Source organism: Nipponia nippon, unplaced genomic scaffold (assembly GCF_047370975.1).
Source record: "Nipponia nippon isolate SJK-2023a ecotype South Korea unplaced genomic scaffold, ASM4737097v1 scaffold_6, whole genome shotgun sequence".
NCBI lineage: Eukaryota > Metazoa > Chordata > Aves > Pelecaniformes > Threskiornithidae > Nipponia > Nipponia nippon.
The window spans coordinates 29,871,997-29,944,085 of NW_028262380.1; the positions used below are offsets into that span (position 1 = coordinate 29,871,997).

General features: G+C 41.8%; 1 long non-coding RNA gene across 1 annotated transcript; it reads left to right on the forward strand.

Moving 5' to 3' along the window:
• Nucleotides 1-7,180: 7,180 nt before the first annotated feature.
• On the forward strand, nt 7,181-28,959 carry LOC148051396 (uncharacterized). Its single transcript, XR_015699477.1, has 4 exons — nt 7,181-7,238; nt 10,733-10,972; nt 25,884-26,023; nt 28,800-28,959. It is a non-coding gene; the product is annotated as an uncharacterized LOC148051396 (long non-coding RNA).
• Nucleotides 28,960-72,089: the final 43,130 nt, after the last annotated feature.

Genomic DNA, 72,089 nt, shown 5'->3' on the forward strand with positions numbered 1-72,089 from the left:
GAAGAGTTGAAATGGGGAAATCTTTATCCAGAAAAGTTAAAACTTCAGCAAGCTGTAGCTCAGGTTTTATTTTGGCTGGTATAGTATGATATGGGCACCACTGCCCAGATGGGGTTCTTTACTGTTTAAAATTTTGATGAGGCTGATATTTGACATGCTCATGCTGTGTGTCATGTAGAGAATGGGATAAATTAATGAAGTCACTGGGATATAACAGCAGCACCCAAAGCAAGGGAGATTCCACCTCAGATGGTATTTTGATGACTCCTCATTGTTTGTTGGACTGTTTTTAATGGATTATTTTGAATTATCATCACAGTGTGCAAACAAATGAGAAAATCCTTCCCTCACCAATCTTACAATGTGGAATTAAATGAGACTATAGTATTTTCCTAACTGGAATTTTATCCTTTTTTTTTCCCCCGTTTCTCTATCATAAGGTCCTTTATACTCATCAGAAAAGACTCAGGCCATGAGATCAATCAAGAGTCATATCTGAGGCATGTAACTAAAATACAACAACTAAAACATGACAGCCGTTTTAATTCTGTAGGATGGCTGAGATTGAGAGGAGGAGATACTCCTGTTTATATTTGATTTTGGTTAAATCAGCTTCAGAAAAAAATAGGATATTGATCCCATCTCATGAGTGGCCTTAACCTTCTAGACAGGGCCCACTTACTCTGATGGCCATCAGGGGCCTGTCTGCTGTGACCTGTGCTGTTTCTCTGATTTGGCTGGTCTGGCAATGGACTACTCAATCTCCTGTTCCCCAGGGCTAGAGTTCACAATGCTTTTCCCTGCATGCGCTGGAGAAATCTCCAGTGTTTTGGTACATGGAATAGATTCTGGGAGCATATAACCAAACTAACCTCTGCAGGGAATCTAATCCCATGAAAAAATGTGGAGGACATGTAAGCAAATTGCAGTTCTCGTGACTAGACATATGGAGAGGGAAGATATTTCAGAGACAAACTTGGACAAGTATAATTTGACATAAATGCCTTGGATATGCCTAACTGTTCAAAGACAGTTGAAAAAATGTTTGCTAAACAATGGCAAATGCTTCTTTGGGGATCCAAATAGGAACAAATCCCCATTTTTTTAACAAAAGGGAGTATTTAGAGGAATATTCTGTTTTCTGCAGTGTTTGGTTAAGCTGTAGTCAGCTACATAATTATTGCCAAAATAGGAAATGGATACAAATTCTCTAGCATCTGAGTACTTTTAGCTTAAGGAATTTTATTTAATCTTTCAATGGGATTTTTTGGCAAATTATGATTTCCCCCTATATTCAGTAGCAAAGACTTTCTGCTTTCCAGGGCAGTAACTCACATAAGATGGTCCAAATGAGATCATGAAGTTTTTAATCTCTGCCTTTTTTTTTTCTTTTTCCTTTCCAGGCACATATGTTCCCTTTTCTAAAACATATTCCTTATGAATAACTTATGCCAACTCATCTTCTGGCCGAAATGAAAATAGCAAAGCTTATTTCAAGACTTTCACTGTTTTTTTTTAAATGTAAATCTTACATTGAAGCTGTAGAAAAATGTGTATTGTATCATTTAAATGCATGTGGAGACTTCATTTCTACAAACTTGGGCTTAAATCAAGTGTTACTTAACTCAGCCCTCAGTTGCGCCTGTTTGCCCATGAGGTGCAGTTTCACCAGTGCCCTCATGCTTTGTCCCAAGAGCACCAGAGCAGGTGTCTTAGAAAATGTCTGGTGCTTACTCTTTAAGCCACCTACATGAGTGTGTCGCAGGCTGCAGCTGCTGTGTGGGTGGATGGTGCTGTGACCAGCTCGTCAGCCCTGTTGTGCCCCCCCTGCCACCATGGCTGGCATAGCACATGGCAAGGATTTCATGGATGATGTGCTCCTAGAGACTGATGCTGCCAGAGGGAGACCTGGCACAATGAGTGGTTTGTCTGGGTCTATGCTGGGATCTTCTAAACCTGAAGAAGAGAGGTGTAACATTTTTAGAGGGTTGCACTGGAACAGAGTCCTGCCCTTTGGCCACCCAAGCAGGACGAAGGCAAAACCAGGGCATGCTGCTAGGACCAGGTCTTGTTCCCAGGCTCATACTAACCTCTCTTCCCAATGTGAATCCTTTTGGTTAAAGACACAGCACTTGTAATCTGTGCGTGGGGCTCAGGCTGCATACTGAAACTACCTGTGCCTACCTGTAAGCCCACCTTAATGCTATCAAGTCAGAGTGAATGGTGTCTGTTGGACAACAAAGCCAGCTCTCTTTGCTTTCCCCATGGAGGAGGGCTGCAAACCGCCCATTCCCTCCTGCCTGTGCCTGGGGAACGGGGCAGAGGAGCAGATGGCGTACCTGCAATACCCAGCACCTCCCTCCTGCAGCAGAATGGAGTCAAGATGGCTGCTGCCCAGAAGGAAAAGGCTAATGGGGACCCTCGGGGGTGTCTGTGGAGCAGTGTGCCTGGCACAGGGTCAGTGTACCTGGCAGCTCATGGATGCACTGGGGTTGTCAGCTCCGAGAACTCTGCGGTCTCCTGCCAGTCCCTCTTTATCCCCACAGCTCTGTCAAGCAGCCATCTGGGCATGCTGAGCGTCTTGCTGCCTGATTTCCCTGGCTCCTAGGGGGTCCTGACAGATGGATTTACATTTAGCAGATGGGTGAGGGAACATCTACGATGTCCTCGGCCTCTGTGGAGGGCTGTCTTCACCCCAAGGCAATCCCTTGGCAATGGTGGATCTGGGTAGTGAGGAAGCTGCTGGATGCGGAGGCTGAGAGGGGATCCTGACAGTGATTTATTTTTCCATTGCCTTTGTGGGGCAGGCTGTTGCAGCCACAATTGTACGTGTTTTGGTGACGGAGGCTTTCAAGGAGGCGTGTGGCGAGTCCTGGGGGACCGGTGCTCCTTTCTGCGAGCTATAAATGCTGCAGAGCACCTCAGGGCTGAGACACTGTGGAGTCACTTTCTGGTCCTCATTGCCGTTAAAGGCCAGATCACCACAGAGCCTGTTCTCCTGTGGGTTATCTGCATCACACTCATCTCATATGGACATCCTCAAAGCCTGACAGACTCATAGGGATTCCAGGTGGCCCCACCAGTGTGGGAGAGGTCTGTCAAAATGAGTGTACCCCTGGGATGGAGCTGTACCCCATTTCTTTTGGACAGCAGAGAAAGTGCAGCTTGCTGTGAGCTTATCTGCCCAGCTGTATAGACATCACCTCAGTGTTTACATTTGCATCTAATCTGAGCTGGCTCCAGCAAATAAGCGTTTCTCTAGCTAAGGACTCCGTGCCTTGCGTACCGGCTCCACTGTGTGTGGGGCCAACCATTTGCCATGAGCCCTGGCCCCAGTGAGGGCTGGCCCATGTCCTATGCTCCTTTGCTTCCCAGTCTCCGCAGTGCCAGGAAGAGTGGGCTGACTATCTGGGCTCACGTCTTGCCAGCAGCCTCTATGTGAGGCCTCCATGGCTGCTTTCATCTGGCAACATAAAAAGGGGTTTGCAGCAGTCAGCAGTTGGGTATTATTTCTGTGTTTTAAAACATGTATCTGTTCTCTAGGGTGAGTGCCCTGTGCTTAGGTGTGTTATACCCTTACCGCCTACAGACCGCAGGTGTTCGACTCATCTGTGCACAGCCACTGCATGGGCCAAGTCTCTGTGCATCCAAGGGCCACTGGGTAGGTTATGTTGGAAGCAGGCAGCCTCTGAGAGGCTGGGGAAGGACCTGGGAGGACACAATGCGATGTGGTTTAGGATTCAGAGGAGTTGGGAGCTGGCCCCTAACCTGGGGGTTAGGCTGCAGAGCCCTTTCCCTCTTTCCTCACTTGGTTGCACCTGCAAGGATGTTGGGCAGATTGTACAGGCATGTGCACGTCCTTCCCAGCACAGCCCTCTTGCTGGGAAGCCTGACTCCAAGAGCCATCTTTATCTCCCTGGAAAGGGTGCTCGAGCACATACTTTCTGAGCAGGGTGGTGAAAGGGTGGACAGGCCCCAGTGGGATGGGACTTCTCCCGTCTTCGTCACCAAGAGGTGGGAAGTACAGGAGGGAACGATTGCTGTGGCTGAAGATGGTTTTGGTAAGCGGCAGCCCAGAACACCCGCCCAATGGGAAAATGACCAAGGGCATAGGGAGAAAGAGGCAGCTAAGGGAAATTAACGGAGAAAGAGGAGACATTTGGCAAGACTAGAGAGGAAAAGAGAATCCAAAAGTCTTAAGGCCAGAGGCAGATGGACTGGCACAAAAAGTCCTGGAGGTCAGAGAACTCCACTAATCTATATGCAGATGGTCTTGTCCATGGTCCATTCCTCAGAGGAGCAGCATCTCTTGCAACTGTGCTTGTGGGCAGTATCAAGTGTGGTGGAGGCCAACCAAACTGATCTTTTTGTAGCTGTTCGGCTGGGCAGAGCTCCCTGCTTGGCTTGCACAGTGAAGCATGCAGTGATTCTTTTGTCACTCTCCATGTAAGCCTTGAGCCAACCTCTGTGGCAGTGCCACCTGGCACTAAGGGGCTGAAGGTGCACTTCATTGACACCCAGCAGAAACCTAGGCTGCAGCCTTCTCAAAGGCTGTGACTGTTGGAAAGGAATGACTGAGAAACCACCATCGGAAAGTGAGCACTGTCCCCAGTTGCATGGGTGAGGTCCCTTCTCCCATGGATATCTCTGTCAGTGAACAGAGAGAGGAGATGTGTGCTTGTTCGAGTCACCTGTCACCCATGCATATGGTTTGTGTGTGCGAAATTGTCGTGGTTTAACCCCAACCAGCAACTAAGCACCACGCAGCCGCTCGCTCACTCCCCACCAGTGGGATGGGGGAGAGAATCAGAAGGGTAAAAGGGAGAAAACTCATGGGTTGAGATAAGAACAGTTTAATAATTGAAGTAAAATAAATTAGAACAGTTAAATAGGCAAAGCAAAAACCGTGCACGCAAACAAAGCAAAGCAAGGAATTCATTCACCACTTCCCATCGGCAGGCAGGTGTTCAGCCATCTCCAGGAAAGCAGGGCTCCATCATGTGTAACGATTACTCGGGAAGACAAACGCCATCACTCCAATGTCCCCCCGCCCCCCCCCCCCCTTCCTTCTTCTTCCCCCAGCTTATATACTGACCATGACGTCACATGATGACATCACATGGTATGGAATAGCCCTTGGGCCAGCACCCCCCCCGGCTGTGCCCCCTCCCAGCTTCTTGCGCACCCGGCAGAGCAGGGGACGCTGAAAAGTCCTTGACCAGTGTGAGCGCCACTTAGCACCTATTGAGCAACAGCTTAGCACTACTTAGCAAGAACCAAAGCATCAGTGTATCATCGACATTGTTCTCATCCTAAACCCAAAGCACAGCTCCATACCGGCTACCAAGACGAAAATTAACTCTATCCCAGCTGAAACCAGGACAGAAATGCTGTGTGTTAATTATCTGTGGTGTCAGATGAAGGTACAGAGTACAGAGAAATATTATTCTTGAAACAAGTGTGGATCTGCACTGGGAACTGTGCTAGGAATTTGTGTTACAGCCAAATGAGATCCCATCTGCAAGGAAGGAAACTGGGATATTCCTGTTGAGATGAGGTGGGGCAAAAAATGGGAGCGCTTGCAGGAATCAATGAAGATCCAAAGGAAGGAAATGGCACGTGAAACATTTGAAGCTTTGCAAAAGTAGTTAAGACTAGTACTGAAGCTGAGGCCTTCACAGGATTGAAAGAGCTTTGAGTTTTGGAGGTTCCCCAGAAAGAACAGATAAAATATTTCCAGGCACAATAAAAACATTTTTTGTGAACGAACAGTTGGATAGATGGGAAGTGCAGTTGCGACACCTCCAGCCCAGAATAGCAGTAACTGATGAGGTGATCAGCAGCCTGGCTGCCATAGACAGGAAACTTTTTTGCAAAATATGATCAAGTTGGCTTTGGCCAACTTGGAGATTGTCAGTTGATGCGAGCAAAGACTGAGAGAGCTAAAATGTCAGCTCTACACATAAAGAATCAAAGACCAAAGTAGAAATCCTCTGTGTGGACATAGTATTCAGCCAGTTAAAGGACTTGGGTAAGACATGAAACTTTTATAAGTTTCCTACTTCATTTATAACCTTCTATGCTGCAGAGGGAAGAATTCAGATGGTTACAGCTCATAACTCCTTAACAAGTTTATTTAACTTCAGTTGTAGAACTCAAATGAACATGTAGGACGATGGAGATTTTTTTTTCAGCAATGAATGTGACTCATAGAAGGAGCCTACAGGAGATCATGGCTCTGCAGATGTGACCTCAAAGAGAGGCAGAAATTTCCAGAACTGAAACAGGCTTTTGAGATCACCGCTGCCTGGGGGGATCTCCCAGGATGGAAAGGCAGAGAAAAGTCTCAGGGACTCAAGGTGACTCCTTTTTCAGTTTGGTATCAGAAAAGTCAGCATGAATTTTTTTGTGCTTTCTGAAACACTTCCTTTCTGCAGGAAATTACCAAATTCTGTGTCTCCATTCCAGTTAGGAAGGAAAACTTCAAAGATTTTTTGAATTTCTGGCAAGCTGGAAATCTCATTCCTCATGCGACAAGACTGCCCTTGAAGTACTAACCAAACTCTTGCTTTGCTCTTTAAAATTAATGGCTGCAACAGAACTGAGTTTTTTCCTCTTTGGCATTCCAGACACGGATGATTTTGCTTGGTGTGCCATAGTTACTATGGCAGTCCTTTACCTACAGCAACGAGCATCACAGTTGTCCATTATTCACCTGTCACCACTGAGGTAATCTTGTGAACTGCCATTCCTCCACAGGTGTATTCACACTTGCATCTTATCGAATTGTTTTATCATTGATTATTTTTAAAAACAGTCTTTCTGAAATGATGGAAAAGGAATGTAATAATAAGTGACAGCTGTGGTAGTTCTGGGACGAAGTTCCTACACCGAATTTTCAACACCTGAGAGAACTGATGACTGAAGGAGACATCCCACCTCCAAATGCTGCCTGTTACCAACTAGCCCCTTTCGCTTGGATTTTTCTAACAGTGAGCAGCATTGCAAGGATGGGGATTTTGATCCAGCGAGCAGCTGCGCACCTTGGGAATTTCCTCAGCCCACAGCCATGCACCAGAAAGATCTAATTAACATAACGATGGGGTTATAAGAGCCAGCTGCCAGCTAGGGTACAAAAGTAAGAGGGTAGTTTAGAGAAGGAAGGTATGTGTGTTGGTCTGGTGCTTATATCTTCTAGAGGAAGAGGGTGTTCTGGATTGAGAAACTGTGAGATTAAGGTATGCAAGGGGGCATGGATAACATAAGAAGAGGATTGCCTTGTTAGGAATAAGTATGGTGCTTAAACTCATTTCGAAGAGAGAAAAGGAGTGATTGGTCTAAGAGGGAGAGTGGCTGAGTGCCCTGGGAGGAGAGGACTTGATGGTATCCTGCTGTGGGATGGGAGGCCAGTCCCAGATCTGATCACAGATGTAAGTATCTGAGGAGTTCTGAGAGCTCCAGATATTACTATCCTGTGCTGTGGGGAGTGCTTGGAGAAAAGCTAAAGAGAGGAATTACTAAGGGTGTTGCTGGTGAGTAGAGTGTGGAGAAGTGTCGGGGACATCATGCTGTGAAGCTCTGGCCTGTTCATCTCTCCAGTGCTTACAGTGGTTGCAGCAATCAGGAGACAAAGAGGTGCTGTCATCCTGTCCTGTTCAGACCAGTGATAATAAAGAATTGATATGGGCTTTCTCCATTGTGCTGCAACTGAAATAGTGCTTTGGAGAAAAAAAATGTGAACAATCTATTAGTCTTTAAAAATCGCTGCAATTGTTAATCGAGGTGGGGAAAAGTGGATGTGAGCTGGTTTTGTCTCATAAACTCAGCATAGGGCTAAAACAAAGCATCAAGACAATCCAAGTGTTGTGCTTGCCTTGACATCCAGTGGGTCCTTACACTGGCAGCTGAGCTTGCTGTTGAAATGTGAGACCAAAAGACAAACAGCTACACTTGGGGGTGAATGTGAAGAGAAACTCAGAGGCATTATGTAATACAGAGGATCGCCTACGTCTATGAACTATAATTGATTACAAAGCCAAGAACAGCAATCCAAAGTAAAAACATCTGCTGAATGGTATGAATACAGCATGCATATGAACTTTTAATAACACCTGTGCAGCAAGTGGTCAAGAGTTGCTGATTTACAGCTGTAGGACTGCATATATTTTTACTATGTCTAACTAACTATGGCGGTGAGACCTCTTGCTAAACTGTGGCGCTGTTTCCAGGGACTTTTTTTTTTTTTAAACCTCCTGAGCCTTCTGTTGTCTAGTCAGGTTCTGGGACTTCTTCTTTGCTTCCTGTTGCATCCTTGGACTACTTCCATCTCCATTTCCTGCATCCTCTCATTGTTTCTTTCTTCATCCTGTGCTCCTACTGAAATCCTGCTAATATTTGCATAAATGACCTTAAAATTACCCTAAAAGAATACAATAATTTCTCTTATTTTCAGCTGTGGATGACAGAACTGAGTACTGGGAAATGGCTTTTGAATTGTGTTTAAGTTCTTATATGGTGCTAGTAGTTGCAGATGCAGACTTGCAACAGGTTTTTGCAATAGTCTTTAGCTGCCTGCTACCACGTTGAAGGTTACCCACACCTGGAGAACTGCTGCCCTGCGTGCTCTTGTTTGGCTTTTCTTGTTTCATAATTTCCTGTTCTGGGGTTTCTGTGCAGCTGGTACCCATTTTACACCTGATAGAAGAGATGGAGGGAAGAAGGTATGCTCCTTGCTCTACCAAACTCTCTAAAACGTTGGGTAAAAACAGGCTGAAAGGATATGCATGCAAGTCAAGAAGTGTTGGAAACTGCAGGAAGTGTTGTCACTGCCTGCACAGATCCTTGCTTGGAGGAACCCTCTGACACCGGACAGATACCCTCTGTTGGTGAAGAGCAACACCTCCCCTTTGCTGGCAGTGGCTTCTGTGGTTGGAGGCTGAGGAAATGAGGGAGAAGATGAACTCACAGTGCTGGGGTACAGGATCCTATGCAAGTGAGCTCTTCTGAAGCAACTAGAGTGTCTCCTTCCCAATTAACCAGAAGTGAACTGGAGCATGCCAGTTTGGATCAGATTTGGGTGGCACTCAAATTACACTTAATATGAATTAAGTGTGCCTGTATACTTCATCAACGAGAAGCTTGCTTCAGGATGGAAGTGCATTATATCGCTCTGGCTGTTTGTATTGTGAATTTTCCCAGGCAGGGGGAATACATAATCATTTAATGATCAGAAATTTCTCTTGGCAGTGAGAGAGCAGATAGCCCAACATAGGAGTTTTATCTGCACAGAGTGTACTCTTTCCTCTGTTAGCATGTGTGAACTTCTCTGTATGCATATCTTTTGGCCTAGAAACAGACAAAAATCTTACCAAGGGCAACTTCAGTATATGCTATAACATCCTGCTTTCCTAAAGTACATGTTTTGGGCAACATACTTCAATGTTCTGAACCGAAGGAATATATTCACATTAAATTACACCAGAGGATTTTCATGTAATAAAAGTGGAAGATAAGGACTCTCTCAGTCATGATTGTTTTCCAAATTACTTGTCCACTCCCTACAGCTTCATACATACTTGTGCTCATTCTAGAGCACAAGTCCTATGAAGAGCAGCTGAGGGATCTGGGGTTGTTTAGTCTAGAGGAAAAGGAGGCTCAGGGGAGACCTTCTTTATCTCTACAATTACCTGAAAGGAGGTTGTAGCGAGGTGGGGGTCGGTCTCTTCTCCCAAGTAACAAGCGATAGGACGAGAGGAAATGGCCTCAAGTTGTGCCGGGGGAGGTTTAGGTTGGATGTTAGGAAAAATTTCTTCACCAAAAGGGTAGTCAGGCACTGGAAGAGGCTGCCCAGGGAAGTGGTTGAGTCCCCATCCCTGGAGGTATTTAAAAGACGGGTAGATGTGGTGCTTAGGGACATGGTTTAGTGGTGGACTTGGCAGTGTTAGGTTAGTGTTTGGACTTGGTGAACTTAAAGGTCTTTTCCAACCTAAATGATCCTATGATTCTACACTGTACAATAGAATTGCAAGCTATTTAGCTTATCCTTACTGTTTTGTTGGGGTTTCTTTTGGCAATAAACTGTATCAAGGGCAGGAAAAGAACTGTTTTAGGACCAACCTCATCAGGGCCTTATAGACCTCTAAGTACTGTAAGAAATTATGTATGTAGATATGCTGGGACGGATTTGTCCTCTTGCTGTGGCAAAATCGGTACTGGAGTATTGTGTAGATTTCTTCCTGTGGTGGAATGAGACTTCTCTGACTATTTGTGCTCCCAAACAAGGCAGAGAGGTCTGATAGTGTCCTGTTCGCTTAGGGTCTGCAAGCCCTGAGATTATGAACAGGATGGTCTGACTTGCTCATGGGACCTGGGGGTACTCCTGCACTATATGCAGTGTCTATTACAAGTCAAAATGGAAATACAGAGCCAGATGACAAAATCTGACACAGGACCTTTGATCCTCAGGAGGGTGTCCTGGCAGCTCATGCATGGTGTGCACAGCTGTCTGGCTCTGCCCTTTGTTGTATGAAAGGGACATGCAGGCCCTTGGCACAACCTTAGCCCTAAAAGAAAATTTAAAATTGGTGAAAAGCAACTGGGTATTTTTATGAAACTGAGTGTGCATACCTAATTTTTTTTAAATCACAAAAAGTAGAAAACTCCAGGATCCCATTGAAGCTTCTGTTTGTAATAATAATTATTCTTCTATTTTTCTTTCTTATTTTTGGCACAGACCATATGGATTTCCATAGCATCTGGCATGCAGCTTTCAGTGAAATAAGAACTATAAAGGGCCTTATTTCCCTTAGGAACTCACATGCTAATTAAACCTGTACTACTACAGTTGATCTGAGCCAGCTGAAATCAAAGCTTTGAGTCCATACACCTTAACTTTGAAGGGCTCCAATTCTCAGGGACTGGATCAATTTGAAGGCTTCAGAAGTCAGCTGTAGCTCCTTGGAAGCTATAAAAGGTGAGGAAAAAATATGATTTACACCTGCTGAACAAGCCATAAACTGAGTTGTATTTTGCCAGCTGTCATCCATTTTTGAAGCTTGCTTCAAAGCACTGCATGGTACATTCACCTCTCTCCTCGCTCCTTTTTAAAAGCTGTGTGTTACAAGTTTATCCTCCTTACTATTGTCAATAGCAATACTATGTTCTGATCATCATGCTCCTTAGGATGCATTGCTCCCTTAAGTTCTCATTCTTCTTAGAGTCGCATACAACTGGTAGCAGAAATATTTCTGGATGCTGCTAGGCAATACATTATGGTTTACCTAGTAGCACTTAGCATCCTCCTTTGAGCGGGTTCATAATTTCTCACAAGCCTGAGGCTTTGGGTTTTGAACCGTAGCTGTAGCGGATAAAGTCTGCATAACTCTTTGGAGAAATAAAGCCTCTGTTAGTGAAGTTTGATTAGTAACTGTTCCACAGTCACCTCTAACCACACCTGGACACCATTTGATCCTCAATAGCAGATGTGCTTGTTGCATTGTGCCACAGCTGTAATCCAGTACTGGTGCAGAGCGACCAGCTGAATTGAGAACCAGATTCATTTCATTAGGATGACAGGAATCAAATACTTTGGATGAGGTGGTTAGGGCAGGGTTACCCAAGCAAACTGTCGTGTTTTGTCAAGCTGAAAAAGCCTAAACGCTCCTCTGTTGGGATACCATAAAGTTTTGCTGCTGCTCTTCCAATGTGTAGGAGGAAAGATTCACGTGATGTTCTCTGCACTTGCACATAACTTTGGAAAGCCTTAAGAGTGATGTTTGGAACACATGCACAGTGTATTTTCTGAATATTGTCTCTCTTGAAAGGACAAGATAGGCAGAAATGTTAAGTTGTCATAGTGTGGAACAGTTAACAATGGAGCTGTATTTTAATTTGCCATTAAAAGGCAACAGGAAGAAAAAGTAAACAGAGGGCTTAAGGAATAAGAAGGATAGTTTACTCTGTGTGTAGCAGAACTTACTGAAATGTGGTCCTGTTTAGGGACATCTGCAGAAGTCTGATTTCAGCACAAGCTGCACATAAACCAGGATGGAAATAGACCGTCAGTCATCTCAGTCATTTTCTGTATCAAAGTGCATCACAGCACTTTGCTTTTGAATTGCTTTTAAGAAATGGTTAGAGCAGAGGTTTGAAAATTAGCTCCTCTGTCCTGCTCCTGATTTGCATGAAGCTGAGAAGTTCTTTCATTTTTGTGCATTTATTTTCCTATCTGTAAAATAGGTAATGTAATACATAATAATGCATACCTCTATCTTCTACATTGTACATATGTTATGATGTATAGAAAAATCATAGTATTCCCAAGGCCTGAGCAAATGATACCAAAAGTCCATATAATTCAACGTCTTATCCCTGGATCTAGCCTGTACAAATGATCTACAGGAAGGTATATGAAATGCTGATGTGCATTATTAAATTCCACTTTGGTCTTTAGATTTAGCTTAAATTTTGAAATGGAGAACATAATAATGTAACATATTTAATGGCTGTAACTAAATGAAGTTCTGGCTACTCATACAAATATCCAGCTGCTTGAATCTTGCTCATTGCTTGGCCACAAGTTCTGTAACTGAATTATGCAGTGTATGAACAAGGCTTTTTTTTTAAACTTCGATCCTTTGACTTGACTGAAATGTCATCTCGTGCTCTTATTCATGTACATTCTTTTGCAACCCTCAGTTAAGTGATCTAAAAGTGTACAAGAACAATTTTGATGCTATATCCAAAGTGATATGCTAGACTCCACTTTGCAAACCTGCAAAGATATTATGCTTGGGGTTGTTCTTTTCTGGGGATATGGGGGAAAGAGGATATGGTGGAGATGCAGGAAAGAGGAGAGGAGGTTTTGAGACATGCTTGGTGCCAAAGCTTGTCTTGGAGGTATACAGTTGGACTATATGCTGGACCTGCTTTAGTACTGGTCTGTAACTGCTGTGCTGCTTCTGCTTTCTGAGGGTCAGTCATACTTTGAGAGGACAGGAAATATCTCATGGGGCTTTGCTGGCAAGCAAAGCTTAATCTTGTGTTTTGTCTCTTTAATCTAGCAGATGCTGGCAGAGAGAACGGGTGGTCATAATCTGTCAGAGTCTTGACAAGGCTGTCTCCCTGTCTGTACAGCAAATGACATTCAGATGGGATGTCAAACTGCACGCAGGTCCCATGGAGATTTTGTGACTAATAGTGTTAATAAGCATGCCATGCAAATTTAATCTGAAACAGCCTTCTCAACAACTCGTTACTGCTTAATAGTGCTGAAGTGATTATATTCTATGATTCTATGAAATAGTTGATCTTCTGGCAGTATGGCTTTTGTTACATTTTCCAGCGTTAGCTTGTGGGATTATTCTTGGCTTTGCAAAAGACAAGGTAATATTTCTTAAGCTGCAAACATCTGTAAGTGAGCTCTCGTTCTCTGGGGACTGGTTCTCTTCAAGCTGTCTGCCTGGGTTTCCCTCCCTTGGAAAATGGAGATGTCTGCTTGTCCCTTTCCATTCCTGATTTCCCTGTGTCTGCTGGCTAGGGCATGGCTCTGATATCTGTGAAGAGTTGCTGGATCTCACTATAGGATGTGGCCTTTGCAAGAAAATGAGGGGCACTTTCATTTTGAGTATTTGGAAGGGTAAATTGTAATGGGACTAACTTAACAGCAAAGTTAATTGTGACGCAGACTTCTCTTGGACTCCTGCAAATGTCTTGTACAAATCTCATCAAAAGCTGGAATTAGTTCACTTTCCTGGGGCAAGGCAGAATCATAGTATTCATTTGCTTAGTCACAAGAGTCAAAACAAAAGCACTCCAAACAGGGTATGGTAAGAAGAAAACAAAGTTATTAACTTGTCAATGTCTTGGTTGATCAATTGCTGCAAAAAGGAGAAACTAAACTGATGAGCCACACAGATAAGTTATGCAATGTTATGAAACAGATGTTGAGGAACTGATTAAATGCACATATCCTTTGTACTTAGAAATTATTTCTGGAAGTTCCCAACCCTAGTCATGGCATATGGCAGCTTAAGCATCATGCGTCTGAGATCTAAATATAGTGAGCCAGAATCTCTGCTGCTAGATCAGTATCCAGAGATCAAAAATGACAAAGGACCTGCTGTGCATTAGGATACTTCTTTTTGCCTGCTCCTTCTATCCAGTGCCTTGTGGATTGCTTATTTAATGACATTTGATCATTAATTACTTCATTGTTTGAAAGCCTGTTTATATTGATGATTACAGCTGCCTGTATATCTAGCCAACCTATAAACTTATCTGGGTTTCAGATGCAGCTTGTTAAGTTTTAATATGCGGCTGCCCTGCGTGAGGAATCACTAACACTCTTGTCTGCAAAATCACACCGTTGGCCAAGGACTGTGTGCTTTCCCTCTGCATGAGGAAAAGCTCCCTGGAATGAGCCGACTGTTTTCCAACAGACTCCCCACAGCCATTAAGCTGCAGAGGCACAGCTCCTGTTAGGAACCCCACTGGTTCAGGTGTACTTTCACAATAGACCCCAACATCCCTAATATGAGGCATTCCAGGAGCAGCAGGTTAGGTCAGACTACAGAATTAGCTGTCTAGGGTCTTCTAAAACATAACTGTTGCCCCTAAATAAGGGCAGGGTGGGGAGAAACCATTCAGCTGTGAGTTTGATGGCCTTGCAATAACAGCATGGAGGGGTAATTCCCAAACAAGGTCACAGGGTTCTTCCCACTAGAAAGGTAATAAATAGGGGACCTTAGTACTCCCATTTAATACAAACTATAGAGAAGGAATTTTATTTAAGATTTTCTGTGGAGGAACCTATTCATGAGTAAGCCAAAAGCAAGTGGTTTTACACGGTATCTCAGTGTGTAAGGGATGGATAATCTAGAGTCCCCCATGGCTTAGAGGGTTATGGACAAACTGCCTGCAGAGCTGAAGTGCTACAGGCCAGCTGGTAGCTCTCGAAGACAAGATGTTGAGATGTACTTATGACCGGATACAATATGCTCTGGTTAATATTGAGTAAAAAAAAAAAAATCCTCTGCCACTCTGAATGTGTGGTCTCTTGGGGTATAAAACTGAAGAGAAACTGTACTCTTCCTTATCGCTTCTGGAGGCAATGAATATTTGAACAGCTTTGGTTTCTGCTTTGGCAGAAGGGGTGGAAGCACTTCCTACTAAAGCAGCTCTAGAGGCAGCTGGATGTCTTCCTGAAGTACGGGAATTTCCAATGAAGTACAGCCTCTCTTTTGAGTCTACAGTCACTGGAATTCTTGCATAAATGTGTTTTCTTTTCCCCCAAAAGAAAGTCTACATATAAAACTTATACAAGTGACGCTACCGAGTACTTTAACAGGTTAATTAACTTTTTTCCTGAGATCTTTTAGTCATGCAAAGGTTGAGCCATATGAAATTCAAGAAGGACAAAATCAAGGAATAACTTTGGGAAGGAATAAACCCTTGCAGCAATACAGGCCAGGTACTGACTCTCTGGGAAGCAAGCTGGGCAGCATCCTGGGCTGCATTAACAGGAGTGTAGCTTAGTCCAGGAAAGTGATTATTACTCCTGTTCAACATTTGTTTGATCAAATCTGGATACTGCATCTATTTTTTCTTCCCTCTCCATTCAAAGATGTTAATAAGCTGGAACTGGTCTGGAGGAGAACCACCAAGCTGGTCATGCAGAAGCACTTGCCCTATGAGAAGAGGCTGACGGACGGTTCAGCTTGGAGAGATGGTTTTGGGGGCAGCCAACGGCAGCCCCACAGTATCTGTGGGAAGGTTGTCTGACTGGATATAAGGAAGTCCATGAGGACAGTTAAGGATTGGAGCAGGCAGCCCAGAGAGGTTGAGCAGGCTCCATCCTTGGAGGTTTTGAAGACCCAACTGGATCAAGCCCTGACCAGCCTGGTCTGATCTCACAGCTGGCCCTGCTTGAGGAGTAGGCTGAACTAGAGACCTCCTGTGGTTCCTTCCAACTAGAGCTACCCTTTGATCCTGTGATCAGTGTTGTATGCTAATATCAGAAACACCTCTGAGTCTGTTGCATCTGGTTATTTTGCCAGATCTTTGAGTGACAGATGTAAGTCCTTAAGCTGTGATTGGGTTGATGGCAGTGCTATCTCAAATGACAGATATGAAGCCCACCTAGCCAGCCCCTAAGAAGAAATCAGTACTCTTGCAGTTAAACAGCTGTGAGAATCTTCTTGCAGACTATATATATATATGTGTGTGTATATATATATAAAAAACAAACCCTCAATTGGAGGTGAGTAAAGTACAGTGAATGGGGAGCAGCTAGGGTATAGTCTTGGCAGAAAGGACTGCATTTTCTTCCTTTGATATGAAAAGCTCTATGTGATCAAAGAAAGTCATACTGCTTAAATGGTTTAAATGTGCAAGAAAAATCAAATAAAACCTTAACTCAGAGAAGCAAAAACTTCAGTTCTCTGAAAGGCAAAAGCTGCTGTTAAATAAACTGCAATAACAGCAATCATGTTGAGTGTCATGAGTTATAATACGTGCAAGAAGGAAGATAACCTCAGTGTAGTGTCAAGTTTATTTTATTAATATGGTTTAATGTGGCTTTAGTATCTGACATATAACTGTTATATTCAACTACCTTGTGGCAAGGTTTTTCTGGAAGAAGAGAGAGGGCCAAGAGTAAAGATTGTCTGTTTAGGCTGTAATGTTTACAGTCCCAAGAAGAACAGATGCTGATGCCTTCATGGATGTATCCAACTACTATTTAACACTGTGGACTCCATAGATGCATCATACACCTAGTTACCCCTGCTTCAAAAAATATAAATGATAAGCCATCGAAAAGCACTGATGATTCTGGCTCTGGGTGCATTATCAATTTGATGAAGGTACCTGGAGGTTGCAATGATTCTCTCTACCTGAATGGTCAAGTACCGAAATGTTGGGAAACAAGATATGTAAAAGCTGCTGATGTCTTGGTGGCAACTCACTTCTTACCTTCTTAATTTACCTGGCTTTTTTATCTTGGAAAGTAACATAGCATTGCAAGCCTTCAGCAGCTTTCCAGAGTGCGTATTATTTCACATCTCTTGTGGGGCTTGGTTTGACCCCAGTTCAATGTCATTAGGTTGAACTCATGTGCTTCACCCGAAAGTGTTAATTTCTGTGCTGTCTATGCTGACTTGAATTTTAGTATTTATATTTTTCTTGTTCTTGCTTGTAACTTAAGCTGAAGGAGTCTTTGTAACCTAGCGCATCTGCCAGGGCTCTGTTGCTTGCTTGACATTCATATGGGCTTTTAGGCTGCCATCAAATATATAGTGGATGCTTTCCCAAGTTTTATAAACACTTTTTTTTTTGCTTGATTATACTAACATCAATACTATGGACATATAAAATCTCATTCACTCTATTTCCTTGCCAGAGGCAAGAAAAGTTGTTTGCAGAACAATTGCCTGTGTCTCATGTATGAAGTGTTCTTCATCTGGTTTTCTTCTGTGTATCCCAAGTTTGTCTTTGCAACTTGTTTTCCCTTCACTCGAAGGGTTTGTTTAAAAACAAAACATGCACACATGCCCCCAGCCTTGAGTCAATTCATGTACATATTTCACATGTTTTCCTTAAGTTACCTGACACCTCATCTGTGTTTGGGATATGGCTGTGAAAAAATTCCTGACTTTTACTGGCCTATTGCTTGTGTTCCAGGCAGGATAGGTTCCCCTAAGCATCGTTCAATCTCCTTCAGATATTTTTTTTCTCAAATGCTGCACAACCACTAACTAGTTTGTCTTCAGGAATAGAAATTGCGTGTGTAGTGAACTTGCACAGTTTGGACAAGTAACAGGGTCTGTCAACATGTCCTTGCTTACAGTTCCTGATGCTGTCAGTGGGCTGAGATCACTTTTGGAGTATTCCTGAGTGTTTCCAGCCCCATGCCTTACAGACTGGCTGCATTGTCCATGGCAGTTGATACTGTGTTCTTTTCACATGATGCTGTTGTGACTTAGTAATTTTCATATCACTATTGGAAAGACAGCTAGCTGCTGAATATATCTTTTTCCTTCTCCATCTGTCTGGGGACAGGAATCTGATTTTTCTACTCTTTTTTTCAACTTTAATTTATTTCTTCTTCACTATTTTGACTTTCTAACTTCACTTACCTGCAGAAAGCTGTTCTCTTCTGCCATCCTGCTCAAGATTCAAGGGTTAAAAGGAAAGAGGCAACATGAGACATTGTATTTGTTCTTCTCCATTTCTCAAGCCCTTCCTTCAAATGCTCATGTGTAGTCCCAGATCCTTAGCTAGTCAGATGCTTAGAGAAGTGGTAAGGGGGTCCAAGGCTTTGGCAGGCACAGGTAAGTCTGCCCTGGGATGGCTCATTCAAGTTTCAGGCATTGCCTGCCTCTGCTTAACAGTGCTGCTGGCAGGCACTTGAAGTTGCCTAAGGTGCTGAGCGAAGGCAATGCAATGCTTGATGGAGGGAAACACAGGAGCACAGCTGGCATGCTGTTCCTCCCCAGGAGCCCTTAGGCATGCAGGGAGCTTCTTCCCTGCAGAGAGGCTTGTGCAGGGATTGGAGAGGGTCAGTCCCCCCTCCTGTCTCTTGTGTGGGTGGAAGAGCAGATCCTTAGGGATCCTTCATGTCAAGGACAGGAGGCAATAGCTTTGTAGCTTAAATATATTCCTTCCCTGAGGAATAACAAATGACCCTTGACCTAAATGAATTTGCAGTTCCTACTGCAAAGGAGTTATTCAAAGCAGCGGTGGAAATATCTGGCAGCCTGGGGCAAACTATAGGTCAATAAACAGGACTGAGTAATACCATAACATTGAAAGGAAAGGACCAATGCATTACAACTGTGGACTTGGTTTCACCCTTCTCTCTGCTTTTCTTTCTGCCTGCAGACTGCTCAGTGCCAGTGAGGCTGAAATAACAATAAAAAGGATACTGTTTATTTCAAACCTTGCTTAGAGCAATAAATGAGGAAATGGAGGGAATCTGATCTGCCTGGCTTCGATCCTTAACGTTTGCACTAATTCGTCACCTTTAGCTGCTCAGGCTGAAGGCGGGGACAGGAACCGGACAGCCCCCTCCTCTTAGCTGGTGGGGAAGCCCTCGTTCAGACATATCACATCTCCTGGTGCTGATCTACAGAGGTACCTGCCTCCTGCTCCCCTGGCAGCGTGCTGACTTGAGATGCCTCCTGAGCATGCCCTGGCTCTTCTGAGGAAGAGATCTAGCTCTCTTTCAGTCAGTTTACCACGTGGGGAACTGTAAAATATTGTATGTATCTGTCCTGAGAGGAGTCAGTCCATGTGATGGTGAGGCTATTGCTTGTCTCTGGTGTACCAGTCCACTGGTCACAGTGCTGGTTTCCCGCTTCAGCTGATACCAAAGCGAATTAAATCTGTGTGTCTCCCATCCTAGCTGCATGCCCTGATCACCAGGACATGGTGAAGTGCTGCTCAGGTATCTGTCTGCCTTGGACTCATTTGCAAGGAGTTTTAGGCAGAAGACAAATTTCTCTTTCTCCAAGTCAGACAGCTAATGGATTTAGTCACCTCCACAATTGTGCAGTAATTTTTAGACAGACTAAACTGTCACTTAGGATGTCAACAGAGGTAACTAAAATCCATCTTGTCGTAACTGTTATTCAGGTGTCCTGAATCCTTCCCCATAAGCTTAAAATGGTGGGTACTACTGTTATTTTTGGCAGCAATTCATCTAGCATTTTTGTCAGCTATATTTTGAGTTTGATGTAGTTGTTAGGTTGCTGCTGCGTCCTCTGGATTGGTGAATTTAATTTATAGGCAGCCTCAACAGCTTCACTGCAAAGACAAGGAATGAATCCTGTGCTTAAACAAAGAGCAAATAGTAACTAGTAACAGACTGCATTCGGTCTTGAAGTCCTGACCAAATGTCATGTATAAGAACTGAGCTGTATCCTGTATAATTAACCTTAATTTGAAACTTTACTAGCTTCATCATTAGCTGGGAAAGTTAAATACAAATTCTTAATGCTATTCTTGCCAGTGAAAAATGCGGTCATCCTGCCAGAGAGCAGTATCAAATGATAAACTGCGTAGCTCTCCCTCCTCCCATGTTCCTGCTGTGACCAGACCATTAATAATAACCACCTAATTCTACCAACAGGGATTTAGTTGTCAGCAAACAATCCTGTGTATGAGGTCAAGGCCAGAAATTTAAAATACAAATGTAGGGCTAATTTATTTAGTTCTCTTTCTGTCTATCCCACAAACTTCTAATTCCAGGCAGCAAAACTTTGCGTGAATAGAAACTAAATAAGAACCTCAGCATTTGTCCTACTGCAATAAAAACCTAGAGACTAACGCTTTGACGCTTGTTCTAGTCTACCACAGTTGTTTTTCCTATGTGTTCTGTTGTGACAAGAGAGAACTACAAATGCTTAGAACTGAAGCCTGTTTTAATAAATCTGCAGGTAATAGTGTATCATTCCTTTAAGTCCTCAAGTGGTTTTACATTACAAAATTGGCTGGTTTGAAGATACCTGGTCCTCTTCCATCTCCCTGCTCAGCACAGCTGAGCGTCTGGCCCTGTTTATTCTGCTTCTTCTTGTTTCCATGCTGTTCTGAGTATGCAGTGGAGCTCCTCAATATGTGAGATTTTCCATTTGCAGCTGAATTTACCTGCATTCGTATCATGTTAGTGCTGCAAGCACGCTTTGTTCGTGATGCGTTCAGAGCACTCACATCACCCTGGATCCTTCAGTGACAGCCAATACCTCTTGCCCTGTCTTATTACTTGTTATTAGTTGCTGAGTTCCTTCAGTAAACATAACAAAAGGCATCAGTCAGCCCCATAGCTTGCTAGGGTCCTACACACTGGAGCTTTAGCAGTGGCCGAGAAGGCAGTAAACTGCTTGTTTCCAAAATGGCCTGCTGGCAGGTCCCCGAGTAATGTGTACCAGGGACAGTGGCAGTCTGAGAGAGAGATTTAAGAGAGGCTGAGCCCCTTTTGGGGTCTGAACTCAGTCATAGAATCATTTAGGTTAGAATAGATCATCCAGTCCAACTATTAACCTAGCACAGGTCCAGGAGCTCCTGGTAGTAAGCCGTTGCTGATGAGACCATATGTGTAAGACTCCATATATATTTCTATACAAATTACAGACCTAAAACTCACATTGTCAGGCTTACACGTTGTTCTTTTGGGCTGTGGCGTGGGTCATTGTACAGGCTTAAGGTTTCTCTCAACAGCAGGCATTCAGGTATATATTTGATCATAAACTTCTCTGCTGAGATTTTAAGTGAGACTTACTGATTTCCCTCTGACAAATAATTCTCTGAAATTAGAAACCAGAAATATTTCCAACAATAATGTCTCCCTACTGTTAAAAAACCTAAATGGATGAGCTGTTTTTTCATAGTTAAAAACATTTGAGTTCTCCCAGCCACACTTACTGATTGAATTGCTAAGATAGATGCCTGCTCAGTGGTTTGCTAAGTAAGATACAACCTGTATGTAGCATGTGAATGTATTTTGTTAGATTTTTAATCACTTCCACATCTTCCTCTGAACTTTCTGCACAAATTTGCTCTGTTCCCAGCAGGAAATCTTGGCTGGGTTGCTGCAGGAGCCTGTGAGAGTCCACAGAACCAAAATGTTAAGGCATTGCTTCCAATGAGTTGTAATTTGTGGTAACTTATTTTTGGCTTAACTAGTAGGATCTGTAGTGCCAAACTTCCTTTTTAATGATGCGAACAATCCAGACCTTGGGCTGAGTTCTAGATAATGTGAAGCAAATTAATTGATTATTAAAATAAACCTCTTCAAATGGAAGAAGCGTGTGGAACAAAAACCAGGTTAGTCTGTACTCTCTTCAAATTGCCGCCAGATGACAGTGTTCCATCAGATTTTAAATCTGTGACTTCAGTTTTTGTTGCCACTGAGAGGCTGCCGCTGCGTTTTATTCCTTGTTATGCTGTCAATCATTTGGTAGCAGACATTTAGTTAAGATTCTGTTTAAACTTCCAGTATAGCTCCTTTCTATCTCACATCAGTTTATTTTTTTTAAAAAATTCTTAATCTAAGAATATTTTAAAAGCAAGTTTGAACAAAACTGATTGCCTTGAAGTTCCGCAGATGTGAAAAAAGAATGTTCTTTCTGCCCAGCCAAAAACTAACTTGGGTTTTTAAAGGCTAGGACTCCATGCTCATTTGAATGTGACCTGTAGAAAATGTTTCTCAAGTCTGGAGGCTTAATGTTGGATTTCTAATCCCAAAATCAATAATCTAGATTAGTTCATTAAATATGCATGATTTCATGTTGCTGTTTCATCCAGAAATTCAACATAGTAACTGTCCAAATAATTACAGCACTACAGATATTATCGGTATCAATCTTGACAGCAGACTGTCTTGAAGATGACTGTCATAGGAAGAATGATGCCTCTAGATGCTTCTTGAAGCTGTTGAGAAATCCAGCAGGAGATACCCAAATGACTTGCAGATGATTCTGCTGGTTGTGCCCTAAGGAGAGATTTCAGTCTTCTGAATGGTACTAGCACAAATATTTATACACAGACTAGTGTTACTTGAAATCATCAATCAACAAACAGGATTATTTGTACTAATTTGGGAAACAGTGCAGATGCTGTTGGTTTTGCCTTGGGGCAGGAGCATGGATTAGACCAAAATTGTCTGTCACTCATGGGCTCGTGGTCAGTGAAGTATCAAAGGTGCTCCGTGAAAGCACTGCCATGAATTGAATGCTTCAGTCACAGCAAGCTGTTACATAGATGCAGATTTGAGAGTTGTGTTAAAATATTTGTATTAACTGCATTTGTAATTTTATTTATAGGAATGTAAACATGACACTCTAAAACAGCTCATTAGTATTAATTACATAATATCTCTCCTGATGGATGTTAAGCAATAACATGTTCCAATCAATTTATCAACTAATTAAATCAATTAATCAATTTGATTTATGTTCCCCCCCCAAAAGGTTAGTCAGCTCCCTTAAAAAATTGAGTAATGTCTTAGATGACCACTAGAATTTTATTCCATCTTTATTTTTATTTGCCATTATGACAATTGATTGAGCGACAAACAAGTATGAAGTTAAACTTTAACAGCAAGAATTAGTGGAAAGCCAAGATGTTAGGACTTCAAGTTAACTGTACACATGTGAATATTTCCAGTAACCTGATGATGAAACGTCATTGCTATGATTTTTAATCTCTAAAGTGCACACATGCTCTTATTTTTCTGACCACCGGTCTAAAATAACATACTGAAAACCTACAGTAAGCCCATCATGAAACGGCTAAAAATTCTGAGTCATAAATTGTAGTTCAATCCTTTAGCACTGTAAATTCTGCTTATGTTTACTTTCTGAAGGGGTAGATTACTGGCTTTAATTTTTTATGTCCCTTCCATCCTCACCTCAGATGATGTCTATTGAAATATACAGAGACAGGCTTGATACGTAACTATAGAATGAAATACTCGATTCCCTTGGCATCTTCCTTCCTTTTAGAGACCTAATTTATAGAAGGTTCCTTTTTCAGCTGAAAAGGCAGTGGATATTTTGGAATGTTTTTCAGAGAATCAAATAGCTTAAAGTCAGTCATAAATGAGCCAAAAAAGGCTAACATGAAGGCATTGTATAAAGCATATTTTTATTAACAGAGCTCTCTACCCACTAGAGTACAAACCATCATACAAATCACACAAATGGCCACAATATTAATTCACAGTATCAAGGAAAAATGGTTGGAATAGCACTCAGGCATACATTTACCTCTTATAATCCAATCTTTAACAACCACCTAATCTAAAAATAATTCAGCCCAGTAAATGAGTCATGAACATTAGAGGAAATGGATGACTTTTCCACAGTGAAAGTAAGCTCTCCAGTGAGGGCATCTCTACTTTTCTCCAAGCGCCTTTTCCCCTTTATTTTACCTACAGCAAATTCTCCAATGACAAACTTACTTACAGATGGTTGAAGCTCTCCGGGGTAAACCAGCCTGAAGCACTAAAGACAAACTCTCTGAGAATAGATGGCTAAAAAATACCAGAAGGTCTGGGAGGAACACTTTGCCTTGGCTGGTCAGAGCAGTCTAGCTAGGGTTCAGGTCTCAAGGCTGTGCACATGGTAGCAGTGGACATGGTCTCTTGTTACCCTTTGCGTTGGTTTTAATCCAAGGTAAACTGTTTTATACCACTGCAAAAAAGACTTTAGCCATATGAGCAGCCCTCTGCACCCTTCCCTTCTAGCTTTCTCCCTCTTAGGCATTCATATTCTGTTGTAAGAAGCTGTCACCATGCAATGGTAAAAATTCATTGTTTGGCTGCTTTAGTTCCCTGCACCTCTCCTGGCTGCTGCTTGTGTGTCCTACGTTTTTATCTAACCTGATCCTGCTGTCCTTTTTGCCCACTTTAAGCCCTTTTTACCCTCCAAAACATGACATTGAGTCGGTCCTTGCTGTTACAAACAGCTTTGTTTTGGTACAAGAAAAGACTGATCTGATGACATCTGTGTCCACCTCCAGAAACTTCAGTAACAAAATTTGGGGAGCAGTTTTAGACCTAAACCATCTAACTTCGAGTCATAAAAGTGAAAAAGTCCTTATGCTTGGGTGAAGAAGGCAAACAAATCACAGGTTTCTGTTGTCATAACAAATCAGTTTTTCCTGCCTTGCTCTGCTTTGAGCTGCCACCACCATTTGTTGGTATGGAAAGGGTGGGTAGCTTTCTCTGGCTCTTCCAGAAAGGAAACTTATCAGCTTGATAAGAGCTGACCTCAGGCAGCAGGAAAGCTTATGGTTGAAGGGCTACAATAATTTATACTGGGAACTCCAAAATGAACTCTCCAGGCAGAAAAAAGACACTCAAAGGCACTAATTAATGTCTGATTGGGAATAATGAAAACATCTTCCTCACCTTCCAGTCTGTTTTTCTTTATGGCCATAGTGTTTATGCCATGCCTCAGCCAAAGGATCTTAAATATCCTTTGCCATGCTTGAATTAATTTTGGTAGGTGTTTGTCCCTCTAGGCACAAAAAACTCTTCAGTTTCCTGTTTATATCTATAGTTCTCACCATTTAGAAATCAGGATTGAAATTAAAACCTTTATAGGATGACTGGTGACTGCTATCCTGCTGTCACATGAAGTCAGTCCTCTGGAATAAAGCCAACCAATATTTTTGGCAGTTTTCCTGGAGCAGCAAAAGGACTTGCTGACCCTGACATCTGGTTCACCTTATGAAATCCAAGCAATTAATCGTGATCCAAGGTAGAATCTCTCCAGACTGGCTAAGAACGTCTGTTTAGCAGAAACCTTGTGGTATTCATTAGGACCCTTCCAGATAATTTCCAGCAGGTAATTCTCCTAGCCTTGAACAGCATTAGGTAATATGTTATCCAGAGCCCATTCTAATGTTCATCTGTGTTTTTTGGAAGGTAAACCAGGATTTACCAGGGGATATAACTGACTGAAAACAAGACTGAGGATAGAAAACAATCTTTGTGCTATTGTCCAAGATGCCTTTAATGTTAAAAGTGTCGAGGAACAGGATGGATCTTAGTAGGGTTGTTCTGCTGAAAAATGGGTCTAGCCCCTTATTTTTAGCTAGTCACACTGGGTATACAGTCACTGTTGAGCTGGGAATGGGCTACGGGCATTTTTTTAGCAAAGTTATTTCTTAAACTCTTCTGGTAGCAGGTCTAGTTCTTGCTACAGATGAGCGAAGAAGAGCAAGTACAAATTTTATATCCCTGAGTGTGAATCTGCTTCTGTACGTTAATGGGGAAAGGGCAACAAGCCCTTAAGGTAGATGTACAATGCTCTAACAAGCCATATGTTTTGAATGGACATGACATGTTTTGGGTCACTCTCTGCTTTTCTTTTCATTGGCAGGGTTGCACAGAAGGGGCAGAGACAAATGTTTGAAATGCCAAGAGACTCCTATTTCCACTCATGAGAATTGTGACCCAGTTTCACTGGCAGGAACTAGCTAATGCCCACCGTGATGCTCCCTTCAATATCCTGCAACACAGGTATCTTTCTCTCCCACACATCATGGTATTTAGTAATATATAATTTTCTGTATCCTGATAAATATGTTAGTTCTAATGTAATTGCAACATTGAGTTACATGACTTTGTCATCCTGGTCTACCATGTTGCCTATAAATAAACAGGAACCTGCAGGGGAAATTTAGCCCCAGTGTAAGCAGATACAACCCAGATGAAGTTAAAGGTGTTTATCTTATTTACACCACAACTGAATTATACTACACCAAGGGCAGACCCATTGCAAATGGTATCATGTTGCAAGATGACGTCCAAAATGGTAAACTTGTAATATCATTTTAATTACCTTACACCAGGACTGGGGTTAATTTTTTGTTGTTTGGCCAGGGTTTACAGGAATTTACTAAAAGACATAACTGGTTGACTTTATATCTGACCATATAAGACTTTTAACTCCCAGATGGCGGTTCCCTAATGCCCAGATGGTGTAAATACAAACTTTTATATAATACCTGGGTCCTTAAAAAGTGGGATGAGGACTAAGTGGAATTGATTATTTCACAGTTTGTGCTTCAACTAACTGTCAATACCCAAAAAATAAGCATAACTTGCTCTGGTCAGGTTTGGAGATCTTGCAGTGCAGGTGCTTGCTTAACCCAATTGCTGTGCTGGGAATCATGAAATCTCAGTTAATGTGTGCAAAAGCAACTCATCATGCAAAGAAAATTCCCAGTTTGTAATAAAGCATGGATTTTCCAGCATCTGAGGTTAAATTGTTCTCAGTAGGATACTAAAGGAAAAAAAAGTGCTTGGAAAAAGTGTTTAAATTTCCTGTCCATTTCAAATAGGTGTCATTTCACAGTCCCAAAGTTAATGCAAGGCATATTTCTTGGCACTGTGGTTTTAGCAGTCAGGTGGGTTTTTAACTTCCATTCTCTTGCAGAGAGTGAGCTGATGCTTTAGGGAAGGGCCATGCATAAAAGCCTGAACATGTTCAGATCCCATTCAGCCAAACAAGAACTAAGGGTACCCAACATTGAAGAACCTTGCCCCATACTTTTGGATACATAGTTTAGAACAAAACATTGCCCTTTTTCATCCGTGCCCTCTTTGTATGGATGAAAATGCTTGACATTTCTCTCCCATTACCACTTCCAGGCTGTAGTGTTCATTTGTTAATCTGTTTACAAGTGACTTGGTTGGATGTAATACTAGTACGCTCATCAATTCCTATTTATATATAGTTCTTATTTCCTGTTTATATATAGTTCTTATTTCCCTGTTTGTATGTAAAGCATTTCAGTCACAGCTTGATGCATAAATTAATTGCTTGCTGTCAAGAATTGGGATAGCCACACTGATTGGAGAAGAGTTTTTTATAATTGTCCATGCAGATGTTCAAGCCCAAGTGATAACCGTGATTCTCACTGAAAGGATATTGAACTGGAGGGGCTGCAGGTTTGGCAGTAAACACTTTTTTCTTTTAAAGAAAACTATTACCTCTGATTTTGAAAATGTCTCTTTAGCATCAAGGACTTCAGGGGAGTGACTCTTGCCTTGCATTGGTACAAGGCAGAGCAGAATGAGGCCTGGTATGAAAAATAAACCAGGACATTCCCTCCAGTATAACTGCAGGACTCATTATATGTTCTGTATTTAAGTGGTGTTGCAGACATTCATGCGATACAGACAATACATCTTTGTCGAGGTGACACGTCTCTTTTGGAAGGAAGATTTTTTTCTCCTGCACGTTATGAAGTACTGTATGTTCTGTATTTAATGTGCACAACACTGTCTGAATTCTTAAGCTTTGCAATTCCCTCTGCACCATCTGTACATCTTGTTGGAGGATGGGATGCTGATGAGAACTCTCCTGCGCTTTGCATATGCCAAAATGGAGCCTTTAAATCATCACCTCTTTACGAAGAAGGTGATTCTTGGTGCTCTGTCCTGTTGCAAGCCTCACATCAGCGTTGCTTCTCTGAAAAATCTTTCTAAATACTGTTGGGAATCTGTCAGGCACTCCACAGTTGCACATGGGTGGAAAGATTTCTCAGATTATAAAAGAATTATATTGCAAACAGGATATTGTCTTAGGGAAAAAAAAAAAAAACCTGATATGCATTTGTCATGTATTTAGTCTTATTTTTCTTTGTCTTAACACATAATGTTAGTTACATGCAAAATCGTGAGCCAATATCAGAAATGGGAGAAATTAAGGAGACTGTTTAAAGGATAAGCCTTTATTTCTGCCTCTATATCTTGTAAATATTTTGCATTAACAAATCTGTTGGCTACAGAGGGACTGCTTATGAGTAAGAAAACCAGAATCTATCTTTAATTCTGCCTAAAAATACTTAGTTGTGAGTAGTAACTGCTGAGCAACAGAGGAGCAAATTGCTTCTCTGTTTTGTTTTGTAAAGGAAGCTCAACGGTGTGAAGCTGGTAGAAAAGGGCAGGGAGAAAGGAATGGGAGCTAGAAAGGCAGAGATCTGTCCCTGCCAAGGTCATTGAGGAGTATAGGACAGAGGCACACAGAGAGATGAGCATATGCAAAGCTGGGCTATGGTTTTCCTATGGTTAGCTCAGGGAATTCAAATTCACCATTTATCTTCCTACTTGGCAGTCATGTACGTAATGAGGGTCATCTTTCTGGGAGTGTTCAGTCTCACAGTCACTTTTGTCTTTCAAACTTTCTTTGTCCACAGTGCTTTTTTTCTGACAGGAGGGATAACTTTTGGCTATATCTGTTCCTGTTGGAGAACTACAGCTTCAGTCTGACATTTTTTTTAATCCATAGAACTTAAAGCATTTTACAGAGCAGGTTGATACTGAGGCAGAAGCAGAAGCATGTGGATGAGATGTCTGTGCAGCTGCTAGTACCTTGTGTGACCAGAGGCAGGCAGGCAATGCACAAGAACACAGCTGGCTTCGTATCCTGGCATCTTACAAGCAGATGAGTGATGTTCAGGGAAGAGAAGCGCTCATGCATGAGGAAGCTAGACTAAAATACATCTACATTACCATTTTAGCCTCAGAGTATGCAAGCTGCATTGCTTTGGGGAGAAGGAATGGGAAGGGGAGCACTTCTTGTGCTGCAGCCACTGGCACCTGTCCTGTCCATGCAGCTGGACTGCTAGATCTTCTCTGAGGTGGTCCCCCTTCTTGAACTGCGGATTGTATGGATATTGTATCCTCAGCACCAGCTATTTTGCTTTACAGACCTGTTCCTGTACTGCAGCATTACTTACTCATGCATAGTCCCAGTGAAGTCATTGGGTCCAAACCATGAGAAACGTGTGGAGTACAAGATGTTAAATCTTAAAGATGAAGAATTTCTTTGTCTTCATTTCCACATTCCCCATGCAACTTTCGTTGATACAGTGAATTAATCCAACAAGTTCAAGTGGGCTGCATTTCAATAGTTCTTTTTTAAAATATCTGGGCATTTACTGAGCTTTAAGATCCCAAGGAATAATTAACTATACTATTTTAAAGTGACCAGATGCTGCCTTAAGATGTGCTTCCAGGAGAAAGGAAAATCCACTTGACTTCTTTGCAACACTTGCACTTTATTTGGAAGGCCTAGAACTCACACAGAGCCAGTTCCAGGAAGGATTTGTGTCTTCCCCTTAACCATCCAGCAGCAGCTGAGGAAAAGTTCTCCAGAGCAATAGCACAGCTTTTTAAGAGATATGCTTACAGTGACTTGCTGCAGCTGCACTTGAAGGTGAGGGGGGAAGCCTGCAAGCCATCTTAGAGCTTGCATATGGAAAGAAAGTATTCATACAACCTGTAGAATAACCCCTTGCATCTTCTGGATTTGGTGCTGTGCCCTGCGGATCTTCAGTACATGTTGCAGCAGATGTGTTCTTTGGGGGGAACCTGGGGGCTGGCAAGGGTTGTCCTATACAATTTGCTTTTTCGAAGGCCTCATCCTGCTAAAAATTCCTAGAAGGAAGTAACTTGATTCTAAACGTGCTGTTAGTTATGAAGAAGAAAACCCACGGTTACTTGCCACTAGATGTCAGAAAAACTACATGGTTCAGCTGGAGAGGAAGATCTAGCTGAGGCATTTGTTCGCTGTTTATGCACTTGCATAACACTTTGGACAGGGCCCAAGGAAAACAATTAGGCATTTGAGTTTATTTTTGTTTGCATGAAATAGTAAATGTGCTGTTGGGTCAGACTCTCTCTCATTTCCCCCAGAGGAAAATGGAAATAAACTTTTTGTCAAGAGTTATGCCACCCTGGAAAACAGTAATTGCTTTTAGTCTCATCAGCAAATCCTTCTCTTCTAGAGTGTAGTGGTTTTGTATTCTTTGGATAAAGCTGGTCTCTGAGTTTTAGGCGACTCTAGCAGAAATTTTGTGGAAGGCGAGTGGGTTGGTTCTGCTTCAGCAGAAATAAAAGCTGTTGTGGTTGGGGTCCTTGTGCATGCGCAGTAAACATCAGATACGACGTTTATATAGGAACATCCTCAATTCTTAGTTCACTAGGATAAAATTGGTGCAAATTGGAAGCCTTTTTATGAAGAATAATGCCTAAAACCTCCTACAGAATTATGATGAAGTATATGCAGGTTCACCTAAAATTGTGTCCCAATCTCCACAACACAGTTCAGCCTTAAGAGAAGAATTTGTCCTTTACGGCTACTGTTCTGCTGCTTCACTGATGCAGCTGCAGAGTATGGTTTGTATAGCTGGTTGCAATTCAATACATAAATGAGTTGTCGAAGTTATGTTTACATGTTGTATATAGTGTGAATAGGCAGGTCACTGTTTTGCACATAAACGCATATGTATCTGAATACTGGCTAAAATCCCCTTTGGAAACAGCACAAAAGTTCACAGCCAATGTATTGATTTTATATGCTAATGCGTGCACCTCCCTCTGGGAGAAAAGCACATTCCAAAAGAAAAAAGTATATGGCTTGTCAAACATGAAAATTTCTGAAACAGTTCCATATTTCTGAACTCCTGATTCTTACTAGGGACATGTGCAGTTTTCAGTATTTAAGGATCAGACCATGACCTTTGACAGGAACGTTGCCAGGAAAACTAAAGGGATATTAGGCCAGAAAGAAAGAGTCTGAGAAATAAGTATATAGAGACATCCAATTTACTCAATGTCTTGAATATCTATCTAAATGATTGTGATTCTTTATCATCTATGAATTGCTGCATATATGTCCCAGTAGCAATATTAAAAAACAGTACATGAGTTGAATACAGGCTGTTTTTAAAAAGCAAGTATATATTTCCACTCTGTATTGATAATTGCTAATAAAAATAGCATTGACACATGAAAGTCAAACGTTAATATTCTTAAAAGAATTTTAAGATTCTAAGCAGTCTCGGATATTATATTGTGGGCATCAGATATTTGAAGATCGATTGATGCAAAATTATTTTTGAAAGTTTTTCATAATTTGCTTTCTATTTCTGAACTCTTGAACAGAGTGCTCTTCACCATGAGATTGAGATTTACATTTTGTAACAAAAATTTGAGATTCTTAGATGCTGTGTGACTCTGGAGTTAGGAAAATCTTTAAATCTGGTAAACCTGTGATGTAACTGTGAGTCAGTGACAATACATATTAGGGGCCCTTATCCTTATCCTTCAATTAGAGGGTGCAATTTTAACGTAGCCCTATAAAACAGCTGATTTAGCATCATAAAGTGCCTTCCCATTCAGAAATAGAATAGCTGGTGCTGGGGAGAAGTGAGAAGACAGAGGAGGTTGTCTCTCACCTTCCCCGCTGTGGCTGCTGACCAGCAGTGCATCTCTGACACCTCTGCAAGGACCCTTCTTTCTCCCAGAAGCCTGGAGACAGCTATTGACTGGCTGTAATTTAGCACAGGAGGATAAATAGCACCTTGGAAGCATGGCCTGGGACTGGTGATTCTCGCTAGGTCTGAATTTCAGGTAATCACAGACTTAATCTGAACTGCATGGAAAACTTTTTGGAGTTAATTCCCCAGTGGCTCCTCCTTGGGCTTTCTTTTCATCAGTGAAGAGCTGAGGTCAGGGCACACCCAACCTCAGGATAGCCTCACGTTTAATCCCTCCCTGAAAACTCTGTGAGGCACTGCGTGGTATTTACACTGAAATATTGACTCACACAGTGACATGTGTAGTTGTGTTTTAGGGCAGAAGAGGTGTCTTTAGGCTTCTGTCCCTCATTTTGAGTTTTTTTTTTTTCTCATGTACTCTGCTGCCTGGTGTCTCATGCACAAAAAGAGCGGGGAAACACAACCTTTTCCTATTCCACATATATTTGCGGTGCACAGCTTTTCAGCAGTCAGAAGCAACAGCCAAACAGTTACCTCTTCTACTGCAGAGAGGTGAAAGACATTATTAACCTGTGCATCACACCCAAGTGAAACTGGAGTCACCTGGTGTCGGTGTCACTCTAAGTTACATCTTCTTAAAAATAAAACCCAGTTCTGATCCGTTGAAGAAAAGGAATTTATTCAGGTGTAGATGGATACATTGCTAAACCTGGGGACTGTTACAGAAAGCTCTCAAGTTGTGAGCAAGTTTTGGGTGGAGTGAGATTTTCAGTACAGAATATTTTTGCTGTCTGATTAGCAATTGTATGTGATTATATATACATATATTCACATAATTGTATGTGAATAATACAATACAGAAACTGCAGTCATCTGACTCCAGATAGGCTCAGTCTTTTCTGTCTGAAGTTGCTCTATGAAAAGAAACCTCGCTGATGATTTACAGTGACTGCTTGATTCATTAATTGCTGCATTTCTATGTCTTGCTTACATTATTACTTTCTTAATATAATTTTAATAAAAATGTCATCGTGGCCCCTCTTATAACACTTATAACAGTTATAACACTTTGCTGGAAGATTTCTTCCCACTGTTGTATGGATTTTTTAATAAGAAACCTGCACTAGCTTTGCAACAATATATTTAGAAATGCAGTTTCTATATATAGAGGGAGATGTTCTATATGGTTTAAATTGGAAAGCTTCAAAACCTGGAGGTTTTTTGCTTTATACATGAAAAAAAACAAACCACCAAACAATTTGAACTTAACCTGTGTAACTGTAGCTTCTGTGACAGGATGGAATTACTTCTATTCCTACAAGCCCTGATTTGCCCCTGAAGACTTTTACTATTTTGTGATGGTGTGGGAAACAAGGAAGATTTTCTTCTTTTGTGCCACAATACCCATTAAATCGTAACCAGCAACAGTGTTCTGGGGAGGGTATAAACTGTTGCATTTGGACTTCCTTTGCAGTAAAACAGATGTTTCTTCTTGGGAGTTTTTAATCTGTGAGGACAGTGCTCTGAACCTTTTATTAGGATCTAGATCCAGTTGGCAGATGATTATGTGAGGTCTCATTGTGAAAACCATCTTGTAGAAGTTAAGTGGCATGTTTCTAGTGTGCGAGTATATGCATACTTGTATATAGACACACACATATATATGCATATTTATTTTTATTTGTACATAACATCTCTTGTTTCTCTTAATTGTGCAAAACTGACCTGGCTAAACCAGAAGTGAACTGTTTCATGTATTGCTATCCATAAGAAAGTTTTGGAAGTTAGAGGAAGCTTTTGGGTGATATTTTTACCTGTTAAGAAGGTCTATTGAGGATACCTAGGAAAAACATATACCAGATCTTGAGTTTTAAATTGGATTCTTGCTGTGATTTGTTGTCTTAAGGACAGCATGGATGAAGAACAGGAAAAATGTATTTTGAGTCCTTAAGTTGCCAGAATGGAATTTGAATGTATTGAGTAAGCACTACTAGTTAAAAGATGTCAGTAAGAGGGTGATCTCTTTCAAGATGAGAGCCACACTTTACATATTGTGCATCTTTTTCCAAACCAACTCGAAGACCCCAATGTCCCATAGACGGCAGATAACCACAACAATTTGTAATTTTCAGGAAAGGTTTGCTGGAATAACAAGCATGCCTAAATCTAAAACCAGAAATGGTTGTTGATCTCCTCCATCACGTTTAGTAAGGGTCTAAGACTCAGTAGTTGCAAGACTACCCCTGAATCCTCTGAAGATACTTTTAAGAGAGCCAGCTTCTTGAGGACTGTCCCCTAAAACTTTCTGCACCCTGATATGTGCTCATGGTAGAGGTGTTTCTGTGGGAACAAATAAATTCTTAATTATACTCATAATATATGTCATACTACATGACGTGCTGCCCAGAGACCATGTACATGTCTTGTTTAGCACTAAACTTACTCTCCTCTGTACCCTCAGATGTTCTAGATGTACAATAGCCAGTGACTGAATACAGACTCTGTATTGCTCTTAGTCTTGCTAAGTATAAATACGAAAAATGGAGAAATAGTGCGAAGCCCTGAGATCCATGCCCCAGCTTCCTCTGAAGATGCTAATTAAAGGGATGTCAGATTTTAAAAAAGCATGCAAAATCAGTCCAGGAAAATAATGCTGCCAGTAGCTGTTCCTGTGTTGAAAGTCTAGATAGTCCCTGGGGATAGTGGAGAAAAAAAATTCCGCTGTGATTGCAAAAAGAACAGTAACTGACTAAAACCAAAAGTCTGCCCTTGAATGTGAATGTCACTTTCTTTCTCCAGCTTATTTTGTACCTGAGTCAGAATTCTAAATTTCACCTTTATGTCTCTGTGTATAGAAGAGCACCTCTCATTAATCTATTTTGGCAGATATATGAAATTTATCCACATGATATTGTTCAACATATAAAATTTAATTATATCCTTTAATATTTGTAGTTCTTGTAAATTCCATTATGCAGGACGTGCACTGAACAATGTACCTATAGGATTTAATTATGTCAGCTATTATTAAATTGTGGAATGGGAAAGGCATGCATACAGATTTCCTATGTACCATCAAGGAGACCAGTGATAACAAAGCTGCAGATTTTGCCCCTGCAATGTCTTTGCATTATGTTGGGATCTAATGGGGTTAATAATTCCTGATAATGTTCAAAATATTCTTTCCTCAGACCTTACAATGGTACAGGTGCAGGGAGGAGCAGGCAAACCTTTTGTGAATGAAGGAAACCTAAGAGAAGTGAAGGCATTAAATACACTCATGCATTCTGCATGTGCTAAGAGGACTTTGTGTAAATATCCCAGTTGTGACCTGAATCCCTATCTAGACAGTAAATCAGCCACTACTTTTAAGGAGAGGGAAAAAAAAAAAATATATGTGTGTATATCATTCTGTCTGAAGATGAAGGAGAGAAGACAAAGATGTAGGCTAGGGAATAGGAACACATCAAAGAACTGACCATGTCTATCACATTCCCTGAAGAGGCTGCACTACATATTTTCTTGGATACCTCTACGTGAATGTGGCTTCATGAGTGCTTTCAGACACCATCGCTGGAAATAGCTCTCTTAGGCAACTCTTCTAGCCTGCCAGGAGAATGAATTAAGTTTCCTACCACCATAAGCAGACAAGGTTTGCTGCCTTCCTGCCGTACTTTTATAGATGCCATGCACGTCTATTTGTCAACCTTAGCATGTGTCTCTCCTTGGCAGCTGCTTCTGGTGATTGTCAGATGCATTCAGGTTTAGTTTATGTGGCTACTGCAACGCATTGAGATTGGGAATGAAACTGCCTGTCTAAATAGAAAGGTAAATGCAACTCTTCCAACTGGTTCAGAAGACACCTTTTGCTAACAGGCTAGAACACCTCTTCAGCACTTACTAGAGATGAGTGTCCAACAGCATTCTTTCACTACTCCTAGCATGAAATGAACTCCATGCTGAAGTTAATTCCACACTAACTTTGTGCAAAAAAAAAAAAAACCCAAAACCAGTGGGGGAGATCTACCTAAAAAAAATTGGGAAAAAAGAGAGATTTATAAAATATGTACCTGAATCCAAGAAAGAAACACAGATGAAAAGGAAGGTACAAAGGAGGGTAGATACAAGTAGGAATTCAGCAGATTGCAAACTTGTAAAAAACATGGTAATCATCTGGGATGCAAAGCAAAACACCATAATAAAGAACAAATGATTATAAATACTACATTTCTTCCCCTCTTTGCTAGGATAAGTAAACATGAACAGATATGCCAATTTGTTCCCTCCATATGTTTTCACAAGTGCTTTTTTGTTTGATATGGAAGAGATGCTTTTCCGTGATGTGATCTGATTTTTATATTACTGTATGTGACTTTAATCTAAGATCTGGTTATTTCTGGGAAAAGGAAAATGAATCTACCCAACTGTGTCTTTGTGAAACAGAGAGGACAGTGTTGGGTTCTTCTGTTACTCTTGCAAAGGGTTTTGCTAACTCTTTGAGGTCCACACCTTCCCTCTGCCGCCCCATGGAACTGTCCTGATCTTTGTTCATCCTTTTAAATGGTGGAAGTGGTCTTTTGGCTCACATGAAAGCTTGTTCTATGTAGATCACATGTTTCTGCCAGGCCTGTTTAGCTCATTGTAATAATAAACCACAAACGGGTTCCAAAAAAAAGTGCCTCTGCATTTCAATTTGTTTTCTTTTAGCATAACTTCAGAGATCAGAATGTAAGATGAAACACAAATCTGCTTTTGTTGGCCTGTATGCTTGGTGTATTATGACAAGTGAATTATTGCAGGCTTTGCAGGAATACATTATGGGGTATATTATGGCCCTGAGAGTCTGTAGAGATCTGGAAGAAGAAAGAGATTTCGCTATTTAGTCTATGAGTTGTGTCAGGACGCGCTGCTTGTGGCATACAGTGTCTTCTATGGGGAAGCGCAGGGACCTCAATGACATATGAGCTCCTTCCTGGCCTCATGCTGCTGACTTGTAATACTAGGGTCGTGGTAATGAAACCTGTCAGCCAAGTCCTGGTGTCACTGGCATCTGCTGCTCTGCCATGGGTGACAGTGGCCTCCCAAACCAGCATCCGCTGAGTGCAAGCACCCCGGTAACTACAGCTGATGGCGGCCTGGGGGAGGGAACCTGTCTGCACGAGTCCCTGCTCATGCATGCAGGGGAGCCTGAGGTTTTGGGTGCAGGTATAGCAGGAGCTCATGGCAGGGAGAGGTACTGTTACCCCACTACTGTAACACTGGTTATTTCATTGCGATTTTAGGTAGGCTGGCAGCCCTGTTACCCAGACTGCTCATTATTTCCCACAGTAAAACTCTGGTTTTCGTTTTCCACAACTTTTTCAAAACTTCATTTAGGCAAATTTTCCATGCCTTGGGCAGGTTTTTATTTCTGAAAATATCAGTCAAAGTAGTTCTGCTCTTTATGAGAACAAGCCGAAGGGTAAACAATGCATTGGTTTCCAAGGCTAAAAGAGGTTAGGTGACCTTTTCTTTGGGAAGTTCACATGCCTTGGAGCTTTGCAGTAGGGGCTTTTGGTTTGGCACGAGAGCTGCCTTTATGTCAGGGATGTGCTTTTTGGTCCTTTAGGGAAAATCCACTCATGCTTTGCCAAGGTATAAAGAGTTGAAAAATTGCAATTTATTCATACTCATGAGAAACTTGTTAGAATTCAGCAATGAAAATCTCTGTGGCGTGTTGAAGCCTCCACAGCTTCCTGTGCTGGACAGACCTGGCATCTCATGCTCCAGACTCAGGCTACAGGGGTGGTGCCAGAAGGGCTTTGTGATGGCCATTTCCCACTGCTTGGTCTGTAGCGTGGTCAGAGGTGATGCATACCTGTCTTTTTTGTGACTCCTCTATGCTTTGCACCCAGACAGGCTGGAAGAGGAACAACAGTGTAGACAGAGAGACTGTGAAATCAGGTGGGGAGGCTGATGTGCCAGGGTGTAGGGTGAGAAAAGCACATGGAGATTAGGATGAGATGCTGGGGAAGTGAGGTAGGAGGTATTGGGTCTTGAAGTCAAGTGCTAGGGTGCGTATCTGTGGGAGATGTCTATTTTTACTACCATGCAGATATATTTCTTCAGCAGAGCAAGTTGTACTCATTTGTATTCCTTCCAGAAGCACCTTCATGTTGCTGTTTGATGTCAGGTTGAAAAACAGTATCTAGATGTTGTTATTATTATTGTTGTTGTTGTTTATTTTTATTTGAATACTACTGGTGTTCCATAAGTATTCACAAAGGTACAGTAGCCAAGTTAATTTTATTGCTGCTTCTGTCATTGACATATATGTGACTTATGTGACAGACATAACAGCCTCTTTCTTGTTTTTGTGCAGTGGGAGATTACATTCGTACATGGCTTACTTGGCTTATAATTAATCGCTGATAATTACCGTATTCACTGTTGCGAGAGCATCACCAAAGAGCAAGGCTAATAAGCAGAGTGTACAGGATCTCTGTGTGTATGGTTATCACAGGCACACATTGCAGGCTTGGTGGGAGAATGGACAAGACATTGCACGTGCCTTTGCAAATTCTTTTGTGAATTTATAGCAACATGGATTCTCCTCCCGCCGCCACATTTACTCAGGACACCTGCACACTGGTGTGTTTATTTTGCATAGGTGCTGCAAGCGCAGATGCTTTACTCAGTGTTGTGTTTCACAGGGCTGTGCTAGCAACCTGCTGGACCTTGGTCTTTGGAAGGACATCTCCCCTCCAGTCTCTCCTCTTCTCCTTTGCCATTGTGAGGGTTTTATAGCTCTTAATGTCTGTTTCTCAGTCTTCTCTTGGTTACCAGCAGCCCACAGTCCCAGGTCTGGGCAATGCTCTGCTGGTTCGGCAAGGCTCTCCCCAGGGCCAAACGAGCCCCATGGGAGAAGCTTTGGCTGGCTGCTGGGGAGCAGGACCAGACCCCAGCGTGAAGCGCTGACGCCAGCAGCACTGAGGGAAGCTGTCTGCGGGCAAACAGAGCCGGCGCGTTGCTTAAAGGTCCATGGGGCCTTGTTCAGTCAAAACAGAGCTGCTGCCAAACTGCTAATTGTAGCTCTATTTTTTCTGTTCTGCCTTCACAGGTTAAGAATGGAAATTCATTCCTGTGCAGAGCGCCTTGCCTCCCCATAGCTCTGGGAGGACTCTCATCTGCTACCACCTCCTGCAGTGTATGGCTAGCTGTCTGACAGTTTTCAGCATCACTTTTTAAGACATTTTTCTTTTTTTCAAATGCTTCCCTTACCTTAGCCTGACATATGGTTTTGCTTTAAGAGCAAAATGGTTTTCCATAGGCAGCTGGTGAGGTCCCTGAACACATGTTCCTCCAAAACACAAAACCCTAGAAGACATCAATTCCCAGCAGAAAGGTTACTTACATGCAGCTGCAGAACACTGCTTTAAAGTTTTGGAAAATAATATTGTAGTCAGCTGACATCATTTAGTCACTTTGATTAGTTTCTTGTGCCTGATCGTCGAATGTCCTGAATAATGACAAATGAGGCTCCTTCGAAGATCACATCTATATGCACTTAAGTAACAACCAGAAAATAAATCATCATTTGTTTCAGAGCTAAAACCAGGGAAAATGGCCCCAGGATATAACCAGATTAGCTGGACAGCATTTAAAACAAATGTAATTACAAAATACATGTATTGTAGCCAAAAGTATTGTTTGAAAAGAGGGTTCTCCTATGCTTTCCAGTCTTAAATAAGGTGGGGAAAATGTTCTTTCTGAAACGGAAACAAGGGAATTAATGAGACAAAGGCCAGCTTAAGAAACAAAACCACATCCATTCACCCACAAGTTTTCTCTTTTTGAATGCCTGCGGAAGAATGGGCAGGTTGTAAAGTCAGAAGGAAACAATGTGTTTCTTCCTGAGAATAGGCACTCGATTTGGGTAAGTTTATCCAATTTCTCTGTCTATAGACAGAAACTTGTTCTTTCCTTCAGGGGCTCTGTTGCTGCCACTTGCACCCTACCCTGCCGTAGAGCCTGGCAGCCCCAGCAGCACATGCTGCTCTTTGCCAGACACTGAGCTGAGCTTGAGCAGTAAGGGCTGGGGAGGCAGCGTCGGCTCCGCACTGGCGTTTGGTGTGGGGCATTTCAGGAGCATGCTATGGGATCTTTTCTGTAAGGGAATGCCTGACCTGGCTATTTTAGAAATCTCTATTTTTGGTTCTTCCCCCGCATTAAATAGAGCCATTCATGACAGTCTGCTCACATGCTGTGTCTTTCCTGTCCCAATTGTATTTCTAAGTGGCTGCTTGGGCCAGCCAGCACTGTTCCTTTTCAAGTAGAGGACTCTTGGTTTTCCTGTACAGTTTCTTGTGGTCTTTAATGTTTGCACTCACAGTATATGGCTGAGTCCCTAACTAGAGGCATAAAAAAAAAAGAAAAAAAGAGAAGCGCTCCATGGATGGCAGTCCTACCTGAGGGAGCACCCCAAAGGGCAGGAGGTCGCTCTAGGGGTGCCCGCTCTTCCTGCTTGCAAGTTGGATGTACCTTGTAATAACCTCAGTTTCCACACTGGTGAAGCAGCTCAGGCCAATGGACGACAGCCACAGTGCCTGTGCGAAGGCTTCACGACAGCATGATTTGCTCCTTTCCTTTCTCCTGTGCTCTCGGGTGCAGGAGAGTGCGGGAGGTACGTGGCTGTGCTTTTGCGGTGGGTCACGGTCAGTACTGCTGTGGCTGTGCTGAGCCAGCAGGAAATCTCAGGACAGGCATGCAAGCTTTCCTCACTTCTTTTCCTCTTTTCTGGGCTACTGTGGATGGAGAGCAGAAGTCATTCATAAGTTATTGTGTTTGAATTTCTGTCCCGCTCTCTCCAAGGTCTTCTCAGCTTGGCAAGTTACTATCCAAGCAACAGCAAAGCTGTGCCCTACTTTTTTTCATCATGGATTTTTCCATCTACTTTTTTTCATCGGATTGCTGCTGGTGAGAAGTCTGAGAGCAGCCCTAGCTCAGGTCAAAACTGCAGTGGGAAGATACTTCCAGTCTGTGACTAAATTGTAACCTGGAGGCCAACACACCCAACAGTGAGAGCTCATAAATGCTGGCTGGTACCATTGGGATAGCACCTTATGCTTGGAGCTAGAAGCTTTGCTCAAGAGACCGTGCCCACTGACAGAAACAAGTGGTTAGGAGTCTCTATAAAGGTGTCATTACAATTTTTTTGATTGTGGTAAGACTGATTTGCATTTAAAAAGAAGCTATGAGAAAGCAGGTTAGTATTTTTCTTAACCTTCCACTACTGAGCTTCATTCCCTTTAAAGCACTCCTTTGAAAAAAACTGAATGTTGTTTGATTTTAGCTGAAGACCATTTAGAAGTATTGGTAAAGGCTTACTTGGTATTTCGGTATTAGAAATTTGGTATTAAACTGTACAGGGCCATTTTCCTTTTAATGCCAAAGTTTAATGTATTTATCTTTATCATGTCTACATGTTGGATAGTGATTTTTGCCATGAGCACATGGAACATGTCAACAGCCCAAAAACACATTTCAGAAAAACAGATTTTCTGCCTTTATTCTTAACAAGAACATGGATGTGCTCAGCTCCTTCTATTACATAGAAGCCTTCGTTTTCCTGAAATGCCTAAACCTTATTGTTGAAAATTGTGGAGGAAATAGCTGGCAGTTTAGCATTTTAAAATATTAGATTATGTTAATCCAATGTCAGTTTATCTTAAAATAGGAATGAATCGCAATGGGTCTTTTTTACAAAATGGCAGATCTTGATCAATTCTAGAGCAATATTTCTGTTCAGTGGTATCAAACTTGGGTCCTTAAAGTCTCTTCTTGTCAACAGCACTGAGTTATGCACGGAAAAATAACAGGAAATATGTACCATGATTTCTCAAAGTGAAAATCTCCAAAGAATGGCTCAATGGCTTTTCAAACCTCTGTAAGGAAGAACAGCCAGCCACACTGGACTCTGAATATTTCTGTTTTGAACTTAAAAATGGGATTGCAAGGTGATAAAATCTGCAGGATGATTTTTAGACAGGAAGCTGAAACTGCTTGCATCTGAAGTGCTAAAATGTGACAACCATTGCATGTATTTTTAAAATTTAAAATTTCTTCAATAAAGAAAGAGAAGGAAATTCACAATAAAACAATACAACCATAAACTTTAAAATATGCACGTGCAACAGGTGCTGATACGTACAACAATATTAGAATGCAATAAAATGTCTTACGGTTGTCCAAAAAGAACCGCAGCCAGGATACGGCATTTGGCTGCATTCTGCCCTTGACATGAATTAGTTCAGATATCCAAAGCTAACATGTGTTAGATAAAGAGAGGGAATTTCTTCATGAAAGAGAATGGGAAGCATGTTCTGGTTCAAATCACTTGCTTTACTCTATTGAGAGGTGTCTATTGTTTTGAGGTTTTTTAGCTCTTTTTTCCTAACGGATGAGTCACCTAGAATCTGGATTTATTACTCCTTCATTCCCCAAATTTCTGTGACTATGATCAGCTCCCAGAGATGCTAGTGAGGTGAGGACTGTATGCATCCTGCCCATCATACGAAGCAATGGAAGCAAACAGGCTTTGGTTTCCTTGTCTGTGCGAGCTCTGTCCTTCTGCCCTGCTCTTGTTATAGCCGGTCTGCCTTCCTGGCCTCAGCTGCAACTGAGAGCAAAGCTCGGCACGTCTTGTGACCTCTGTTTTTGGGACAGAACATGAGTGGTGTGAGAGTAGAGAGGAGGTCCGTTCAGTGAGCATCCAGGTCAGTGACCACCCAGCTGCTGAGAGCTGGGCTTGGAGGGGTGAAGATCCAAATCCCGGCTTGGCTCTCTCTCTGAATTTGGTCTACTATGTAGCTGAAGGGGATATATTGGATAAGACACTGAGTAACACCTAAAAAAAAAGACTGGAAAAAGAAAATAGTATTGCAGTCTCTTCCTATCCAGGCTGATCAGTTACCACAGAAGCACTGTTAAAAGTGTGACTGCAATCTTCAAACTGTCCTTGACACTTTATCTTCATGGCATCGTGCACTGAAAGAACAAGTTCTCTGCCCAAACCCTCATTTTCTGGGCTGACCGTGAAAATCTATCAAAATGTCTTTGGTTTTAGAAATAACACTTGTCTTACCAGGTGTTCTCTCACAGATCTCTGATCTAGACTGCTCCATTTCTCAGATTTATCATCTGGTGCAAGCTTATGGTTTAGGTGAATAGCAACCTAGAATCTGATCCATTTGTGGTGCAATGTGCAGCTCTGCATATGGGATGGGAGCAGTTGGAAAGCTTTTGTTTGTAGATTTATATGTATTTACTGCATATTTGCTTTTAGAAAACCTCAGTTATGTTTTAGGGTGTGGGATCACCTAGATCCGCTAGACATAGAGTGGAAGCTATGGGTCCAATCCCTTTCTCTATAACTTATTCTGCATTTGTAGGCTTGCCTTCTGGAATATACCAGGAAGAGATACCCTCACCTTAAGTATAACCAGATACTGTATAATAATCAGCCTTTTATAGCCCCTTGGTCTCGAGTAAAGAAACAACCACTTTTGTGGACATTGTGTTTTCTAGTGATCATGGCCAAGACATTACAAATTCCCTTTGTAATGAAGGGAAGTTAATAGAACATACTTAAATAGACCTAATATTGTAGTAAACGGAAACGGAGAAAAGGAAACTGCTTCTAAAATCGTGTATACAAGTCTTTACATTTACACTTTATACCTATTTCCAGAATTTTTAAAAAACATTTTTGTGAAGTGATTAGAATCAAATGCAGTAGGAATTGAGTAGCTGGGTCCACTTCCTTGAGGGATGTCCACAGTTTCAGGTCCTGCCCATGAGAACTAGGCTTTGTATTAGAGACATTTTTTATCGTAGCTGAAATGGTCATAATTACAACTTAGATATTTTTTTCAGTTTTGATTTGAAGTCTGTTGGTTTTGATGTGTGTGTTCACCTGAAATGAGGAGCAGGGGTATGCAAAGAGGTTACTGATGAAAGAGGTGCCAATAGGCTGTTTCCTGCACGCAGCTTTGTGTTCACATAGCGGCCAATCCACTGTTCACTGAGGGCTGTAGAAGAGCTCCCATGTCAGTGGACCCTGACTCCTCAGTTATGAGGTCTGAAGGGTTTACAGAGAAAAAAGAGACTTTGACTTGATACAAACATTTGCAAGGAAAATAAGGTAGGTTCAGAAGATGAGGGATGGGAGGTTTTGCCTTTTCAAGATCCTTTTTTAACTGAAGGAGACTTCAGCCTTTGAATCACTATGAGAAACTACCGAAAAAAAGGCTGGTCAAAAATATTGAGTTTAAATTTTAAATGTTTTTCCTTTCTTTATCTGAATTACCTACTCACAATCACCTGTATAATTTCAAGATGGAGGCAGTGCAAAAGTGTACACATGAGTACTTCGCTAAGTGTCCCACATGTACATGAAACTCCTCCACCCCATTTGTCTCCCTGTACCTGCATCCTCAGTTTCCCTTGACCCCAAGTGAAACAAGGTTTTCAGACCGCTTTACACTGTATTGTTTCAGCAGCACGTGGCTAAAGCTGCTTATATGGATGCAGCTATAAAAGCTCTTATGCCTTCTCAGTTTTTGGTGGGATGCCATGCTCATCTGAGCACTAATACTGTGATAAAACAGCACCTGCACTGGAAACTTTTGCTAGCGTAATTATGCAAGGCAACAAGAGGTCTCTGGTGCACACTGTAAATAAGACTCAACAAGTATCCTATATTATAAACAGATTAGGACCACCGCAGACTTCCCTCCCCCCCATGGATTTGTTCTTTGTTTCTCTGTTACAATTGCCAAACCACTGGCTGTAAAACTTCCTTCAGTCCCTACTTTATTTTCATGGTGGGTGCCACAGCCTTATCAACATGTGTCATGCACAATGGCAGTCACTACTGCTTTTTTGCCTTTCTCTACTCTTCTGCTACTGAAATCCAGCAGCGTTACCCTCTGCACAGGAGCAGATCTGTGGGTTTTTTCCGATCAGCAATAAGCAAGGATTTTTCATGAGAAAATCTGTGTGAGAAGTAAGGGAAGGGATGTGACACTTTATTAAGGAAAGAGCTTGAGCTGAGGAAGAGTCTCAAATTTCTATTATTCCTTAAATACATCCAAAACTGTCTGTGCTAGCCTTTGTTGGCAGTGAAACATAACACCAGTCATTGCATTGGACTCCTCTCCGAAGGCTGCAATAGATTTGTTTTCCTTTAAAATGTTAACGTAACTGATACTTTATTTTACAAGAGTTAGAGTGGCATTGCAGAGGCTCTCTCTCCTTTGGAGCAACGAGCTGTGCAGTGCACCAGTGTGAGACAAGAGTAATGCCTCCGCCATGGGCAGGGGGGAGGGTTGGCGAGAGGGTGTGATGCACATCTGGTCTGCAGCTCCTTTCTCTGGGAACAGCTCTAGTCACACTTTTTACACTTGGCTTGTGTTGACTTAGAAGCTCATTTGACATGCACATTTGAAGCCAACACTGATGAAAAGGGCAAGGCAAACTTTAAATTTAAAAAACACCCAAAACCAACAAAAAAACCCAAGGGAGCTTTTTGCCTTTTTTTTTCAATATATTGTGAAAGAACATATCTGTTGGCTGACCAATTTGAAATTCGTGTATCAGGAAAGCTGATGCAGTACAAATCAATAAAGGCAATAACAAATGATCATACTCATGGCTTTCCAAAGTCAGCAAGGGGCAGTGATACATAATCAGAAAACAGATATATGATGTTCACATCTCATATTCCATATTTTCTTCATTTGTCTTCCTATCATTCCTGGGATGCCACTTTTGACACCTGTTTGATTTCTTCCCACAAGCATCTGCTGCTTTCTATGCTATTTTGGTTGCAAATTTCCTACACATATAGCTCTCACAAAATGAAGGTTAACTCCTTGGCCTAGGGGAGCAGGCCTCTCTCAGTTACAAATCAGAATGTCCTCACTTCAATGGGTACTGCCAAAGTGTTTAAAGCTCCTGGTCTGTAATGTTAGAGCTTGGGAAAAGTATGTTTAGCTAAATAACACCAGTGAGTGTTCAAAACTCTAATTTTATATATAAGCTTTATTTTATTCTCTCTGGGGTTTTTTTTGGCTGGGGAAGGGGGATTTTTTTTTTTTTTAATTAAATTGCAGATTGGGTGGGTGAGTCAGTTTAGAAAACTTGGGTTGCAGCAACTGCTGCTCTGTTCCTCTCTGAAAGGAGGAAACCATAAAGAATCTTATCCAGAAACATCACATTATTTTTTAATCTGGAGACTCAAACAGACAAAAATCTAGGCCTTCCCATATATATAGTTACCGAGAAGCCGAATTTAAAAGAAAATACTGGATTTTCACAATCAGCTTGTCAGCCTTCATTCACTGCAGCAAGTCCTAAATCCCATTCACCAAGTAATCTTTCTGACCTTGCTGAATGCTCACTGAGGGCAGAGGGTATTTGCTATAAAGCCACTGAATTACTAGCATTTGTTTTACAAAGTATATAAGAACTGCTGAGTCACATGTATTAGTTTAGATGACACCACCTTTTCTTCCAGTTAATTCTGATCATCAGTGTGGTGTGGCACTGCAAGAATGACTGCATAATGGAAAAAAGAGGATGATTTCTGACTTCTGACATTTAGAGAATCTGACGCTTTAAGGCTTCTTGGTTTTCCTGAAAAATAATTTACCGTGATGGCCTGTCTTAGATAAAAAGAAGGAAGGAATCTGCTAGACAAGTGCAGGTTTTTTTGCTCCCTGTGCTATTCTTAGGTCTTGCATTTCCAGCGGTCTCTTTGGCATGTTTCCCCATGAACACTTGTGCTGAATTCTGACAGGATGAAAACTAACCCTGAGTTTTGTCTGCTGGTTCCACTTCTGGCAAAATTACTCTCTCCACTCCATTTGCCTTGTGTCCAAGTCCTTTCTCCTCTCCTACACACGCAGGCTATTGTTGAAGCTTGCTTATTCTTCATCTGGGGTGTGTATGGTGTGTCTCCTTCCAAGCCCATCTCCACAATGGGATCTGCCTCATCTAACTCTTTAGAAGTTAGATATTCAGTCTCCTCCCTCTAATCAGCAGTCATCCTTCCAAAACTGCATTCTTCCCATCCTAGTACAGGAATGATGAACCAGGCTTTGCAGACAGCCACATGAATCCCATTTCACATGCCTCTGCTCTAACTTTGGCTTTGAATATCATGTGGTGGCAAACAATGCCCTTTGGCTGGTGTGGTACTCCCCTTGCTACCCCTTGCTCCCTTGTGTCTCTGTTCCTCTTAGGTCCAGCTCTGGCTCCTGCTCATCTTGTCCATCAGGTTCCGTCTTGTTCTCGCATAGATTCTGGGACATCTCTTCTTCCACCTCCATTTTGGACCTTCTCTCTTCACCCAACACTGCCTTTGCTCTCACCCACATGTGATCCTTTGCTCTGCCTAAAGTCAGAATCCTCCCATCTTCTGCATAGTCCCAAATCCTCACAAAGTGGCTTCTGTACTGGAGTGCCCATCCCTCTTTTGCTGCATATTATTCCCAGAATGTACTTCTTCCTGGCAGGTATGGTGTCATTAATTACCATAAACGAGTGGTCTGGGGAAATGCTGAATCTAAGTGACTCTGCTTTCTAATAGATTTCAACTTCCTCATCGATCGTGATTTCAGTGGGATTATACTAAGACTGTAGCAGGAATATGCATCAGCGTGGTCCTATGGATTAAGACTTGATGAATACTGCAACATATTGGAAAAGCTTTAGGCTGGCTTTTTGGACACCAGAAAATCCATAAAGGTGAGAAACTTGAAGAAATGGTTTCTCTGGTAATTTGTAAGAGTGATTCTCTAGCAGTTTATAAAATGTAAACCCTGACTGAAGATGTTACTGAAGTTAGGCTGGTTGTAACCATCTTCTTTTTCTTGGGATGTTCTGGGTTACGCTGAGGGTCATCCTCACAGCATTTTCCTGTCTGCAAGAGGTCAGAGAGGGACTCTGTCCTCTGGGTGGCTTCCACGTCTCACCAGCTACCAACAGCTTCATTCTCGTATTGGTTAACGGGGTCAAATCTATTGGAATGAGATGAGGTGAAAGGGTCACCTATTATAAACAGGCACACAAGCAAATAGAACAGGATTCCTTAGGAAACCAGGCTGAAAAAATAAGAATGACCTAGAATGGCAACGAAGTGACCTAGCTACAGCACTTTGGTTTGTGTACAATATTTCTTGTGCTGCCTTCTTACTGTAAACTTCTTGGAACAGAAATGTCCACTTATAATTCCACAGAGCACAGCAGAGTCTTTGCATTCATTAAACAGACAGAAATATAGAAAAGTTAATTACTGGTCATTTTCAAGTATGAGGATTTCTAGTTTAAGTGAGAGGGACACCAAACATTTTAAGGTCAAAGCAAATATGAAATCCTTTTTTCTATAATACTTAAAACTGACTCCTTAAAATCATTTTTGATAGTTTAGAATTACATTTGAGTTGGATGCCAGCTTCTAATTTGGTGGAAGTTTTCTGTGCTCCAGATCTTGGACTTTTGGGCAACTCACTTTGATTAATCACCAATGTTTTTTTGAAACATACTTTGTGCACTTTCATCTTCTGCAACTTTTATCAAATCTTTACAACTGATAAATGCTGGGCTTGATATGTTCAAATAAAAAATATTTTGCATGCCTGGTGTAGTAGCAAAAATGCACAGCCATTTACCAGATATGGTGCAAAACTGCAACTCAGAAAGTGTAACTTTCTAAGTCTTTAATAATCTAAAAATATCTGCTTGATTGAAATGATTGATGGTGCTTTGTCTTAGAAAGTGTATCATGTCTCACTCCCACTGAGTTCAAAACTTTACAGCCAGCTACCTCCCAGCTGGAGAAGGCCTTGAACAATAGTGGAATAAATAATGGGAAAAGCACAGCTTTTCTGGAGGATTTTTGTGTTTTTTTGTTTAGGTACTTTTTCCTTGTGGTGCAGAATTAAGAAGCAGTTGTGGGACCAGGACGTACTCAACTGGGTGGCAGGATTACATCCAGTTGGGTTGCTCACTGAAAAGGTTGATTCTCCTTGTTTAGACTCGGTTCTTTGTGGGTTTCAAATGCATGATACAGCTGGCAACAGGGTTTCCCTCCGTAAAATATTTCTTACTGAGGAACATTGGGAAAGAGGGGAAACAGTTTCCTAATGACTATTTTAAGCCAAATAAAACCTGTGAACAGCATGGCTCCTGCTAGAATGAAATTGAAAATTAGTCATCAAAACCAATGGTCTTTTTAGGAATCTACTGAAAAGCCTTAAAAAATTTGTCATAATAGTCATAATGTATACAAACATTCCAGAGGTTATTTCATATGATGGACAGAAAACCAGTCAAATCCTGCTTGCTTTGCAAACAGTTTATGTCACTGGGATAGAATCTAATAGCAGAATAGGGAGAAACTGCCATGTACCATAATTCACGTCTTAAAATTACATTTGGGGGATTTTTGTCTTTGAGAAAAAAGGACAATTTTTTTTTTTTTTTCACTTAAGAAAAGTTCTTTACTTCCAGTAAATCAGAAAGATAATTTACACAGAATTGCAGCATGTTTCTACCTCCTAATTCTATATAAATAGGGAGTAGCTGCACGTATTTCAGGCTTGCACCAAGGTGAATGAGAACAGCATAATATTGTTTTTCTGTTTGGTCATTATTAGACATACAGCTATTTTTTTTAATTGATTTTGTAATACAGCCTCATATGCAAGGCTAGTGCTGGCCTGAATCTAAGGGTTTGGATCCTTCTTTCAGACTTTACTTAATACTTTAAGTATTAAGATCATGCTAATCTTAATTTACTACACATCTATTCACCTGGGTTTTAAGCCTTAGGTTACTTCAACTTTTCAATGATGATTTTAATTTTGAGAAAATCCATTGATAAAAGAATCGCTGTTGATTACACAATTGCAAATGAAAATGGTGTCATGAAAAGTAATAATTTCAGATAGAATCCTGTAGCATTTAGACATGTAAATGATCCCCTTTTTTTGCATGCTTTATCTTAGCAAAAATACTGATGTAAGCTATGAATCTTGAATTAGAAAACTCTGAACCCTCTACAACTGAGTCTATTTGGTATTATCAGAATGCATCAAAATACCTAACTAAAACTACCAATCAAAACCCATCCCACATATAAACTCTACCACTATAAACTACCACTACAGAGACGTGCAAGTCTCCTGTTCATAACAAGCCAAGGGAAAAGGTATATGGCAGGTCAGAGAGGTATGTGAATGAAATTGTCGCTGAATTAGGTGATTAGTACTTTTATCGCTACCTTTGCCTGCCCATTGTATCTCTGCCTGTCAAATCTTGTCTTTGAATTCTGATCTGCAGGCATGAAATGGATACTTCCTCTCCCAGTAAATCCTTTTGTATTCAAACAAAATGGAGCCTGAATGGGGAGACACAATCAGGGCTCTTTCAAGAATAAAACCGTTAGCCCTGCCATATTTCTGCTGGCTCAACAAACAGCTGAGTGGGATTTATTTGCTGGCAGATGGAGGTGACTAATGATGTAAGCAGAACTTCTTTGCATGGGTGACCTCCAAATGTTTAGCTAAATGATGCCTAGCAGGAAAGGCAACAAGCATCTGATCCATTTTTAAAAAGGAGTGCTCTTTCCCATTTAGTACTTTGTTCAGTATTTTTTTTGTTTTGCTTTTGTTTTAGTCTTTCTTTTTTTTTGGTGATTTTTTTTTTTAGACTAGGACCTAGACATCTCCGTTTAGGCAAAGTGTCTGTTTAATACAAATTCAGTGGCACGTATCCATCTCCAGTTATAGCTGCATGCAGTTACACTGTTTGGGAACAAGAGGAAGAGTGTTCTGATGAAATAGCTCTGACTCGGTTTGGCTGAAAGATCCAGAATTTGTTACAGAGACCACCAGGTTTTATTGACTGTACTAATCCTCCTTAAGTAAACCCCTTGTGTAAGACTAGTGTCTCCAAATTTGTGAATGTGTCAATCAAAACAGAACAAAATGAGGTTTCCTGTGGTGATCAGACATCTCCACCCAGGACTTGAACCCACTAAAATGGGTTGAGCTCTACGAATTGTGCTGTTTGAACCCATTTTGAAGCCCCTGCAGACGACTTATCCTGTATCTGCTTCTGCGGCTTGAGCTGGCTCTGCTTTGTAATTATTTTTGGAGACTCTGGAAGCTTTTATTCTTTTATCCAGAAACTTTATCCTTTCTGTCAACAGAAACTGAACATTTTCCTCAGGGGTGTCCTATTTCTCCCATGATTAAACCACCTTTTGGAGGTTCTCCTGGAGAACCCCATTCTCCTGAGAAGCTGCCCAGGTCCTCTGGAAAAGCATGTGCTGTTCTTCAAAAGTTCTGTAGACTTGTTGCTGTTCAAAGACCACCTCACTGAAATCAGTCCCAGGGCGTGCAGGACACCCCTCGGGGCTGGGCAGGCCACCCCACACCTGCCTGGGTGAATCTGCGGCACTGGGACAGCAGGAATGAGAACACCCAAACTCCAACCCTGTGGCAGGGTTGTGGCTCATCATTTTCTGGTTGTGAGCAGCCACCCTGCTCTGTACCTTGACCGGTGTAATAACTCAGAGATGGTTAAGGACTTTTGGAAACAGAAAAATGAAGTGTTTCAAATCTGAGATGTGACCATGTATTGTGGATTTGCTTACTGTGGTGATTATCAGAACTGCAGTTAATTTTCGGCAGGGGTGAGACCAATGGTGCAGATGTACTTTATTTCTGCCCTGAGTTCTTGAATGTGAGCACAATATCTTTTGTTGAGGCTCCATAGACAGTTCAAAACCATTGCTTTCCTCGGTTCTGACCGTCTCTTTCATTAGTTTCCTCATTTTTGAGCTCTGCTTTAATGTGGCTTAAGACAACCCTAATCAGTTTGATGAATATGCTGAAAGCATTTATGCTGCAATGAGTTTTGCTTTGTGGCTCAACTCTTGTGTGTCCTGAACTCACTTTTCTGCATTGCTAATGAGTAACTCAGTAATAGCTGCTCTGTGTGACTGTCCCTGTATTTGCAGCACTTATGCGTGCAGTTGAAGCCAGCTATAGCTATGCTTTGATATTCTTGAATATTGTGCACTCAGTATTTTCTTAATTAGGAGAATAGGGAACATAAATATACGGGTATATTTGTATTTTTATCATGCTTTTATGGGGAAATAAATCCTCCCTGCACAGCCTGGCGATAGATTTTTAAATATCCCTCTGTTCTTCATCCTCACACCATTTATCTGGATGCCTGTCATCTCAAAGTCTCTGTCATCATTACAAATTTTATTCTCTGAATGTTAATTTATGATTCGGGTGTTATTTGAAGGATAATTCGGCAGACTATTTTTAACCATTCCTGTTCGTATTGCATTTTGAGCTGGCATTCAAATCAGTTTAATTTCCTGTGCCCAAGTTCCACTGAAGTTTACCCGAGTACTTCCCTCCCTCAAGTCTCCTTGGCAAATGACTTGTAGTGACCCTTAATCACTGGCTAAATCGGCTTCGTCAAGCTGAAACAGCATTATTTTTTTTGCAATATATTTTTCTCTCATCAAGCTGTCTCTCAAGTTCTGCAGTAAGTTCTGTGCTGAGATGATGGAAGAACTTAGTTCAATTATACAAATTTGCACCGTATCTAGAAAAAATATACAGGCCTATATCAGTGGCTACTGAATTTGATGGTTATCTTTCCATTTCCATTGCATTTTTGAGCTGTCTGTGACAGACAGATGGGAATTTTCAGTTCGTTTCCCCAAGTATATGCATTTTCTCTTTAGGCTTATAAGCCTATAGTCTTCCTTAAGGAAATAAGGTCCTATCTGCAGAAAATAATTGAAAACCTTTGACTTGTTTATAGCTCTCCCTCATGGAGTGACCCTGTTGTGTATCATCTGAAAGGGAACTTCCCCCAAAACAAATCCCCCCAGTGACGACTTTGGAGAAATAAACATATGGCAACACAATGAGATTTCTGTGAATTTTATTTACCCAAGAATGCAAGTTCCTAATGAGTCAGAAACCTCCTTCCCAATTTATTTCTTTAGACATTTGTGGTATTCCTAGAATGACACTGGGTGATAAACTGTTTAACTTTCTTGCTCAAAGCTGGATGAATGGACTTAGAGCAAAATCCAGCCTATTTGTAAGTCAACGTAGTCCAGTCAGCAGACACCATCACCCACTGGCCTTGTAGTGTAGCCCTGGGCTGCTGCCTCATTAGCTCTGATTGTGACTAGAGGAGAGCCCGTCAGTCCCATACTAATGCTGTCTCAGGAAAGATTTCTTATTGACGAGGTGGAGGGCAACACTGATGCACTTTCTGGAGAACGTTGCAAATGGTGCTGTGCTCAGTGTAACTGATTAGGCAGTCAGGGAAACAATATTTCTGAGCTACACAAGGAGATAAAATACCCTGTGCTGCTGGAAGCAACATTTTGCTGCAGTACTAAAAGCAGTGGCTACCTTCTCTATCTGATGTGAGTGTGGTATTTCCTTCTTTTGTTTCAAGGAAAGTGGAAAAGCACCATTGGGCAAGCGTGTCTAGTGTGCGTAGTACTCTAATAATCTTCAGCTGGCTCTAATGATACTATTGGCCCCAGCCCAAAATTTCACATAAAAATTAAATGCAGACAGAACAATTCAAGCTGCTGCTCTACCATTGCACATCTTCAAGTATCCTGAAGGTCCTGAGAGCAGCAGGAATAATTCAGTCATGCACAGTAAGGGTGGGAGCACCCTGGCAGCCCTAATGTGGCCAGGGAAGAGCTGCATGGCTCCAATCGCATAATGAAATCTAAGTGTGCATTTTACTCTGGCTAGTGTTTTGGGGTGGAGAGATGGACCTAAATCTCTGCTGTGCCCCATGCTCTGGCTAATCCATGTTGGCTCATGCTTGTGTGAAATAAGTAAGCTTCAAGGTGCAGAAATACTTTAGGGCATTTGTAATCTGTAGCTGCTGCTTGTTTGCAAATGCACATAGGTGGAGTGCAACAGGGTTGTCCATTCATGATGGCCACTCGTCTGGTGGGATCTCCCTCACCAGAGCAGGAGGAGCAGGGGTCCTTTACAGCCCTGAAACCCAAAGCTGTAAATCAAACCACTTGCTTTTTCCTTAGAGAGAAGAGTGACTCAGAGCCAAGTCCTCAGCTGGAGAAAGATGGTGAGATCCATGTGCTTGCAAGGAAGCGGAGTGATCATTGATGCCAACAAGGCTTCCTGGCCCAAATGGCACGTGTCCAGCTCTGCTGGTGCCTCCAGCCACAGGGAGCAGGTTTGGTGAGTGCCATGCGCCCCAAAATAATTGGCTTTGGTCCCATATTGCTTTGAGTCAGAGATATCTCACACCTGCTTGATCTTACAGAAGGGACATGGCAAAGGGCAGCTCCTGTCACCTGCTATAGGTACAAAAGAGGATTTAAATGCACAAAGGTGAGAGACGCTGTTTTGCCATTTCCTTCACTCCTTTCAGTACATATCACAATAAACAACATGAGTGAGAGGTTTATTCTTAAAATACTCTTGCATGTGAAAAATGAAATTGGTACATAATCGACAACATCTGGCAGCTGACCAACAAAAAAGCCCATCCAGTTCCAGAGCTGAGGCCAGCTGAACTCTGGACACAAGAGGAAAAAATAGTGAGCCAGAATATACAGCTGAATGAAATAAGGATAAAATTTGCCTGGCTTTGGGCCTCAAGCAAAACATTTTAGGACCCAAAGGCCCAAATAACAAACACAGACTTTCAGATACAGGTATGCATGAGGATTTAGATCTTCAGAGTTAAACTAGAGGACATCCCTGACAACAAAAAAGAAAATCAACGTTTATTCAGTGGTTACTGGCAAAACATAAGGAATGCTTCCTCAGCTTGTATTGATTTTACCTCTTTCCCATTGCAGATTGTGGCTACAGGTGATGCCTTTGCTCTATCATATATACTCAATGTTCAGATGTGCTTGGTTTTTGTGGTTGTTACCCCAGTCACTGTATTGCCATGAATTTCTACATTTCTTTTGTATGTTTTGCAGCTTGAGGAGCTTGTACACACATGTGGGATTTAAAAGAACTTTGTTTAAAATTTTGAATTTAATTTAAAAAAATGTCCTGTACACTAAAATTTCCAAACAGCATCATTTTTGAGCTCCAGGTGTTTCCTGGGGGAGGTAGTGAAGAAAAGAACCTAGCAATGTGAGATTGCATACAACTACTCTCAAGTATTGTATCTGGACACAATCTCTACATGATGGTAAGTGTATTTTAATTATCTTTTAAAATCAATCCTTCATAGCTGCTTCTTACTCTGAACACATGCCTGGCCTTACAAATGAATTGTGGTTCCAGGGTGATGCATAATAAACACACTAATTGCCAAAGTGAGGATTCAATAACAGGGTTACAGAAATAGAGGTAGAGCTGACGTAGATATTAATAGAAAAAAAACAACAAAAGTCTTCTCATCACAGAACATGTTAGAAGTCCCAAACCATATTCATCTGGAGTGTTCACAGTATCATTGGAAATTAATAAAAATAAACCATCAAAAATTAAATTTCTAAATTCAGTAATTAAGCCATATAAACCATAATAATACAGTGGGTCTGCCTTATTAAATGGTTACAAATTCCTGCAGTAGGAGCTGAATATTTGAAATCTTTGAACTTGTTTTCCTGCTGACTTTAGGCCCCTGCTCCGTGTTCGTGACAAAACTAAAGCTTTAGGGCAGGAGTCTCAGTGTGTCCTATGGAAGGGTCAGTGTTTCCCCTTCACAGCTGCGGGAAGTGGGGATGTGGAGGAGTTGAGTCACTTGGCCAGGATCTCAGAAGTCAATAGCATTGCTAGGAATAGAAATGAGGTCTTCTGGTTCTACTCATTTTTATGGATGTTGCCATTTTAGAAGGGCTTTAGTGATGTTTTCACTGCTCGTATAGCAGTGGAACATGCTGAGAGAGCAGCCAAGACAACTTTATTCCACAGCACCTCTTAGCTGTGGTGCACCTGTGTTTAAGCCAATATAAACCCCAGAATAATAAAACCTAAATTTTGGGTGCTTGATCTGAGACATTCCAGTACTTTTTTGTCTTTATGAGCCTTGAAGTGTCTCAGCTTTTGCACCCGAAGGGATAACTGAAAAGAGGTGGGGAAATGATGCAGAACGAAGTCCTATCACCTGCAGTAAGAGCTTTCACAAGCTGAAATTCATAACTGTGTTTTCACATTCAATGAATTGTAGCACTGGTGAGTAGGATGACAGGAGCTAATTGCAAGATACTGAGCTAAGAAAGCTATGCTGAGGCAGGGAGTTGAAAACAATGGTATATATCAGCCTTAAAGATTAAGGTTTACTAACATCAATTTTTTGTGCTAATCAGAGTTAAGTAGTGGAATCTGCCATGTTTATTTATGTGAGACAAGCTGTAGCTAAGCTGAAGGGGCTAGAGCACTGTACAAAAGAATAATTTATATTTTTGCTTAAAAAAAAATAGTCCAAACCTGAACCCTTTGGGAATCCAACATCTGTTTTGAAAAGGGGCTGAAGAGGTTACCCCCTACCCCTGTCCCCTGCAGGTTGGGATAGGAGAGGAAAACAGGAAGTTTTATTCATCTTACTTTCTCGATTTTCCAAGTTACAGTCTCCAGCTGTTTCCATCAACTTTGTTTTCTGAAAAGAAAAAAAAAAAAAAACAAAACAGAAGAGACCTCTATAGAGCTCTTTAGCTTTCTTTAAAGTGGCTCTTTGTTGAAACCTGCATTGCATCTTTTTAACAATTCCAGAGTTGTCTTCTTTCTTCTTTTCCCAAAACAAACATCTCTTCCCCAGCTTCTCCTTCACTTGAAAGAAAAGAAACAAAAGCAAAATGAAAAAAGCGGGCTGGGGGCGAAGGGAGAGGAACGGTGTCTACAGCAAGAAATGTGGCTGTGCAATGTCAGACCTCGAGTGTCTATCACAGGTGACAAGTGAAAGCCTACCAGCAGGCAAACAGCAAGGGTGCCTTCCACTTTGCCTAAAAGCAACAACATTTTGCAGAACGTTCCCAGATAAAGACTGACCGTAGCACTTAGCATTTAGGGACTGCCAGGCTGGTATTTTAAGTGGCATTCATCGCATACTCTGTATCCCACTTGCAGGGCAAGTTCTCCCAAGTATCTCCCTTTCCAGAAGTGCATTAACTTACATGGACTGTAATATGTAGAAACTCTTTTCCTTCATTGCCTTCTTTTGTATAGAAGCAGGGCCAGAACCCCCTGCAAATGCTGGGGATCGATTAGCTGTCTTTGATGAGGCGGTTGAAATAGCTGTCACTGCTGTTCCTTCCTCTCTTTCTTTGCAGTTCAGGGAAGTGAGATTATTGGGTGTTTTTCATAAGGTGTCTGGAAGCCACTGTCTGCAGTAGAGAGGGATACTCTGTAGAGGTGCCTGTTTGTTTTGCAAGTCCAGCTCGTGTTTCGGGGCTGTGTGGCAGGATGTAAAGCAGCAAATGATATTTATAGGCAACTAATACTCCAGTGTTAAGGCCAAATTATGAATACCCTTGGGTGAGAATTTTAATACAGTCTTTAATGCTTTATTTTGTGTTTTGTTTGGTTTTTTTTTTTAATGCCTCATATTAGCATAGCTATCATCAGTACAGAGTGTTGAAACAGTTGGAGATACAATGCAAAGTTTTATACAACCAACTTTTATTCATATTGGAGATAGACCTATTCTTGTCTCCTGAAACATTTACTGGTTTTCAGTCACTTATAATTTTGTGAAACATTTACCATTCCAATGTTAAAGGTCTGCTTTGGACTGATTTCTCTTGGAAGTTTTCTGTAAAGTTGTTAGATGTTGCTAAGGATGAAGCAATGGGAAAAAAAGATTCTTTTGTTAATTAAAGATTTTCTAAAGGAAAAGTGAGGAGTTTCAAATCAAAGCCCACAACTGGAACTTGAGGGGAGAAACTATGACTGGCTGAGTAGCAGTAGATCTGCCAAGGATACTATACCTATACGAGGAGAAATGGGACTGGCTGAGGGAAAAGATGAGGATAAGGACCCAACAAGGCTGAGAGAATTAAAAATAAGTTGGTGGAGACACGAGCCATGCAGTCAAGGTGCGTGTCCCAGCTCCCTGGTGGTGGTCTCTAACATCTGTCACCATTTTCTGTCATGCCTTTAGCCAAACAGCAGAGATCTATGCAGTGCATTTAAAGGCCCAGTTTACCTCCTGGTAGCCCTTGTGAATGGCAGCACAATGTCACACAAAGGAATATGTTCCTCTTTTTGAAAAACAAGCAAAATACTTGCCAAGAAAATATTATTAAGGCTGAAAACTTTGGTACTTCTTGTGTTTATGCAGGCTGTCATTCATGACAAGGTTCATTCTATAAGCAGTATGGAAAGTTCTGGGAACCAATCATGGTTATACAGTTAAAGACACTATAAGACCCCTTCCCACTTCATTGGTCACAGAAATGGGAAGCAGTGTAGAGAACAAGACAGAATTTGGGAAGAGAGCATATGGCAAGGGAGTGATGTTCTACCCTGGAGAATTGGATACTGTCGCTTTTTCTGTCACACAGCTCCCATGTGTGATAGCTGAGTCACTCGAGCCAATTTTTTCAGAAGCTGTCAATAATTTTACATTGCTTTTATTCTTGGTGCAGGACTTGTAGGCGTGCTGAACTTTCACAGCTGCAGCTGAAGTTAGTGGGAGCCATGCTCCAAACACTAAATAGTATTCAAAAGATCTGATTCGGGGAATTTAAAATCGTGTCCAACCTGGTTATGTTTGGCTTCAATCTTCCTGGGTCCCACCTGCTTTCAGCATGAAAGGATACTGCCAAACCCTCTCACTTCAAAGTGATACTGTGCAGGAAGTTCGTTGTGAAGCTCTCCGTTATGAGGGAGTTGTGTGCTCAAAGAAAACCCCATATGGAAATGAAGGATGCTGTCTTCAGAGCAGGTTTTGAACAGCATGCAGGAAATAAGGCAAGTGTAAGTCACATTGAACTGCAAGAAGAAAACAAAAGATGGAACAACTTGCTTATCGCGTTAGCACGCCATCCTTTCTGTGCAGTGTGGTTACACTAGAGACATGTATGTATATGTCTTCCCATCTACAAATTCCTCCAAATTCTCATCTTGCTAGCTGTATTTTGTGGATATTTAGTAGAGTAGAAGGTGTTTAAATGAGGAAATAGACAATTACCCCAGCTTAGTCAACTTCCCAAATAAGAAGAGAGCACCTTTTTCACTTTCCTAGCAAAAAGTCAGACTGTCAGTATTACAGCAAGTGGGCTCAGCTCTTTTCCAGGTTTGACAGTGCCAGTATTTCCTCAGGACTCACTCTGACAAAAACAAGACAAGCACAAGATGAGAAAGAAGCCACTCAAAAACGTACCCACAAGTGCTCTGCCCCACATTGTTGATTCCCACCCCATTACCTGACTGTTTCACTAGCTCATCTGAAACCTTCCTGAACTGCGGCTCTTCCAGTGTTACAGCAATAGGCACGTTAGAAACCTAACTGACTGACTGCTGAGCTGGATGTGTTGTTTTAGGGGTAAATAGAGCAATACTATTACTTTCCTAGGTGACTGGGTATAAACTTACATGAGCTGGGTAAATATGTAAATAAAAACCCTGGGTCATAAGGATTGTTCCAGCTAGGAAGAGAAATTGATGTTTTCTGAAATGAGGTTTCTCTGATGCAATCCCATTCAATTGCAAAGAAAGTACAAAGCCCTCTTTTTCTTCACACAGCAAAAATTGTAGAAGAGGCATGGCCTCTGTTTACAGCTCAAGTCTATTTTCCGTTAAACACTTAGTATAAAAGCTCTTTTTCCCTTTTCTCTTAGCTTTTCTCGGAGGCACATTCCTGGCCCTTGTTATGTCTGTGTTGTTGGCTTTTTCCCTGCCACCATCTGTCTCTTCCTTTGATCTTTTTGTCTCTCTCTCATAGACACCCAACGGATCACAAAACAATGGCCAGTAAAACCCTTTCACCCATGTGTCTTGCAGGTGCCCTTGTTTTGGACAGTGACATGTGCTGGAGGTTGGAAGGAAAGCTACGGTAGTTTCAGCTATCTGGTCCTATAATGAGCTTAACTGTTTCTTACAACAGAGGGTTATAAGGGCGATGTTTACCCTGATTTAGAGAGATTTTGCCCCAAGTGCTAATGAAACTGTTGATGAACATTCTCAGCAGCACTGAGAAACATTGGAAGCATAGCACTTGAGCCTGGACCAGAGAACAAAGGTCCTTTCATCTTCTTCTGGTACAGTTTCTGTGCTTCATCTAGTTATAAACTTGATGCTCTTCCTCAAAGCTGTTGTGACTTAGAAGTTTGAAGAAATGTACTTCATGCATTTAAGCATTACCATACTTCTTTTTCATTTATTGCAAATTTGTGTTTAATTGCCTAAGTATGAGTTGTCTGAGAAGATAATATCTAGGTCTAATATATTGCTTCTCATCAGCACTGCTTCTCATAGGTGGCTCCTGAAGTTTATCCAGTGAATTATGGAATCACAGAAGTGCTGGCTAGTACTTCTTCTGGAGGTCTCTAGTCCAACCTCCTACTTGCAGCAGGACTATTGCTGAAGTTAAAGCAGGTTAGCCACAGATTTGTCTACCGAGCCTTGAAAACTGTCAAGGGTAGAGAATCCTCAGCCTCCCTGAGCAGCCTTTTCTAGTGCTGCACTGCCCTCCTCCTGGTGAAGCTTCTCCTAAGTTCCTGCCCAGTGCAGCAGGCACGTCTCCTGTGTTACTACCCACCTTCCCAGGTGCCCTTGCATAATAGGTTCGAGGCTCTGCAAGTTGAACCAAACAATGACGAGGACGATGGTTCATCTAGCTTGGAGGTGTCACCAAGGTTAAGTAGGTCTATACCCTCCATCAAAATCGCTTCCATAAAGAAAAAAAGGTGGGTCATTGTCGTAGGAGACTCTCTCCTGAGGGCAACAGAAGGCCCAATATACAGACCAGACCCACTTCTTAGGCAAGTCTGCTGCCTTCCTGGGGCCTGGGCTAAAGATACGAAGAGAAAGCTTCCTACTTGGTAAGGGCCTCAGAATACTATCCATTATTGATTTTTCAGGTCGGCAGCAATGAAGTTGCAACAAGAAGTCAAAGGGCAATCAAGAGAGACTTCAGGGCCTTGGGACGACTTGTTAAGGGATCAGGAACACAAGTAGTGTTCTCCTCTATCTTTGCAGTTGCAGGGAATGATGAGAGAAGAAACACGAAGAGCCAGCAGATCAATACCTGGCTCTGAGCCTGGTGTCACCTGCAGAATTTTGGGGGTTTTGATCATGGGCCGGTTTACAGGACACCAGGCCTGCTGGCGACAGACAGGGTACACCTGTCTGAAAGGGGGAAAAGGGTCTTTGCACAGGAGTTAGCAGGGGTCATTGAAAGAGCTTTAAACTAGGTTTGAAGGGGGAAAGAGAGAAAGCCAGGCTCGCTGGAGATAAGCCTGGGGGCAACATGCCAATATTTGAGGGATGGTGTGCTAGCAAGGCCCTTCGGTCTGCCATCTCAGTGGAGGCAGGGGATGGAGAACCATGCGACAGCAAAGATACAAGGTTTATTGATGTGTTAGAAACCACAGAAGCACCTGAGAATGTTCACATAGGAACTAGGGCTTCTCCCCCCAAAAAGGTTGCAGTAGCAGTAGCCCAGCTGAAGTGCATCTGTGCCAATGCACACAGCATGGGCAACAAACAGGAGGAGTTGGAAGCCATTGTGCAGCAGGAAAACTATGATATAGTTGCCATCATGGAAACATGGTGGGATGACTCACACAACTGGAGTGCTGCAATGGATGGCTCTAAACTCTTCAGAAGGGATAGGCAAGGAAGGAGAGGTGGTGGGGTAGCCCTGTATGTTAGGGAGGGTTTTGACTGTCTAGAGCTTGACAATAGTGACGATAGGGTTGGGAGTTCATGGTAAGAATCAGGTGGAAGGCCAAAAAGGCAGATATCATGGTGGGAGTCTGTTATAAATCACCCAACCAGGATGAAGAGGCAGATGAAATATTCTATAAGCAGCTGGGAGAAGTCTCACAATCGCTAGCCCTTGTTCTCATGGGGGGACTTCAACTTACCAGACATCTGCTGGAAATACAATACAGCAGAGAGGAAACAGTCCAGGAGGTTCCTGGAGTGTGTGGAAGATAACTTCCTGACACAGCTGGTGAGGGAGCCAACTAGGGAAGGTGCCCTGCTGGACCTGTTGTTGGTGAACAGAGGACTGGTGGGTCATGTGATGGTTGGAGGCCATCTTGGGCATAGCAATCACAAAATGATAGAGTATTTGATTCTTGGAGAAGTAAGGAGGGGGTTCAGCAGAACTGCTACCTTGGACTTCTGGAGGGCAGACTTTGGCCTGGTTAGGAGCCTGGTTGACAGAGTCCCTTGGGAGACGGTCCTGAAGGGCAAAGAAGTCCAGGAAGGCTGGACATTCTTCAAGAAGGAAATCTTAACGGCACAGGAGCAGGCCATCCCCATGTCCCAAAAGACGAGCCAGCAGGGAATAAGATTGGTGTGGCTGAACAGAGAACTTTGGTGGGAACTCAGGAAAAAAAAGAGAGTTTATGACCTTTGGAAGAAGGGGCAGGCCAAAAACTCTAAGGTCCAGCCTGAACCTCCCAAGGTGCCATATGTTCCTCTTCATACACCATCTGCCACTATGAAGAAGAATTTGACTCTCTCATCTTTATAATTCCCCTTCAAGTAGTAGTGTGCTACTGTTAGATTCCCTTTTAGTCTCCCAGGCTAAACAAGCCAGCTTCCCTGACCTGTTCTTGTATAACCTGCAGTCTTGGCCCCTGGCCATCTTGGTCAGCCTTCTGCTGGTTTCTCTCCAGTTTTGCAGTATCCCTTTTGAACTGAGAGTCCCCAGACTGGACACAGTATACCAAGTGCAGCTTGACCAGTGCTGAGTAGGGAGAGGAATAATAATTTACCTCCGTTTGCCATAGTCTTCCTCATGTAGCCCAGTATGAGGTTTGCTTTACACTGTTGGTGCATATTTAACATGGTGTCCACTGCAGTGCCCCATTTTTTTTCAGCAGGGCTGCTCCACAGCCATTTAGTTCACAGCCTGTGTTGATATGAAGGACTATCTTGACACAGGTGCAGAACTTTTTGTTGAACTTGCTAGGGTTTCCTAATGCCCAAGTTTCTCAGTGTCCTTCTGGATTGAAACTCTACTGTTTGTAATGTTATATTTAGTATTATCTGGAAATTTGCTGTGGGTGGATTCAGTCTCATCATCAAGGTTGTTGAAGAAGCCACTGAACAATATCAGCCCCAGGGTTGACTTCAAGGGGATTCTGCTTATTCCCAGCTGCCAACCAGCCACCATGCCATTGATCACTACCCCTTAAGCCTGGCACTTCAGCCAATTTCCAGCCCAACTGACAGTCTATTTGCCAATGTCAGAAGCATATTCAATAGTTGATTATTCTTTTCCTTGTTTATTTGAACAACACTTTAGTCACTGCATTATCAGGATTCATTCCAGTTGTGAATTAAATAATGTGACTGTTGTGTATAAGTAATTTCTGTGAAGTTCTTCACTGGGGTAAGCAGGGAGTAACCCGCACATGGCATTGTTTTGTTAACTTTTAAAATACAAATACGAAATGGTCATCTCACTCTAGCAATGGTCATGAGTGAAGACAAGTAAGGAATGAAAAGAAGTCTTGTCTAAAGCTCGCTGCAGTTTTTTGTTGAAACATCTTCAAGTTTTAAAAGTTTTCTACAGTAGAATATTAGCAAAATGTGAGATCTTTTCAAAGAAAAAGCATTCTGTTGCAGCACTAAGACAAATTAGTAATCTGAAAAGAAAGTCTGTATTCCATGTGCAAAGAGCATACAGCAATCACCAAAATTAAGACTTCTTCACTTCCTCAAAATAGAAAAGTCAGTCTGTTAATAATTAGATTTTTCTTTGGAGTAGCCTAGCATCCAAGACTTCCATCCGAGTAGATTTAGCTGATTCTTTCTTTCCATTTAAGTTTGAAAAGTTTCAGCAGGCTTGGGTTTCTTATTTGAGACCAAAGCAATCCTGGCATTCATTTGCTTATGTAAGAATCTCATCTTTGAGTGGGAAGAGCAAAACAAAACATAGAGATGACAAAGGTTTCAAAACATCTCTTTCAAATAAGAGCTTTAATCACACCAAGATCTGATTCCTCATGTACAAATAGAATGACAGAGGTAAGTCTGTACTCCAATACCCTTCTACAAGCTCAGTGCTTAGGGGTGTGCTGGGTATTGGGATTTTAGGTCAAACTCAGGATATTTTAGGGCACAACTGGTTTTATTGTTTTTCTGGTTTAGCAAATTTGAGTTCTTCTGGAGTCCACGCGTTTCAAAAAGAACTTAGTCAAACTGTAAGCTTTTTGGAAGAAAACTGCAGAAATGATTCAATCTGGAAAATTTTCCTTATAGTTAGAGATTGAAGAAAAAGTTAACAGATCTCTATCTTGGTCTCAAAATACTTATGTAAGGAAATTATTTTTTCTGAGAATAGATGACTTAAGATTTATAACAGCAGAAGGAGATTTCAGCTCTGGAATCCAAACCCAGACAAAATTATGCTGGAAATATGGTGCATGTTTTTAATAGCAACATTCATATGATGAATCCTTATTACTGGGTGTCTAGAAGTCAAAAATGAATGTCTTTCCAACCATTGCACATTAGCAGCAGTGGGTAGGGCCAGGTGCAGGAGTGACTGGCAGAGATGTTGGCCTGAACCATGCAGAAAATAAAACTGATAAGGTAGTTGCCAACAGCTTTTGCAACCCAGCTTTCCTGCTGCTGCCTTCTCTTGTCTTTCCTCTTGCTTCCCACCACCTGTGTTCTCTCCTGCCAGCTCCAGCTGCTGCCTCTTGTCCTCCTTGCATTGCTTCCTTGCCAACACCATCCTTCGCTTCTGCTCTGGCTTTGCCTCCTCATCTCCCACACTCCCAGTAGCCCCATGACTGACTTGGGCAACGCTATTGGCTTTTATTAGCTGTGGTGCTACCCAGTAATGCTCCTCAAGCTGTGATGCAAGATGTCCCACCAGGCAGGCACAGACCTTGCTGGCAGGAACAGGCAGCCCAGAGGATCAAGAACAAGCTCCTCCCTGTCCATCTGAAGGCACAGAATAGTCCTAATGGCAGGATTTAAACTACATCAGCACTTCTTGTAGCTCTTTTCTACCATCAGTTTCAGACTGCATTAGAACTATATGCAGAAAATGGATTCTTATTTCGTTCTGAGTTAGATACAAACAGAAAGATTATGGGTATGTGTGGATTTGATAGATAGATAGCAATGGTTTCTGTGGCTGAAGATGAAGGGAGGTGGTTTAGGTTTATTGCTATTTTTTCCAGCTGTCCATGGCCATTTAGAAAACTCCACAAAATTACCTTTCAGAAATCTGTTTGTAGAAAAGAAGTGGAGTATCCAGACACAGAAACACAACATGCTCTGACTTATCTAGTGCAAAGTAAGGTTTTTTTTCTCTTTTATTTTAAACAATGACATTGAAAACAAATAGATACATGGAAAGAAACAGTACCCTCTGTGAGGCTTCAGCTTTGATGAACCATGTTACAGAATCCAGGTCTTTCACCATACGGTGAGACCTGACACATCTTCAACATTTCCACTGCCTTTTTGGACAAAAATCAAGGGTTAAGGACCTGGCAAAACAAATACATGACTGAAAATGTGTGTGTTATTAGCACGAGAGTGCTTTTGGCATGCATGCTTATAGTATGCCTGCTCTAGCGTTTTACTGGCTCTCTGCTGCTGTAAACAAATCTGAAAGAGAAGGAAGATTTAGAAGTTAACTAATGAGTGTGAATGCTACAGAAAGGAAATTAAGACGAATGGCTATTGACCCTGCCTTCACTTATTAGGCAGCAATTAATTTTTCAACTGATAAAATGGCTTCATCCTATCAGATCCCCATGGTGGAATTAGAGAGTCAATACTTGGGGGCCTATGTTTCCCAATAACACCCAAAGGTCAAGGCTTTTCCAGCCATCCATGAGTCTCATCTGGCTGTCTCCATCCTGGATTCCTCTGCGGCAGCCTTAGGATCAGCCTTCCCCTTAATCGCCCATCTGGGCAACATCGAAGGATGTTGGCACTTCTGTTGGCTCTGCGTGATTTTGAAATGGAGAAAGTGGAAGGCTGGGTCTTGGAGCCAAAACTCTATGAAAAGTGGATTTTCACCTCCAGAACAGCATTACAACTGATTTCCACTATATAATGGAGGGCAATTATAACATCTTGTATGCTTTGTCTGTAGTTGATTATCCAGCTGTTGAAACCGTATCTTTTTACATTAAATTAAACCAAACTGCAGCCAGCATCAACATCAATCTCCAAAAATGTAATGGCTTAAATCTTTTAGGCCAGATGCTGATCTCTGAAACACTGGTGTGAATCTAGAGAAATTCCAGTTTTATACTTATATATGTGAGATTGAGGAGCTGATTTGGAGCTGGTTTTCTGCTTTCACAGGTGTGCCTTATTTTAAGGTGCCATCAAACTAGCTTCTCCCCATCACTCTAAAGCTGTTGAAGATTAAAGATAAACATTGGTAAACAAAGAAACAAAAAGAAGGTGGGGAGAAAAAAGGTACACACTTGATTTCTTTCTCAGTTAAATTCTAGTTAAGGAAAAAAAAACATTTCTGGGACAGCTCCTTTTTATCAATCATAGCAAAACTCAAATTAAGCCAGTGGAGTAAAATTAAAAAATGTTTCTTAAAAAGATTTGCACAGGCTTTATAGTGGAAACTTAAAGAACTGTGTTTTGTTCACTCTCTTTTTTGCCATCATGAGTAAATCTTCAGTTTTTATTAAAGACAACTGATATAAAGATTGTTCCATTGCACTCCCTGTTAGCTTAGCCTGGTTTTGCTATGAGAAATCCTTGGGGTACTTGGTGAGAAACTGTTGTTTTGGGTTTTTTTCAATACCAGACACTCATCAATTGAGGGAAGGGGAATGGAATTAAAATAAAATTCCTTAAACTGAAAAAAGTGTGTGTGGGGGGGCTCTGTTTCATGCTGCTATACCTCAAAAATAGCTGAAGAGAAATTGCCAACAGTTTCCACATACTGTGCACAGTTCATCCCTGGACTGGGACCAAACATGGAAAGGATCATTCCCCAAAGGAAAGTTTAGGGGGCTTTTAAATAATATGTGAAAACAGAGAGCGATAAAGGAAATCTGCCTGTAAACAGAACCCTTGCAGCCTATGTTGAATGAAATACTGCCTTAAGGAAGTATTTTTTCAGTACACAATAGCAGTTAAAGTGAAGTACCCAGGTGACTTTGTACCTCCCTCACGTCCTCTGTGTTCGTACCCAGATTGGAGCCCCCGCAGCTGTGGGCTTGGCACGTTTGGAGGCAGAGCTATGCCAACCTAGTTGCAATTCCCAGGTGTGCGCTGGCTGCCGGAGCCGTCCCAGGGAGACGCATCTGAAATATGATGCAGCACCATGAAAAAATAGTGTGTTACAGCTTTGGTTTGCTTTCACCACCCAAATTGGAGTTCACTGGCCAAGAGTCTCGCTCCTTTCTTGCTACGCAATATCATGCTCGGGCGTTGCATGTGGGGACGGCGATGCTCCTAGTGATCATCACTTTTTGCAACGGGCCATTAGAGCTTCTCTGCCAGTTTACTCAGGCATGGTGACAGAAGCATAAATCCCATGCACAGAACAGTACTGGGGCAAGAGAAATAAAAGTACATTCATCTGTCCCCCACCTTAAAATAACATGATCCACCTCAGTTGTGGGAGGAAAAAGGAAAAATACCTTTCTGTGTTCCTTATAGAAGAACATCTCCCATTTTCCGACTAGGACGGTATTTTCATCAGTACAGTCTACATAATACAATTATAGATTTATGCATCAGCTTTTCCATTTTCTGTCATTTCAATAAAAACAAGCAAACAGTGGGATCACTTAAGCCTCTAGTGTTTGTATTTTAGCAACTCTTCCAAACAAGCTCCAGCATGTTGCAAGACAGCTTCATGTTTTGCCTCAATGATTTGCTTTACTTCTTAAATGGTGAGATTCTTATCTGTTTCATGACATGAAAAAAAGAGGAACTCATCCTCCCTCCTCATTCCTTTCCACCCCAAAATCTTTTCTTATCTTTCAGTTTAGCAACGTGATATGAAATACACGAGACTTGAATCCACAAGCATGGTCTCATTGGTTTCAGCATGAATGATGCTTTGCAGGGTTGTATGTATAAATAGCAACACTAAACTCAAAATGATTTCTGGGCCAAAAACTCTTAAGCAACAGAATGAATATGGTGGTCATAAAGCAGTCCAGGATAACATGGTATTAGAAATTCAAACTGAAGTGCCCTTCCATGGGCATTAAAAAATTTACATGTTAAAATAAATGACCCACTAACTCATCTACATTCTGTTTTATTACCCTTCTAGTAGTGCCATACATAGATACCTTGGCTAACCTCATTCTTATTTTGTAGAGGTGTACCTGCCAAGAAGAGCTGGCCAAAAGTAAATTCTGCAGAGCAGTTTACCCTCATTCACAGGGAATACCCAGCCAGCAAGTGATCTGAATGATTCATGTGCAAATGTGAATGACTCTGCCCAGGACTAGTGCTCTGTTTGCAATACTCTTTTGCAAATGCTCAGCTGTTGCATGTTTTCATATAGGGTCCCTCTTGCCTGGAATAAACAAACACAACAGCAAGCTCCAGAAGAAAAGGGAAACCCAGGCCAAAGAATGAGACCACACATAAAATAAACTCTAACAGTAAGTAACATGTCAAGGTAGTATTTATTCTTCAAATATTTATTATTTATTTGTATTGTAGCAGTGCTTAAAGGCCGGGGCTACTTTGTGTTAACAATTATGCAGGCTTAATAAAAAGCCTAAGCCCCAAGGGCGGGCCTGTGTGCCTCTACATTTACATGTGCTGGTTTTATATCACTCATTTGTCTTTGGAATATCAAAGCTTTAGAGGAAATCTCATTCACCTTCCTTCCTTTCAGACCTGAAATCCCAAGAGCTCCAATTCAATTCTTCTCCTGTATATTTATTGCTTACTAAATGAGATACAGGAAAGAATTATCATTCAGGCTGCAAAATTCTACCTTCAAAAGCTAGGAAATGCCAGATTAAATATGTAATAGCAATTCAGTCCTCTTAGGCATTATATACATTATGATACAAGACATAATTTTTCCTTTCCTCTGGCAACCTTGCCTCATTCAGTGCTGGCAAATGAGTCAATGAGCCATGGCTCAATATTCTCTTTATTCAGGTGGCTGAATGTATGTTATATGCCTCCTGCACTGCGTACTAGTCAAAGTCCTGGGTGAAAACTGAACATTTAGTTTCTTAGTTTTGTTGGTGTATTTGAGGGCTTCATGAACATTTCTAAGTTTTTCTTCAGAAAATCCCTGGGTGTGATTCTCTTTTTACATTACAGCCAAAAAACGACATGGGGGCTGGAACACTTCTTTTGACAGATGGTGTCATGGGTGGTTGCTTACTTCAGAGAAATAGAGGAATTGGGGAAACAGAGGTAGCTTTCCAGGGTCTGGAGGGAAGTGTGCCTTCAGAGCACAGTCTTCTTGCTGTTCCCTGAAGCTTCTTCACCAGTCTTCTCGAATCCCAGCTCTTGACTATGCCACGTTCCTCTCTTTGCTTCCCTAGTCTCCTTCCTCAGGCGTTTCATCACAGTTATAAGCACCTTCAGTTTTTAAGTTTTTCTCTCTGAGCTCACAGCCCAAGTGACAAATCATCCTCCTCATCACTCAATCTCTCCCTCTCCCATTATCATGGATGCACTTGACATCTGCAGGAAAAAAATATGACTGGGATTTTGACAGAAGGGCTCCAGTGCCTCAAGCGCTAGACCGGATTTCCTGTAGTGCTTTTAAGACCAAGGTCCAGGACTGAAAGTGTATTTCATTGGCATCCAGCTAACGCTCCAGGACAGGAATGACCTTCTTGCAGATATTCTTTTCTCCTTGTAAAATTCTCACCATTTCTGAGGGATGTCTGAGAACGAACTGCCAAGGGATCTTTTTCACTCTTCACTGTTGTTAAAAAAAAAAAAAATTCCTTGCCCTAAACTGCTTTACACAATTTGCAGTGCCTACTCCAAGTTCTGGGGGAAAAAAAAGACAGCTTCCTAGATTGTTGCATAAGAATTGGAGATTCATCATTTTAGATTATTGCATAAGAACTGGAGATTCATCATCTGTGCTTGAGAGTGTTTTAGGTATTTGGTAATCTGTGGGTGCTGCTGTAAGATTCACTTATTTCCCAATGCCATTTCCACAGTAAGAAATACTAACTGGAGGTAGGATATGTGATAGAGGAACAACAGTGGGAAGTTTGTACAGGGCATGCTGTAGCTCTAGTTACAGTCCAGCTCTAACATGTTTTTTTATCTAGAAAAACCTTGACTCAATCAAGTTGCAGATGAAAATAACGTTGCATTAGAGCTGCATTTGCACCAAGACTTTCAGTGCTGCCTGTATCTTCTGCAGGACAGGCTGGGTCAACAGTGTTTTGTAATACATGTAACAGACCATGCATCAAAATGAGCTTTTAAAGAAACCCAAATCTTGTAGTGGAGTACCCCAGCTCTTCATGCAAGTCCTTGTTAAAGGAGCATGAAGAACAAGTGGTGCCTGAAGCAAAAGTGAGGGGATGAACCAACAGCTGGCTCTGGTTGTGGTTGCCCTGAGCTGGCCTTTTCTACATCTCGGTGCCTGCTGGGTGCTGCTGAGCACCTTGGTGACATGACTCTGGGCAGTACTGTGAGCTGGCCGGAGCAGCGAGGGAGCTCACATTGAGTCCACAGGCTGTTCAACAGGTAGTCTCTGAGTCCACTCATGCATTTGGAAAACATTTGAGAAATATCCCTGCAGCCTCAGCTCTGCTCTGGATAGTGGTTTGTTGCTGTAGAAAGAGTGCATTTTTAGAAAGAACTGGCTGACCCAAGAAATTCAGCACGCTGAGTTAATGCAATTGTCAGATTGCCTTTGATTACAATTGCTAAAGGTGAAAGTAATATGACTTGAACTTGGATTCACTTATATTTCTTGGATTCAGTTATATTTGCTGTGCTAAAAACCTTTGAAACCATTACAATTGTGACGTAGGATTTTACATGACCAGCCAAGAACCTACAGGTCCCTTGGCTCCCATGTGCTCTTCCTTCCCAGATCACACCGCACAGGATCAAGCCAATGCATTGTATTGCTTGTACATCAGATCCAGCGTCCCATGTCCCACACCAACAAAGTATGAGTAAATTCCCACACAGGAGAAACTTCAGAGTTGTTTCAGAGCAATTGGGTTTTCAAACCCTATGGCTGGCTTCTCCTGGCTGCGTGGCTGGACTTCAGCTGTTGGCGGTTTTTGCCCAGGGGCAGATTTTTAGGCCTCGGAGTGATCAGCCTTGTTGTGGCTTCCTGGCTGCATGCGGCTCCTCCAGCTCCACCGCTCGTAGCCCTCTCCGAGCCACCCTGGCTTGTGACAGCAGAGGGCAGCAAGAGACAAAAAGAAGATCATTTCATAAATTGGGTCAAGTCCCACTTTCTGACATTTGCTTTTTGGATACAGCGGCTGCAAAAACTGCCCGCTGTTCCTCTGCCTGCTCCAAAGCTGTGGGCGGCGTGCCAGCAGCCGGCTCGGGGTTCGGGTGCTGTGCCGGGAGCTTGTGTCATCCCCGGCAAGGTGATGGGCTTCGCAGGGCCATAGCAAGCGGGAATATGGCCTTGCATGGCTGTGCCTCACCAAGTGGGTTAGAAAGGGAATCATGCTGATTTTGGAGACTTTGCCCAGTTACAAGAGCACCATATGGCATTTTAGCATGCTCGTGTTGAAAAGCTATAAAAATCTGAAATTAGCTATGATTAGCTTTCACCGCACAGCAAAATGTATCACTTACTTTAACTATGAATAAATAATTTCTTATATAATGATGAGAGCTGCTGGGTTACATTCCTTTTCTCCTCTACTCTGCAGATCTCTGAAGAGAGATGTATGTTTGGAAAACGTTTTGTACTGAAGAACAAAGCAAAAGGGTCACTGCTACTATGTGACTTTTAGAAATGGTATTTTTTCCTCTATAGACTTACAGAAATGCATCTTTTTTGCTCACTTAGCTAATGATGAGATAAACAAAACCTGGAGCAATGCAACTTTCACTTCACCCTCCTGCCAGCATGTGCCCTAAATGGGT